The 72,089-nt window shown below is 35.0% G+C and overlaps 1 long non-coding RNA gene across 1 annotated transcript; it reads left to right on the forward strand.

The window, feature by feature from the left end:
* LOC110394907 lies at positions 12,271 to 40,281 on the forward strand. Its single transcript, XR_002436020.1, has 3 exons — positions 12,271 to 12,346; positions 30,613 to 30,705; positions 39,152 to 40,281. It is a non-coding gene; the product is annotated as an uncharacterized LOC110394907 (long non-coding RNA).

Consider the following 72,089-nt stretch of genomic DNA (forward strand, 5'->3'; position numbering starts at 1 on the left):
AGCCTCGTTTTAATGATTTGTCAGTACTGCAAACTTTTGTGTTGCAGGCATGTTTAAATAATAAAATTCTGTAAAACTACTTTTGTCTCTTCACGCTTAGTTATTCCTTCCCTATAGCCTTCCCTTTCCTTCCAATAAAGAAGTTTTTCAAAGCAAACAAACAATAATGTCATAACATCATATAACTCCTTTCCATCTTGAGTATGCAATTGCAAATATTGGGCAATAATTTAGGTACACACATATATATACACACACATATATATACAGCTGTATATGCAGCTATTCATATCTTCATGTGCCACCCTTAGGTTGAAAGTTGAATTTTCAAAGTAAGGTAATCAGAGACGAGTAAATTCAAAGTGAAGACAGCCTTTAACAAATATATCACAACACACTTAATTGTATGATCACGTACTACCTTCCACAGTACTTTTACTCTTTTTAGCATCATTGATTATACTCTCTCAATGATATTTTTTTTCTTCTTACAGCTGTCTCTATCTCACTCTTGCCTGCTCCTTTGTGCTCATAACATCTTCAGTATTTCTCACAACTTTCTTTGTCCCCTTGTTCCAGTTTTAGCTCACTTAACTTCGTAGAGGTGTCCAGAAGTACATCAAAGTGAATATGTATTTTTCTTTTGCCCACTGCTTGCCCCTACCAGTACTCTTTACTGAGACTTCTCTGAACAATCTAATCTAAATCTACGAGAATAGCTGACCACTTTTAAAATCATCTAGAGTGAATTTTAAATTAAAACAAAAACCAAAGTTATTTTCTTTTGTAAATATTTTGAATATTTACAAAAAGTTAAACCTGCCTTGTATTCATGAGGAATTTGATTTGTTTGTCTATAAATCTATGTTTTATCAGTACTGAAAATTCAAATATTAGAGGATTATTTTCATATGATTTTACTTAGACCAAAAAAAAATTTGGTTTCTCACCAGTCATGTTGTAACTGTTTCAAGTCCAGGTTAGGTCCCAGAAACCAGACTTTGAAATTCTATCTTTAAAAGCAAACATCAACAACAAAAAATGTCTCTGGATTCCTGTTTCTTTCTTTCATATAGCACAATGCAGATCCTTCAAAATATGCATGTCTACTAGTAATTTTGTTTGTGATTTTTGTTGTTATTGTTTGTTTTCTATATGTCAGAGATAGCCTGAATGATGTTTATGAAATGTGTGGTTTTTTTTTTTTTTAAATACTGGGATCTATAAATGTAAGTGGTACTCTTGCAGGTGTGCATTTATTGTCTGATATAGCATATTGGTAGAAAGAACATAATTCCAATATTTTGATTATTACACTGATTTAGGACATATATTTTTAGTATGATGTTTCATTAAAAATACAAGTTTTTATAAACAGAGAAGTACTTTATTCTTTTGTTAATTTATGGGTTTGTGTATACTGGCCTGACTACTGGATGAGCCTGGACAAGTTTCTCCCCTAGAAGGAGGAGGAAATGATATCAGACTGGATTAAGTAGCACTGAGGGTCATACAAAGGAGGATGCTTTTTTCCTTTCAGTCCAGAGGAAGTTCATTTCTTTAAATAACTGGTAACTGCAGAGTGCTATGAGTTGTTCTTAGAAAAGTAAGGGTTCAAAGAAATGAAGACCAAGAAGTAAGACCTTGGCAAGAAAATAAAGGAGGAGGAAGGATTTTAGAGTCAGCTGTAAGCTTCTGAAAGGCTGAGATACATTACAGTTTGAGGAAAAGATCTAAGTAAAGCCTTGACATCTATGTGGAATGATCTCAATTCAGTGGGAAGGAGATACTACTTGATAAAAGTAAGAGTTTTCTTGAGAATTGTGAGATGTGAAGGTAGAGATGTCTTAAAAACTAACTACACCTGGATGAAGTAGTAAACTGAGAAACCACAGTTAGGAAGTTGGAAGAGTATGAAATACCCATGAAATGTAAAACTCCTGAAGGATTTCAGGGTTTCAGAAGAAACTACAAGACAGTCGGAAAAGATCTCAGAAGAACATCTGTGATTGATGTTAAATTAATGAGTCAGTTAAGTAACATAGAAAATCAAGTATGATCACAGATCATGTAGCTATTGACTCAAAGATCCAAATCCACAGAGTGCTGTGGATTGGTATTGACTTAGATGAAAAAAAGTTGCGGGACTACACAGAAACCATCCAGGTCTGAAAATAAATGCTTGAAAGTTGTGTTACTGAACTTAGAGGGATCCATAAGAGAAGAAAAGGCACAAACAAGGAACTCAAAATACTCCGCAAAGTGAAAAAAATACAGAGAAAAGAAGTTCATGATCTATAAAATCTGTACAAATACAAGGAGGACATGACTGAATACATACCTGCTTTGAAAGACTTGGTAATCAGGAGTAGTATGAGGTAAAGTGACTCAGTCTGATTAACTACATGAGAAAAAAAAAGGGAAAAAGTGATGAATGGAAATGCTCTGCAGGCACCCAGCAAGAGCAAAGGCAGGGATCTTTCTCCAGAGACCACTAAAGTCATATGCAAATGTTTAGACAATGGTGTCCAGACAAATATTTCCTCTGAAGATTCTGTAAAGTGTGAGAAAGAAAGGAGAAAGTTGAGTTAAATTGTGAATAAATAATATACAGTTGATTCCTATTTAGAAACAGGATAATCTTGAAAGTTAGGATAAAATGGAATTAGTTAGGTTTGCTATAGCTGATTGCAAAGAAAAAGTTGATACTGAATTTTAAAACATACTAAGCATTATGTTTACCTCAGAAGATGCTGTGTTTCATGGGGGAATCAAAAACATAAAAGGAGAATCTGTAGCCACAAATGAATATAAAGATAAAAATAAAAGGAAAAAGAATCCACCATTTAACTCTTTACATAAGAAGTCCGCTTTAGACAACTGTAAGGACTATATTGATATTTCAGGAAATATATATTAGTGCACTCTCGAGATGGGGATATGGGGTGTTCCCAGGTGGGAAATGCAGGGCTGGGCAGTCAGAGTCTGACTGGACAGAGAGCATGGGCATGGCAGGTCTATGGGGAACTGGAGCCCGCTTCTGCTGTAGCCTTGCTGAAGCAGGGGCTGATGGCCCTGAGGCTGGAGGAGGAACCAGGATCTGGGCAGGTTGGAGGAGCCCTGGAGACCTGACATGAGGTGCTGGCCTCTAGGACGAGGACTAAAACTTAGAGATTTTCTGTCAGCAAGATGCTGTTGTACGTGTTTTCAGACACATTGAAACTGCACTCTAGGAAATGAAGCCAGGGCATTTACAATCTGATTGCAAAGATATGGAGTCTAGAACAATTCCATACATCACTCTGAAGACTTTTAGATTAGCATTTACTGAACGCAAACCAATACCACACTTTTAGTCATGCCTCAAGAGAAAAATCTGAGAGTGTATTTATCCTGAATTTTAAGTCAAACAGAAGTAAATTAATTTTTAATATAAAATTATAAATATATTTTTTATATATATATTTATAAATATAAAATTCTAATGAGGCATTCCTAGAAATCTGTTGCATTAAATAATATCAAGCCGACTTTTTCTGAAATACTCCTGAGACTGGATACAGAGTAGTATACTTTCTTCATGTAGAAGTTAAGTAGAAAACAAGCAGCAAAGACTGCAGAAGTATCAGCAGGAAAACTGTTTGATTGCAGTTTGGGCACTTTTTCTTCCTTCTGCAGAACACCCCAACCCCAAACAAACAAACACATAGGAACAGCAATCACAGACAACAATGTCTCGTATTGTTCTTCCACTTACAAGTCTCCTCTTGGGTCAAAAAGTCTTGATGGTTGCAAGAATGGAAGCAACATGCTCACCCCAGAGCTTGAAAAGCAGGGCAGCTCCTCGGAGTACTTTGCTGCTCTCTGTGGCACAGAGGCCCCGTCTCTCTTTGGAGGCACCTTTGATGCTGCTTACAGTCACTTTTTGTCATATCTGGTGGCTCTTAGGACATTAGTACCCCTAACAAAACAGTAGTGTTGCTGCTGCCTAATTGTGCTCACATATCTAGCTGTAGTGGCCATAGGGCAGTTCCATGGCAGGCTGTATGGATGGGGTAGGGTCAAGGCCAAGGGCTGGAGCTCTGAGACTGCCCTAAGTTGCAGGGGTGGCATCCACCCAGGCCCATTCTTGTTCCCTGACCCTTACCTGGCAGCCCCAATACACTATCTTCTTCCTTCTCATCCCTGAGCCTCAAGGGGCTCCATTCAGTCTGCTTCTATTTTCCTTTTTTTAATTGATTCCCAGTTGCAGTTTGACAGTTACTTGCTATTGTTTAAAGTTATGCTTGCCCCTGACCCCATTAAATAATGAGTACAAAAAAAAAAGGTGTACTGTTTGCTGCACAGTGATGGTTGACGTTGTTTTTGTGTGTGCTCAGGGGCAAAAAGGCCATGTAATGCTCACCTGTTCTCTAGACCCTGAACTAGTGACAAGTTGCTGGCTATGGAAAAATAACACTGTCCAAACCAATAACACTGATCCTTTACCAAATACTTTTCAAAACCTATTTCTTGTACGAGACCTGAGAAATATAGTGTTTATATGTCCTGGCAGTGCTGTTGTTTCTGGTCAGGTTAGGTTTCACTGCAGGTCCTGGGAGAGCGTTTAAACACTTGGATGAAAGCACCAGGCATGATCCAAGGACCCTACCTGAAAGCCCTGCTTAAAAGAAACTCCTATCTAAATAAACACATCAAAGGAAACCTGATGTGGAGATGAACGTTCATGAAAGGCCTAAGAAACTGTCACCAGCTTTACCAAGCAAGTTGTGACAAAGCAAGAAAGGGACAGAGCCTCCTAATGCTAAGTAAGCAACCAAAACCCTGCAAATTATTTCCTTTCCATTTCCAGTTCCTTATGTCTCTCCTCTTCCATACAGAGCATTTCATTTTTAATGCAGTACTTCCATGCTTTGGCAAGTACTCTGAGAAAAGTAGGAGCAGCACATTAAAAATGAAATTAAATTGTGTGAGGGCAGAATCGTAAAGCAGAAGGGATAGCGCATCTCACTACCATAGATTTAAAGAGCACAAGTAGAAAGGAATTGTTAGTAAAGATGACCTTAGGTTTTGTAGTTCATCTGGAAATGACTACCATAATTATAACTTTAAGCACAGAACTTATTGCCTTACTATCATCACGGTGTTCGTGTTTGTTATTAAATCTGACTAATCTTTAATTTCAATTGCAGTAGATCTCAAGGTTCAAGCTATGAGGGTCCATTAAAAAAAGCCTGGACAGACTTTGAAAACGAAATAATGAATTTATTATGGAATTTAAAACTTGAGACATAGCATTAAAAGTTACTTTTTTAATAAATATTTATAGGTGTTCTGCAAAAAACATTATAGAAAAATACAGTATTTTTAAAATTCTTACAAACTTATTCTAGGATAAAAACCATTTATTTTTAACAATTTTATGCTTACATATGTATATATGTATATCAAAATACGCACATACTTACCTGCTCTTGTACAAATGTTTTTATTCTCATTTTTGATTCTTTTCTTGTCAATAGAGGTATAGGATTTTTTTCAAAATTATCTTAATACATCTGTTATTTGCTCTGTCATGCAAGAGTAATGCAGTCTTTCCAAACTATAAATGGAATTATAGTATACTTCAGCGCATTGGATCTTGCCAAGTGACTATGGCAAATTAGATAATCCATCCCCTTCAGTCTGAATTGAATCACTTCGGTCACTTTGGAAATGTTACTTGAAGTGGAGGAAAGGCTGTGTAGTTTTCCAAAAACATTTATGAAAATTAATATGAAAACTTCCATAACATTTACAAATAATGTTCTGGAACTTTCCAGTGTATAGAAACTGAATCTCTCTTTGAAAATATTTTTCACCATTTTTTGGCTCACTTTACCCCCATTTCAGCACTCTTATGCTCCGGGGATCTATAAAGAAGACATTCTGTCTTACGTATGGAGAGAAAGAGATTTTTATGAATATCAAACAAGCATAATTTATGCAGAAACTCTATTAAAAACTCTGTTTGGCACTTTTACTTGCATTAGTAATATGAGAACTCCATTAAAGTGAATTTTACAAAAATGTGTGGGACCCAAATTCTCTTAAATCATTCCCATAGTTAATCTTAATTTTCATTGCCCAAGGATTGTTAATATGTTAGTATTAACAATACCTTCATTACCTTGTATTCAGCATCTTACATGTTCTCTTGTGTGCATTTACATACGTTTATAGACGTATGTACTTGCAAATGCATTGAATGAAGTCCTGGACCCTCTGAAATAAATTATAATCCTACCATCTTCAGCAAGAATCAAAATCTTGTTCCACAATTCCTATGTTGCAGTCTTTTATTCTCAGAATGGCAGATTAACCTTTTATGGGTTTATAGGAAGCCACTGTGCTCTTCAGGTGCTCTCCTTGCTTACAACTATGCTAGCTAGAATTTGCCCATATTGGTTCATTATTTTTATTCTTTCATCATTATTCACTCTGCATTTCCACACATTTCCGTACATCTACTATTATTTTGTGTACGTTATACTATGTATACATTCCACGTTCACTTTTTTTTCACAGAAATCAAACCTTATTACTTCATGTTGTTTGTATTCTAGAGAGGCATGGAAGTTTTTCATACAACTCAGGCTGTTGCTAACAAGCTTCTAAAATGTCTTAGGAAATTGTACTAAACGACTAAGCATCAGTGAGACTCCATGTTGAGAATAATTAAACTGTCAGGGTATTATACTATTATATGAATTATCCTCTCTTATATTTTATCTTGTCTTAATAGCAGCTTGATCTTGAGAATTATCCTGTTGTCCATAAGGTCACAGATGCTACTGAATTGGTGGAATTCCTATCACCTAAATTTATTATCCCAAAATGCTTAAAACTCAGTGGAATAAAGTAAATGAACATATAAATGTCACTTCAGACTAGTGTTTGGAAAACTTGCTTTAGTCTAAGGATGGATTTACAAAACTCTCCATATTTGGTTAGAAGCTGAATAAATCCCGCAATAACTAATAGGAAACATATGAATCATATGCTGAAGTGAATGATTTCCTTTATTACTCCCCTACTTTTTACTAGTGCAAGCTAGCAGCACAGTTTATTTTTGTGACAATTCTAGTTCTGATATTAATCTGTATCTTCAGCTTCTCAAATTCAGAAAATTTCTATATCTATTTTTATAATGAAATTGTTATATTATTAATCACAAATCAATTATATACTAATTAGTATTATAATTATGCATTAAATAATCAGCTCACTATTACTTGTATCTGCATTTATTTGTAGTCAAAGCAGTTACTTTGAAACACATATTTCAGGGTATGTGCAGAGTACCAAAAAGACAAAATTTATTTTCACTTTATCTCCTACTTGCTGTACGAAATATTTCTTCCTGGGTAATCAAAGTCTTTCTCAAAATAGTCAAGGTATTACTCATGTACTTATTTTGAAATGTACACACAATGTAATAAACAGAAAGCAAAAAGGGTTGTTTTCTGCTAAGTAATGAATTATTCAAGCAGTTAATGATGGAAACAACGATTTCATTGAAGCCACAGCTCTCCAGGGCAACACTTGGAAAAAAAATGTACTGAAACAGAGCCATCTTTTAAGAATCAGAGCAGGTGCAGGCCTGTTGTTTGAGGGTTGTCACTACCAGCTGAATGGACTGTGTCTCAGCTTTGAGTGGCGCGAGTAGGCAAAACTGCTCATTCAAACCACAGAAAGCAGCAGTGGTGAAATGAGTTAATCCACGTATCAAAAAGCCTGGGAGCTGGATTTGGTTCTGCTCATACAACCATAGCAAAAGGAATGCCAAAGCATGCATGTGCAATCATTTCTAAAACACTCACGTGAAAGGCTGTCAACAGTGAAAAACATGCAAAAAGAGAATCAACATAGCCTTTAAACAATTATTTTTTACTATTTGTATGTAAGCAGATCTAGTTATATGCTGATGTTGAGGGGAGAACTAACTGGTCTTCACAGACATTATTTCTTCGGTTTTTAAAGTAAAAGAACATATGTCCATGAATTCAGTTCATTACTTTTGCAAATTAGTATGGTTTCCTCAAGAAAAGTACTCCATGAAACCAAACCAAAATACAATAAGCGTCTAGTTGGTTAGGGCACTTCTCTGGCAGATAAGATATCTGTTGACAGTTGTTCTAAAGCTAACTCCCTCCTGTTGCATGTGAATGCTCCATTAGCTAAGGTATTGTCTCAGGTAACTGTCGCCCAGTTTTCAAGGAGAACATTTAGGCACTTCACCTCAGCAGCGTGGTCAGCACAGAATCCTTCTTTGACAGGGATGCATTTCAGGTATCAAATCTCAAGAGCAGCAATATTTAAGTTACGTAGGTTGCTTCAAAAGTAATGCATCTTATTTATTTCCATTGAAACTACAACAGATACAAAGAGCACAATAACACTATTAGAGCAAATTCTCAGCTACAAAACATTACTTTTTCAGCATAGTCACCACCATTAGCTATGCATTTTTGCCAGCAGTGAACAAGAGTCTGAATGACATGTTCATGCAAATTTGCTCCAGCAGAGGTGATCCATTGTTTCGCAGCTGCTATAGCTGTGTCACTGTTAGAAAAATGTAGCCCATGCAGTCCAACTTTCAGCAGCCTAGAAGTCAGAAAGTGTCAAAACTATATGGTGAGTGTGGCAGGACAGTCCAGCCAAGACCAGCAGTGTGCTCCATGGTCTTCAGACTGGTATGGGGTCAATGAAAGATTTGAGACTTTAGCTTAGTGTTGCAGTGCAACAGTCACACTTGATGGTTTGTCAGGGTGTCAGAAAATCCAGAACTCCTTTCCTACAACAAAAATACAGTGTCTTTTAAACATATCACTTTATCCACCAAGGCCTGCCTCTTGAATTTTCTTTGATGGGGTGTCCACATGGCACCACTACATGGAATGCCATTTTGACTCCGTCTCGTAGCGGTTGTGCCGTGTCTAGTTATCCATAAAGATGTGATCCAGGAAACTGACACTTTCAGGCTCATATTTGTTCAATAGATCCTGACAAACAGTGTTCTTTCTGTTCCTATGCAAGCATTCATTGGACCCACATGGCAAAAAATTCATGATATTCTAACATTGACACCACTGTTTCCAGTGCACGGAAGCCAACATTCACCTCTGTACAAAGTTCCCTGTTCACGATTCTGCAGTTCACACACATAAGCTGATTGAAATGCTCTTCATTTTGTGGTGTGACAGCTGTATACGGCCATCTGGAATGTGGCTTGTCTTTCATATTGCTGCTGCCACTACTGAAATGCATCACCCACTGCTTCACTGTGCTCACATCCACTGTTTGGTCTCCATAAGTGTTCAGCAAGCATCGATGAACGTCAGTGGGTACAATTTCTACTGCACAAAGGAATTCAGTTTCACACTTTCGCTTCATATACACTCCCATGTCAGATGCTGTTTTGTCAGACTGTCCCTTCTGCTGCTATCTTTCACAAGGCTACAAAATATAACAGAATATTGATGGGAAGGTTCAGCCTTGATTGCCATAGCACCAACATTCACCTCCGATGAGGTGAATGGACAAACATAATAAAATAAGAGGCATTACTTTCAGAGCAACCCTCTGGGGGGAAAAAAAACTCATTTTGTCTCAAAGATTGCTCTGGAATGCAAGGACCACTGGAGACATCTCTGCCTACACAGGGGTGTCAGAAACAAGGAAAATAATGGGAATGTCTTGATGCTTGTCACATTCCAGGCTATTTCCAAAGTGGGGGTAGCTTGGCTGTATGTAGGAGCCCTCGATTCTCTGCTGTTGACAAACCTGACTGCACTTGTGTCACATGAGCCACTGCTATGGGCAACTCAAGAAGAACTGGACAGTTCTTCCATATAAGGACTCCACAAGAAAACAAAAGTGTGTTTTTTTCCTTTATTTCTTGTTCATTTAGCCTGTGATTGACCGAGAGAGAGAATCTGCACCCCTCACCCCCTACTGCTGATCAGACTCATGGAACATTGTGACACTGTGGTGGTAACTATTTCTTCATTCCTGTAAAAAACCTTTGTTTTTATTTTCTATCTTTTAACTATTGCTTTCTTTGTCCCTCCTCCCATCCCAAGGCCTATCTAACCAAGACTGTTATAATAAACTGATTGGGCAAATATTTGACTCCATTCTGAGACTTAATCTCACATGGGGTATACATATATCACAAGCCATCTCACCTCCAATAATTCAAGCAAGACATAGTTGTACAAGCTCTCATGGTCATTCCCTTAGATCAGTCCAATCCTGTCATGGATCTTGTTCTGAACTGAACAAATTAGAGTGTTTTCATTGCCTAACTTTGGCATTTAACTTAATCAGTGTAAATCAGACATACTTAATGGAGAAAGCCAACTCCTCTGGAGAATGATTAGGAGCTCCAAAAGATTCTTCTTGTTTGCTTTAATGCATGTGGTTCAGAGAAGCCTATCTCTTGCAATTGATATTGTCAGACAAGCCTAACTGCTGATTATTACCTTAACATAACCAATTTAATATAGAAAAATTACTCTGATCTGTTCCAGGAATGTGAAAGTTAGGCACTCCAAGGATAAATATCACAGCTGGCATAACTCTGCATGTTTCTATTGCGTGTTTCCAGGAATTGAGTCTTATCTTGATATTACTTTTGACTCAGTTTTTTAATAAGAAAATTGAGCCATTGTATTATTATGAAGATATCTTAACCATTAGCTAGACACATGGCTCTTTCTTTATCTATTTTTAGAACCCAGCTACTTGATCTTAAGACTTACATCTTGGAATCCTCTCAGATGTTTGTTTTGGTACATAAACTCTGGTTTGTACAGTACTCAACTGCTATGGTACCCTGTAAGTGAAACACTGAATTGGTACTAAAACTGGAACACTAGCTTTCTGACAAATGCTTAACTGGTTTAAAGATACTTTTAGTATAGAGGCTTATAAAATTGCAGCAGTTGTGCCCTGCACATTGAACTACTGATTGCAGTACCACCTACATTTACCTGTGGTGTCATAGCTAAGGTATCTGAATGTTCTCACAGTTTAACTACAGTCATTTACGCTCAGAACTAGAATCTTGGAGCCTAAAACTCTCTGAAATGCAGAAAAAATATATTTGGAGATTTCAGGCATTATTAGTAAATGCATTAAATCTGCTTTTTGTTACTCTAGTGGTTTAAAGTAACCCTAAATCCGTTGAAGAATTATTCAGTGAGGCATGACTAATAATGTGTCTATACAAAAATTATCACACTTTTGTGTGGGTTATGCTCTCTCCTGCACTGCTTGTCCTGATAGCCTCTCGGGGCAGTAAACACCTACAGTAAATACATATACAGAAAATTTCATTATTTTTCTTGCATTTGCTGAAGTTCTCGATCAGGGCACCCAAAAACATCCTCAGACCTCCTCAGACTGCAGTTACTGATTATTATTAGCTACCCTGTGATATAAAGTTTCCAACCTTATTTTTCGGTTAAGGTGGGATGGAAGGATACTTGTTTGGACGAACTTTTGTTCAATATTGTTGATAACACACCAGTTTTTTAGCTATTGCTGAATAGTTCTTGAGCTACATCAAAATCTTTCTCTTTCCAGACTCTGCCCCCACACTGAGAAATTTGGGGGCATGAAAGAGGTAGGGAGAGAACACAGCCAGAACAGCTGACCTGGGTTCTGCAAAGGGATAATTCATGCCATATAAAATCATTCTTTGAAATAAAATAAAGAGGAGGATTTTATTTGGGAAGTTTGCCATTGGTCAGAACTGACTGGGCAGTGGTCTACTTGTGGGATGTGGTGAGTGATTGTCTTTGCAGCATTTGCTTTTTTATTTTATTATTATCATTATTATTTTCCTTTTTATGTTACTTATTAAATTATCTTTATCTCAACCCATGATCTTTCTCACTTTTGCTCCTCCTATTCTCTCCCCCATCCTTTTGGTGAAAGGGGAAGAGTGAACAAGCAGCTCTCATGCTCTACAAAAATAACTAGTTGTGTAATGCTGGTTTCTAACAAAAACGTTTCTAACATTTACCTGTAGATTTCATATGGGAAGTAGAAAGAATTCGTTGCTTAGGACATTTAATACCAGGCCAGCTTTAACAAAAAAAATATAAATATATCCTGGCAGGGAAATCTTTAGCAGTTTGACAATATGATTTTATATTTGTGTTTCTGTGACAGTTCTGATTCTAGAGTTCTACTGAATCACTGACAACCATGGCAACATGATGGGAAAAGAGACAAAAGAACCATGCTGTTGAAGCTGTGAAGAAGAGACTGCTGTTGCTTGAGTTGATTATAGCTGGTAAGAAAAATGTTGTCAGAATAAAAAATATGCTAATAATCAGAAACAAACGATCTTTTTAGTCCCTTTGGGCCAATCAGTTACATTGCTCAAAACTAGAGCACATTGAACATCTTGAAAGGATCAGCAATGTTAACTTGAGTGTTCAGGACAAATTCTAACCTGCTTTGTTGCTTTCTGTTTCCATAATAACTCCTTTTGAAATTTCATTTTGATGCCATTTATTTTCTGTCTTAAACTCTATCTTCATGAAGATTGGAGTCTTCACTTTGTATTGGATTATGTTTCTAATGTATTTCGGAGTCCTTCAAAATTAGAAATGTTACAGAATTGTTATTTGTTTCCCAGTCTTAATGTCTGTACTATCATTAAAAAAAGAACATGATCAGGATATTTTACTGGAATAGACAGTGTTACAATTAAAGATAATTTTTTTAGATATATTTATAATATATTTACTAATCTACTTTTAATCTATTTATATATATTTTTATTTATATATATTTATATATTTTATAAAAATGATCATAACGCTATAATCTTAAATGTTGAATATTTAAGTATAATTGAGACCTCTATTCTGTGAATATGAAGCAGCTGTCAAATATAACAACATATAAAAATATCTTTTTAAAACAGCTAGAACAAGCACTCCTTAAAATTTGATTTGATGTCTCTAGAGTGATCAAACTGAATTCTGATAATGCTTTGTTGTTGTGCCTATGAACATGACTGTGGGCTCAGATCCATCATGATATGGGTAACAAAATCCTCATTAATGCTCCAGTGTGCTTCTCCTGCATTCCCCCTATTGACTTCTCAGCAGAATAATAATCCTACAGGAATGTACAGATTTCTGTACATTTTCTTTATATGTATTATGTGAATTAAAAGAAAAAAAAAACTATGTAGAGTTGAATACATACAAATTTTATGCTAAAATGGAGTGAGGAAAAGATGTCAGGTACTTAATGAGAGGCTTACACGAATGAGCAGTAAGTTTGAAATAGTTTAATCCTGATTGCACATTGGATGACCAGGATAAAGGAGTGGTACAGACTCAGAACAGAAAATAGTCAGAGCATATGGGAGAGACCAATATGTGTGCTCAGATTTTTGAACTGTGAAACTGATGTAAGAAATAGGATTTCAAAATGTTACCAAGGATGAAATAATGAGATCTGGGAAGGCCTAGGGAAAGGAAACGATATAGCAAAAGATAACCATAAGACTGTGAGGTGAATGACAAGGTGACAGATTATTTGTATGAGATGATAGAAAAGTGGCAAGTAAGATTTTTGAAGCAAGATTCGAGATAAAAGAACAGACTAGCAGCAGGATTTCCCTGAGGATACATCATAGGTAGGAAGAAATAAAATACTGATCAGACTAGATGGGGAAAGTTAAGAAGTATAATAGAGACTTGTTGACACAGAAAATTATAATACTGAAAAAATGAAATTATGTGTTTTGAAATCAAAGAAGAGGGACACAACTCTCCAGTCAGCACCTTGAGAGAAAGTGAATGGGCAGTGGATCCCAAGAAGATCAAAGGTGTCATCTTCAAAACAGGAGATTAACAACATATCAAGAATTCTAAGGATAAAAGCTACCTAGATTAAGTGGAGTACAAAAGGTAAAGAAAGATCAAGAGTGTGTGCCTGTGTCTGGAAAACAGATTCTTAAAGTTTAAAACAAAAAAAATATATATTACCACCTCAAGTAGGGACAATATCATTGATGAATCTGTTATAGACTGGAGTGAATGGTATGGAAAAATCAAAGGTACTGAGAAAAACCAGTTGTCTGCAAAATATAGTATGCCTTGTAAGAAAGAATATATAAAGCTAAAACGTTTACTGACTAGGCTAACTAACATATGAATATATAATAGAATATATGAAGCTAAAACATTTACTGACTTGGCTAACGAAAAATCAGTAGAGCAAGCAGTCATTTCAAAATGAGATGTTTTGATTCATCTGACTTCAATGCCTGTATTAAGTTCACTTGACTACCTAGGAAAAATAGAAGGCTCACTTACTGGTAAGTTTTCTGCTAAAAACAACTTGAAGCCATTATGTTGATATTGTCAGTAGATCTCTCCAAAGATTCTTAACAACAGAGTATGAGGAGGTCATTTTTACAGTGGTCAATAGAGTAGAAATGAAAGGCAAAGGTAATTGGAGTCAATAATGTGAATAGAATGAACTAGATTTGGCCCGATTTGCCCAAGTCATATACAAAGCTGCAGTATTACGCAAGGAGCTAAATTGGGTAAAATCAGGTCTTATGCTGAAAAAAACATTTGAAGAGGAAAAGATAAATAAATAAATAAATAAATAAATAAATAAATAAATAAATAAATAAATGAGAAAGAGCAAATATCAAAGGTTTGTTGAGATCCAACAAAATATTTAAGTAAAAAAGTTTAAAGGAGAGCGAGAAAGTCACAGAGAATCAGAACTCTAAGTTCAGGGAAAGGAAAAGAAAAAAAACTAGTAAGAAAATTCACCTGCAAGGATGGCATATACTTACTTTCAAGAAAGATTTTCACTATTTACTACATTAAAATACAGATCATGGTGATATATTCTATTGTTAAAAATATAGTATATAGACATAATCATTTTGTCCAGAAGGATACTGTGAGAATTAGTATTGAAAGCTTTGCTGGAATCCAAAAAATCACATCATCTTGTTACCCTTGGTTAGCCAGGTCGGTAATCTTGTCATGAAAGGAAACTAAGTTCATTAAACAAAACTTTTCACTTGTATATGCTTGTTGGCTGTGACCAATGACTGCATTGTCTTTTGGGTGTTTTTCAATAGTTCTAAGAATGTATGTTTGATGTCAGTCTCCTTATCTCTGAAATTTTACTTCTATTGCACACAGTGTACCACTGTTAATGGTAAAAACACAGGAAAACTCTTCCCTTGTCAGGCGACATAATGCACATCATCATCATATCAGATGTAGCAGAACCGTAAGTTATCTTTTCTGCTTATTATCCATGATGCAAATTTGAGTGCCTTTCACCATTCTTTCTTTTCTCTGGGATGCAATAAACAGCTTTTGTCCTATGCAAGGTTTTGAATACACTGAAGGCACAGACAAAGTTTCTGTATTTTGGCTCTCAGTCAAATGTAGCCACGATCTGAACGATAAGAAGATTATGTAGGGTAATAATCTCATGAAATCTGTGCCACAAGAGATGCACAAGAGCTTGTACAGTGGATCAGAATTCAGGAACTATTTTCTGTTCCATAATAGTTGTGTTTTGTAGTCTTTTGGATTTTTTTTTATTTTCTTTCACCTTTAATTTTATCTTATTTCATTTTCCACCTGTTCTTTCTTACTTATTTATAGTATAAATAGCTTGGGGAAGAGATTCTCTCTTATTATCTGTTTGTAGAGATCCTAATAAGTTCCCGATATCATTTGGGGTTTCTGGGTGCTAGTTTATCACCAGTAACCACTATGAGAACTGTTGATAAGATTCTGACATGATAAAGAGTGAATCTGAATTCTGATTCTCCTTCTGTGGATATTTTGCTGCCATTTCAGTCAATTCTTACTCCAATTAGGAATGTCACGTAAAAATATATTGAAAATAAATGCCATTATTTTAATTAGTTTTTTTCTTTTTCTTCTAAGGAGCTTTAAGAAAAACGTCATAAAATATTAATAATACATCTGCATATACGTAATGAACTGCTGCAAATCTCTAATGGTTCTACATTCAGTTTTCATGTTCTTAAAGATAAAAACTCACACAGAAAGGATTTTGTTTGGTTTCATTTTCTGGCAATAGCCAGAAGAAAAAGAAGAGGTCACCCCAAACCACCTAGCAAATAGAGCTTTAGAGGTTTGTTTTGCTAGTCTGTTGCCTGATTATAGGCAACTAGTTCCATACTTATAAATTAAGTATACGTAAGTGGTATATTTCTATATAATTCAGTAAAACCATATTTTCATGGCTGTAATACACAAGAATGTATGTTTTCTCTCAATCTTCTTGTGCTTCTTCCACTGTACATGGGGAAGATATGGTTCTTTTGGGATCCATTCTTGGGAGCAGGATCACATTTATATCGGTTATAGATTTTAGTGGCTGAAGCATTTGGTCCATGTACTTAAACTGATGATTAAGATAGTTTTTTTTAGTTTAAGCTTGCATGACAGCATATATCTACATGTGAAAACCTGAAGGTTTTTTTTTTTTTAAAACCTCTATTAAAAGTATGACAGAATAGTTGACAAAACCTTTCAGTTTATGACATCCAAAAAAAAAAAAAAACCAACAACCTTGTTCACTAATAATAAATTAATCTGAAAAAAAAAAGACATGCAGAAGGAAATATTTCATATTGTTAGAGCTAAAGAAGGAACTTTTCATTTTAAACAGTTCTTTTCAATTACCATCCTATGTAAATGAAAACAAGCAATGAAATAAAAATCTAAAAATGAAATAAAGCAATGTAGGCAATTATTTTCTGTATATGTACCTAGACTACCAAAACTGTGTGAAACTAAAACCTAACAAAAAAAAAAAAACCCATGACAAACAGTGCCTGGAGGCAGGCACAAGGGAGTTGTAGATGCCAAAGGAATGCATGGAAATGCAGAAGAATTCCCCCAGTACAGGACTGCTTTACACGTAATTAACGAAACAGTGAAGAATTGCTGCTTATTTAGAGGGGGTGGAGGATGTTGGAGAAGAGCACTTCCACTGGCATTTTTTCACCCTCTTTCCATCCATCTGCTGGGGTATTCAGTGTTTGTATTCACACATGAGAAAAGGAATGCCTTTCCCCCCTTATCTGCTACAAGCCATTGAAATAGTCTCTAGATAATAAAACTGATGGACCATTCTTGACAAGAGCTGTCAGACTGATTGCTAATTTAATGCTTAGGCATTATTCACATTTATTTAATTGTAGTTGCAGAATAATGATAGATCTCCATTGCTATCCTGTTGCTTGATGAAAAGAAGACAGAAGAAAATGCATAAATAAGTAACATTTTTAAAGAACTGTGCCTGTGAGAAGTACCGAAACATAACATAAATCTAGGCCTATAGGAGTACTGAGTAAAAAATATTCCATAATGTTACTCTATACCAAAGTGGTCCTAAAGCACATTTTATTTGGTCTTCATGTATTTTCTTCATTATTAATAAACAAAGTCAAATCTATTTGTGATGTATGCACTTTTAATTACTTTGCTCTGTTTCAAAAAGGGTTTGCTTTGTTTCTAATTCATATCTGTAGGTTTTCTGTTCTTACTTAAATATGTTTAGCCTGAAAAAATAGTGTGACTAAAGGAAGATCTTCCATTTAAAAGCCTCAAGAGGGACATACAGGTCTGACATCTGAATTGCTACACCTGTGGCCATTTCAGTTAAAACTCCTCTTGCTATTAACACATTTAAATCGGACTGCTGACATATATAATTAATAATAAGAAAAGTGATTAACTGCTGTAACAGACTTCCTTGTGTTCTTTAGAGCAGGCACATTTTAGCAAACCTGCAGTACAAATCGCTTTCTCCAAGGGTTGCCAAAGGTTTCTATTTGTTCACTTAATTTGATTTGACTAATGCACCCCACTCCAAATCTATAAACGTGTTTGTAGAGATAGCAAGGTTGACCTCGCTTCCTAACTCCAAACCTATATAAAGCTCAGCATGAAAAAAGCAGCACTTTTGCTACAACCAATCAATGGTGTCCTAGATACAGTTGTACAGATTATGAGATTTTTATCTTTCCAAGACTTAATAGAACAAGCTGCAGTTAAAAAAAAAAAGAAAAAAAAAAGTAAAAAAAAAAAGCTTTCTCTTTTGCTGGTGTTTATTTTTTGGTAAGCAGATCTTTTTTGGAGTTTTGTTGGATTTTTTTTTTTTGGTACTTGGAAAGTCTTATGGATTTATTGGCTCCTTCTGAAGGAGTAAAATTGGGTTTATATTTGAAAAGTGCATAAAGAAATAAAACAAAAACAGATGTTCAGTAATTACAAAGCCCAAGTATACCACCTTCTTGTGGTTCAATGTGGTAGCAATGATGCACATCAGTGACAAGAACATAATTGGCTTCATGGAACAATGCCATACCCAAGCTAATTATAACTCTCTTCTGCTCTTGCAGACAGCTTGAATCTCTGAACTCTCATAGATTTCACACAGTGTTTGCTTTTGTCCTCGAAGTCTCTACCTTTGACTTCTGCTCTAGAATTTTGTGATTCCTTTGTTCACAGACTGAATTCTGAACTGTAGCCATCTAAAGCAAAGGCAGCCATAGACAGCCACCCAGCTTTCTAAAAGGAAGGTGCTCCTTCTTTAGAAAATTATTTAATTTATAATTTCAGAATATAATCTTAAAAATATAAGCAAACAATAAAATAAGTAACTCATATTTCAGGTTCACTATTTGAATCATTTTGAAAAGCCCAACTTTTTGGAGCAGAGCCCATCTCAGTCTGTACTGCCTGGTGGATAGTACTATGTTACCTGTATTTTAATCCACTTGGATGCTTTTGGCTTGCAGCCTTATAAATGGGCAAGGATGTGAAGATATTATATCGATGTAAATATCAAAGTGTCCCCTTTTTGAAGTTAAAAATCTGTATCTTCACTGCAGGATATTCAATAGCACTGACTTTAATAGAGAAGTCAGTCACTAGAGATAAAAGAAAATGGGAAAAAGAGTTTTTACAGCAATTTGTGTAAGGAAAATGTATTTAAAATAGCAGATGGCAAGTGTAAATAATTCCCATTTGGAGCAGAAATTTTATTTGCAGTTTCCTCCCATCAAAATTATTATTATGTATGATTTGTGTTATCAGATTTTATCTAACAGAAATGGATTTTCATGCCATAAATTGACTAGTGAATGAGTGGTTAAGGGTAACAATTCCATGTATTTGCTGTTTAAAACACAAAATGGCAACTGCTAATACAGGTACTGATTCCACTTAGCCTCTTTGTCCAGAAAAAATACTCTCGTTTTCCCTGCAGCATTTCATGAAAACAAACGTTTTTACTTTTCTATCATAGAAGTAATTTACTGTGAAAAAAATCAGAGTTCAAAAGTGAATTGTTTCTCAGGGATATACAATGGAATATATAGGCACCAATTCTTATTATCTTAAGGCAAAGAAATTGTAAATTAGATTTTAACAGGCCAAATGCAAACAATATACATTTATATTACAAGCTATATAAAAAAAAAAAAAAAAAAAAAAAAAAGAAAGAAAAAAGAAAAAAAAGAAAAAAAGAAAAAATCTTATCATATCTACTGTGAAAATTGCAGCTAGTGGTATTTAGTACTGAAGTAAATTCAGATTTGTTGTGATCATTTATGGACAAACACTATTGCATGACTTGGGAATGTTAAGTCATAAATGAGAAATAATGATTATTGAAATAATGTCCTCTGAAGAGTAAGGATTACAAAATCTGACATTAAGTCTTCAATAAAGGAAGGAGCTGCCACACTGAGAAGAGTATATATGGTGCATTTTCAAACAGCATTTACAAATGAAATTTGCACTTTTGTGCCACCAGTACGAGTTGTTACTCAGGTATTTATTCAAATACATGCCAAGGTGAAAGAAGGGCCAGCTCTTTTTTCAGTGATTGGGAGCTGTGAGTCGGTGGTGATCTCAGAGCAGGCAGTGCCCTCAGCAGGGGGCACCAGGATCTGAATACAGTGCGCAGAGCCTTGTGCTGGTACCAGGGTCCATTGACAGTCTGAGGCACGACAAGTGGTGAAGAAATGTCAGTGTCCATCCAGCAGTAGGAGAAGAAGCCAGGGACAGAGCTGGAGGCATGACTACAAGCACGAACCTGAGGACCACTCTCAGTACAGGGCTGGAAGCCAGAACTACTGTGGTGCTCTTGGGCAGGGGCACAGAGCCTTGTCTTAGGCTGAGATGGGGAGGATGGCCAGGGACAATAAGGGCTGGGTGTGACCCCAGAACCCTAACAATACGTAATTGTTTTCCTATGTGAAAGAGTTAACACTAATATTTTATGAACCATTGTTAAGCACCTACATTAATGGATAAAATATTTACCCTAGAGTGATGATTGTTATTGGCTCCTTCTGAAGGAGTAAAATTGCTCCTCAGAACTATCTTATTCATTATAGGTGGTTCTTTTTGAAACTTGTCTCCATTTTTAAGGCTGTCTTTTGCAAGAAAAAGGTCTAAGAAATAAATCAGCATGCAGCAATGCTCAGAACAGCACAGAAGAAAACTAAATCCACATGTCTATACTCATGAAGAACTAAAAAGTAGCATTAGAGATGGGCATACTGTGGAGATCAGTTTGGCACATAAGTAGATTGAGAGTTTCTAAAATGTAAGAAGTGTAACAGGTTTTCGTTGCATAAGTTGATAAGAAACTATTTCTCAAACACCGATAGCAAGAAGTGGCTGAGTTTGTCCTGATGTTACTGTTTACTACTTTTGAAATTTTCAGATTGCTGTTCTCCAAATTCCTTTTTATATATACAAATTTATTTAGCCACTAAGATCTATTTTTCAATACCGTAACTCGAAAAATGAGGTCTATCTCAATACTTGAAAAATCTTTTGCCTTACAGAGTATTTTCCAATGTATAGTTACTTTCAGCTCTGCTCCCAAGGTAAGTACTGATGTGTCTGACAAAGAGTGATCTAGTCCCCAGCTGCGAAGAGTTTGTGGAGGTTAGTAGCTGCTCTGATTTGCCCCAGAATTAGGCTACAGAAGGCTACTTTCCTTAGACTGGGAGACAGAGAATGGCTTGGAGTAGAGGGATGTATAATGGATTCCTTAAGAAATTGATGCTATTTCTGGCTGTTAAAGTAAGGGTAATAACGTTTTCTCTCATCTTTCTTCCCTCACTTTGCAAACTTTCTGAGGTATGGATGTGATGGAGTGACAAGCAGATAGAGAGATGCGTTAATGTTCCAGTGTTACAATAATTTCAAAAGCTTTGGTGATTTTTTTTTTTTTAAATTAATGATTTACCATGAGTAACCAGCATGCTGGTACCACTTATGGATACAATCTTTGCATCATATGGGAGGACACGGAAAATCCTGAGTAACAGTCAAACGTATCTTATGGAGCTCATTACTTTTCAGTAGTGAAATCACCAGCCAGCAATCGAAAAAGAGAAATGATCACATCAAGAATAAAGTATCCCATGGAGAGAATTAATGTCACAATAATTACATGGTTCACAGTGGAGGATATGTGGTTATTAGCAGTTGTAGAGAAGCTAATTAAGCAAGTAGAAATTCTTTTTAAACCAGTTTAATCAAGAGAAAAGATATTCCCTTGACTCTGAACAACTAATATGTAAGGATTGAGAACTCATGGTTACATCAAAAAGAAGACAAAGCTTGTGATTGTACTGCACTGATCTCAGCTACCTAGAATTTAAAAAGTGCTGGCTAGTGGCAAAAGAGTTCATCATATGTTTCTCTTCAGCAAAACACAGCAAAGCAAGACTATGATTCCTTAAAGCCTCTGTACTTTTAGCAAACTACATCTTTACCATGAATGACTACATTGTGCTCTTTCCTTCTACTAACAAAGTTATTTTGAGACAACCTCTTTTCCTTGCCTGATTCTCAAAGAGATATCAAACTAAAGCTGGGGAGAATGTCATGAAATGGAGAAGAAAAAAGGCACTTCCAGCTCATACCAGTCACTATAAACAAATTCAAAAGGAATCATTTTGAGGCAAAAAAAAACCAACATTCTGAAATGTTTGCTAAGTGTTGTGCTGTGTACACGCGCACACACACACGCACACACTGGCGATTTGCTATTGGGACCTGAAAGACACTAGCTTGATTCATGAATATCTGCCTGAATGCCAGCATTGACTGTGCTTCATTGTGATTCAGGAGGTGTAACAGAGTAGCGGAATTTTTCTTTCACCCCAGCCTCTCAGCATACACAGTGAGACTGTGCCTCTAGAGACAGTATGGTTCTCAACTTTCTTATCTTGACTATTGTGAAACTATAATCTGTCTGGAATCATAACTTTAGTTTGTTTCTTTTTAAAGGTGGTCAGTTGTTTGCCTAGTATTCAAGTTTGCTGTTAGATTCCATTTAAACATAACCTTGTGATCAGTGTTGAACAATGAAATAATTCCACTATTCTTAGAAATGCTATTCTGGAATACAATATAGACAGCATTTTTTTTGTTTGTTCGTTTGGTTGGTTGGTTTTGTTATTTTTCTCTCATAATGTCAGATAGTGTCCCATTTTAACAGTCATAACATTTCAGCTCTAGAATTCATCACAAAATCTTTGCAGTGGTAATATCTTTAGTGATTGTTTTAAATGGAATTGTGATTTCTATTTTTGCTGGATCTCAAAACTTTTCAAATGAGATTTGATAATTGCCTAAGAATAAGCAATAAAGGAGTATTATGCATTAAGAATATCTCTAAGAATATGCACTTTGTCAATCCAGGAATCGTATACAATGAAGTTTAAAAAAACATAATATCCTTAACTCCTAGAATATTTATATATTTTTTAAAAATTTAGTTTATGCTGCATGAAACAGTCAAAATATTAAAAACCATTAATAAAAATTTTTACAATGCTTAGCAACGAGAAATGTTATATCAGAAAGATCAGTTGGAAGCTAGACAGATTTTTATGCATAGATTAAATAATAATAGTGAATATGGAGGAAAGGTGAAATAGACATGAAGTTTTAAAGATTCCTGAAGTTATATAAGAAAGCAAGTGGATTATATATATTTTTAAAAATAAATTAGACAGAAAGAATATATGACAGAACATTTTGTGCTTCAGACAAGTCACATGCATGTGCAATGGAGATGTGTCAGTAATTAACAGGAATTTTCATGTTACTAAGCTACATAAACCAACATCTATTCACCAAGACATCTACAGTGCTACTTATCTGAATTGAAACATCAAAAAATATTAGTCTATTTTAGTCTAGCTTTTTCATTCTTCCTAAGATCAGTGGTGAAAGGATAATGTCTCACTGCATCTTTCTTAAGTTTATGTTCTGTGAAAACACCCCTTTATTGACCACCATGACTGATGAAGGTTTGGTCCAGTGGCTCCAGTGAAGTGGTCCATATCCTAGTCAAATAAAAAACAAATGAACTGGGAAAAGGCATTAAAAAGGAAAAAAAAATAGTGAAAGAATCAAAACTACTAATTAGATCATATCTTAATCTATATAATCAGTAATGAAAGAAGAAAATGATACAGACTAATTATAGTTTAATATATATATAATATATGTTATCATTATGGTTTTTTTTTTTTAAAGTGTATGTTTTAAAGTGAGTGTCTAAGAAATGTGTAACTACGTATCTTTCTGCAAACCTTGCACAATGATATTGCTGGTGCATGCACTGTTTCTGTTATTATTTCAGTGCATTCATGCACATTTGAAAATGTATTCATTGTGGTATGTTTTTATATTGGCAGTCAAATAATCTCTTCAAATTCTCATCATTTTTCCTTCCTTTCTGTTCTTGTTTTGCAAGGGTCTGATCTGATCTACTGAGATTAAAAGGAATTTTTCCACTTGTTTCAAAACAATATGAATCAATGCTGTACATCTCCTTTCTCTTGGAAAAACAAATCACAAAAATACTTATTGCATTGATGGTAATATATTCACTTGCATACCAGATATCGAAATAAACCTTCTGCTTTACATATTAGAAATATATTTTAATAACATTTACCTTTCACAAACATTGAAGAATAAATTACTGATTAGATAGTTTCTGCAGTTAAAGAACCAGGGGATAAAATATCTAGTGATCAGCTAATCATTTTAGATAGCCATCTTAAATGCTTGTGCTACATTCTATTTAGAAATTTGTATTTGTAATTTCTTACCAATCAATATTGCTAATGTTGTTTACAGTAGACAATGAAAATTAAGTTTGCCTGGAAATGAGAAAGCCAGTCTACTCATCTATTTCTTTGTGTTGTAAAATTATGTGAAAATATTAACTAAATAAAGAGCCAATGTTTTTGTCTCATTGTTTTGAATATTTCATGTCTAATCCTTATAAATACAGAGAATAAGGACTTTCAATCAGACAAACAATGCTTGGACGTGTAAATTGATAATGCTGAATTCAACGAGAATTACTCTAAGCAGCCTGAGATTTCCTTTGTGTAAAATTTTGAGAAAGTTCTCCTTGATTCATAGCAAAAGCTAGAAAAAATGGAAAATATATTACTCTTGCACCGTATCAGAACATATTTTTGTTTTGTTTTGTTTTTTTTATAAGGGTGTTTTTATTTTCTTTTTGCTTTCATGATTTTTTTTCCTTTGTTCTGGTAAATGAAATATAACTGTCTGTACCATTCTTCAGAAACCCATCAGCAATTAAATGTATATGAGTAGTTTCTTCAGTAAGAAAGAAGATCTCCACCTGAAGAGCAAAGGAACACTGGTTTCTTGAGGATCCTTTCTTAGTATGGAAGGCTTAAAACTTTCCTATTGTTTACAAAGACCCTGGTATCCCAAAGTCACCAAGACTTAGATATAAAGAGAAATGTTTCTCAAGACTGGAAATCAATACTATTCTCAATGTTATCATATTAATCAGTAGTAAATTTGAAAAAAAAAAACTGTTTATAAGGAATATAAATTTATTATAAGGAAGAGTTTCATAAGAAAGTCCAGATGCAGCTTATTTATCAGCTTATTTGTTTTAAGATAGAAAAGTATTTTAATACCTTATTGAACTTGTTTTAGGTTTAAACTTGGATTATGAATTATGGTGTATTAAAAAGTGGATGACCAGTTTTAGCCATTAGTACATAAGATCTAGGGCAAATTGCTATTGTGAAATAAAATGTCAAGGGACTTAAAAGATTTTGTTAAATCTTGAGTACAATCCAGAAGTTTAGAAATATTGCTTTGTCTTTGTTTAGCAGAACCATGTAAAATTTAGCAATCATCCAGAATTTTTTGTAAATTTAAGACAATTTGGATATTATAAAATCACTTTAGTCTATACAAAAAGTATTTAAAGTAATCGAATACATAACAAGTATTTTTACATTTTAATAACTCTTTTAGCAATTATATTCATTCTTTTCATTTATTTTTTTTCATGTAACAAATGACCTCTGTAAAGTTAAAGTTTACGAAATACAGTATTTAACAAAAGCTTATTCTCACATTCTTAAAACCATAAGTGAACTTCACACTGTAGGGACATTACACAGCTCTCTCAGACAAAAGTAGATTTTAAAGAGGCCAATGTTTGTCCATAGTTAAAGTATTGATGTTATTACCAATTTTTAGCTTTCCAATAAACATAGATAAAAATAATTCCTTTCATCTTCAACTTTATCATACCATATGTCTACAAGAAATAACTTTATTGTGATTGTGTGTAATCAGCTGTAAAGGAAATTCATGAAATAGGGTGTTCTTAAAAATTATGAAGACTGTTCAATAAAAATGTTTTTGATTCATGTTGAATCAAAAATCTGAGTTTTCATGGCATATTTTGCTGAGAATTGTTATTTAAAGAAAGATCTATTTAAATGATATACTCTGATTTACTTTTTTTTCTTGCAAGCAACATGCTATTATAAAATGGATGCACCGTTTATTTATGTATTTTTTTCCTAGTGATTATACATTGGTATGCATCAGTTAGACAGTTCTTTATAGCCAAAGAAATTCCCTGTTTCTCGTACTTCCTAACTCTTTCTCTAAATAGACAAAACAGTGTTTCAGGATGGTTGCTATTTATCAGTTTCCTGGGGAGCAGAAGTCTAGAGCAGACAATACATTGAGAAGAAGAAACTGCCAAACAGAACACAATAACTTTTCTACTTTATTTCTGGAATCTTTTCCAGTAACAGTTACTCCCGCTGTGCTCAGGAATAATCTTGAGAAAAAAAGGGATCTGTGTGATTCTAAAAGACTGTCTCTTCTATTCCCATATTGATAGATCATAAGATAAATAAGTGAACTGTATTCTAGGAGTCTATCAAAATCTTGCATAGAGTTTATCACAATTTAACTTACTCTTGGAAAGGAAATGTAGAATCTGTATCTCTAAACAGGATGAGAATTAATTTGAATGTAAAATGTAGCAAATATTGCCTTAACATCTGTTTTATTCTGGTCTCTGGATGGGTTGAAGGTGAAAGAAAATCCTGTTTCTTGCACTGGAAAATCTGCAACCCACAGACAGAAATCTCTTTGCATATGTCAATACAGCATATCCTTTCTTTGCAAATAAATTCCTCAACCTAAGGGCTATCAGACAATGCAGACCAGATTTTCTCATCAAAGAAATATACAGTCATCTTCAAACAATGGAAAACACACAGGCAGAGAGACAAAAGATAATCAGTGAATAGAGAGAGACATGATTTTGACTGTTAAAAAATGTTGAACATATTTGATTGAGTAGAGCAGAGCAACTGAAATATGAAATACAAAAACTGAAAGGAGAAAACAAAACAAAACAGAAGAAGCAAAAAAATAACAAAGCAAAAGAAATAACAAAAACAAAAGAGAATGAAGGAAGAATGACCAAGGAAGAAGAATAATTAAAGGTGTTTTTAAAGAGACAACTCAAGTTACAGTTTTGAAAGTGTTGAGGGGCATTTATACAGTGAAAGTAAAAGGGAGGCCTGTTAGCAATTCCTATTAACTTTTATTTTTAAAGTTTGAAAAGTTTATGACAGCAGGACTGCACGATGAAAGAAAACTATCATAATCTTTCTATCAGCAACACTGATATGCCTGAAGAACACCACTTCTAAGTGTGATGCCTGCTAGGAAAAAGCTCTCAAGTCATTCAGAGTACAAAGAATAGCTTAAGGATGTAGCTGATACTTCATTAGGCATTATTAATGCACATTTTATTACTACTAATGAGGATTCTGAAGATGAATGTACCGTAGGGGGAATGAAAGTAAGCTTGTGGGCAAGTCTTTCAACTGGGACATAGAAGATCCATGGTCAATTTCTAACTGCCAAATAATCCCTCCTGGTCTGCCAACATTCTTTGCCTTTGGAATATGAAGGTAAAAATTATGATTGTATAACTCCAGAGTATACTATACACTATAATTTAGAAAGTCTTGTGAAATAAAGTAATTTACCAAGGAATAAACAAAATGGTGGTGAATTTACAAAGAAGGAACCCCTACTGTTCATGCATTAATGGATATAACAAAAGTCATAACCATGGGAGATTCTAGTTAGAAATTTAAAAAAGCTTTCTCATGATGTATACAATTAAACTTTTGAGTATTTCAACTGGGAGTTTACAGAATCCTTTTCCTTGGAAATTTTAATAAAAAGCTTCATTTTCTCTCAGGAGCAATTGAAGTGTACTCAATTTTATCTTTAGATTGGGCTAGACTACTTTCCAAGATTATCTGAAAAGTCTGGAGCTTTGTTTGTTTAATTGATATCAAGTATAATTAGATAAAATTAACTGAATGAAATGGAGATAAGGAAGGAAGTCCTGGCAAAGGAATTACCTTTCATTGTTTTTGTTTGCGTCTATGAAGATACATTTGTATTGCATTGTGGTAAAGTTTCATTTACCATTTACAAACAGGAAACACTGCAGACCTTTTAAGAGAATAGTGTAAGAAAAATAGATATAGCATAGACAGTGATAAGCAAAGAAGCTGAATTTGTAATAACTTCCAATAGTATGAGTAGTCTGAAAGTGTTTTAAAGTACAGAAAATAACAGTCCACTTATGCTCCTCATTATTGTCCTTCCTTCTAATACCTTATCAAAGAAATGTAAGGAACTGTAAAGTCTTAATCTAATGATGAAATATAGAAAAATAAAACCAAAACATTTTCTAGAAAGCATGTGATGAATAGTACAAATGTCAGATTTTGGGGCAGTCTGACAAAATGGAGTCTGACATGGAAGTGTGTATGATGAAAAGGTATGCAAATGAATTACTTAATGTAGAAAAAATTGCACCCATTGACATTCATCAGTTCTTGCTGAATGTTTATGGAGACCAGTGGATGTTTTCACAGTGAGGAGGTGTTTGGTGGATTTCAGTAACAATTCTGTCATAGCAGCTATGAAACATTGGGTCACCTCCATTGGTGCAGATTTTTAAAAGTGTGACATGCAGACTCTTGTTCATGTCTGGAGAAAGTAGTGTTTTATAGCTGAGAATTTATTCTATCAAATAGTGTTACTGTACTCTTTGTATCTGTTGTAATTTCCACGGAAATATACAGGAGGCATTACTTTTGGAAAGACCTATGTATCTGTGCAGGCAAGAAAAGAACTATTCTGTTGTGATATTGAACAAAAATGTATCCATAGACAAGTAACTTTAAGAAGTCTAAATGAAATAATAACAAATTCATCTTGCCTGCTCTTTGGAAATTCTCTTCAGAAGAGAAGGGTGGAACCATTAGAAGCAGAACAATATAAAATATGTTCTTTTACGGTTTACTGGAGGAGTCAGGGCCTCCTACTGATTATTCAATGAGAAATAATCTAGAATATATGGCTATTAAACTTGAACTCTTCATGGGATAGAATCCTGTGTATTTTTAGCTTGTTTTGTTTTAAACAAGTTCATTGAACTGTTCAGCTGGAGTCATTCAGTTGGTAAATTAATGAAAACTTTTATATACTGAACTCAAGAGACTTTATAAGCTCTTTAATGATCATAAAAAGACGAGATGAAATAGGCTGGAGATACTCCACAGCACTATACTGAAGATCCTACAAATAAAAGATACCCAAACTGAAACCCAGATATGTGTCTTTTTTTAAAAAGACTTTAAAGGGCTTTATTTTCTAGTGTGTTAGTTTCAGCTGGGATGGAGTTGTTTTTCTTTATAGTGGCTGGGATGATTCTATGTTTTTGGCTTTCGGAGAAAAACAATGTTGATAACACACCCATGTTTCAGTTGTTGCTGAACAGTGTAAAGAGCCAAGAACATTTCAGTTTCTCAGCTTCTTGCACTGTCCTGCCTGCAAGAGGGCAGAGGGGGCAGAAGAAACTGGGAATGAATAGAACCAGGACAACTGACCTAAACTGGCCAAAAGGATATCCAATACCACATGATATCATGCAAAGAAACTATAAAACTTAGAAGAGTTGGCCTGGGGGCAGAGCCACTACTCTGGGACTATCTGGGCATCAGTCCAGAAGTGAGCAATTGTATTGTACATCACTATTTTGTATTAATTTAACAATACTCTTATTTCTCTCTTTATTTTATGTCTTAGTAAACAGTTTTTATCTCAACCTGCGTCCTACTTTTTTTTTTTTTTTCTCTTCCACATCCCAGTGGAAGAAGGGAGAGTGAGAGAGGGTCTGTGTGGTATTTAGCTGCTTTCTGGGTTAAACCACAACATCTAGTGTTCTCATCTCTGTTAAACTGTGGAATATATAGTCTTCAGAGTATAACTCAATTGTCAAATAATGTAATCTCTTGTACTGAGGTATTTCTAAATGCAAACAAGTGTATTAAACAGCTGGGCAGGAATGTTCTCCAACTTATTAAATATCTTTATTTTACATAAATTTTGTGATTTATGAATTAATATCAAGTATATGAAAAAAAAATCAGAATCCTCCCAAGCTGAGATTTTGGATGGTAGCTATATTCGTGAAATATAATATAAGAGCTCTGTGTTTTGTTTAATTTTGCTTAATCCAAATCCATTTTCGCATACGCATTTTATCTATCAAATCAGCATGGAAAACCAAGTTTGGAATATATATATATATATTTAAATAGAATTAACTACTCAGATATAGAATGCAGTTTATAGTTTTAGCTTTCCCTAAAAGTAGCTACAACTATGGATAATGAATCAGTCAGTAATATATCCTTTTTATACTTAATCTAATGTACTTAATCAGAATATTCTTTATGATTTTTACTGAAAAAAAATACTAAATCTCTTAAGAAACTTGCTAACTTATATTTGTACTATATGCAAGAATGTGCATGAACAATATCCCTTGCAAACTCATACTGGGTGTCGCCTTGTAAATATTAGAATGGTCATTACACCATTAAAAGCCTAATCTTATAAGGAACTTTGGAATTCCTAAACATAAATGTGTTACTATTTCCACAATTCTTCTCGTATGATGGAGTATTTGACTCTGTCCCCTTCCCTTATCTTCTTGTCTTGCCCCAAACTTTAGAAATATAAGTAAAAAATAATAATAATAATAATAATTTTTAAAAAAAGTATTCTTTTCATCTAGGACTCAGACAGCACATTTACTCCTCTGAATAGTGGCTATTGACCTCATACCAACACTACAGTGGAACCGCAGGACATCCTCTTTTGACACCTAGTAAGTGACCCTTTGTCATTTTGTGTGTCCATTATCTCATGAACTTCTTTATTTTTTGTGTTGGTTTACTTAGTTTGTTTCTCTGTTTAACTCAGATTTTGATAGAGATAATGTAGGGAGATGGACTGGCTATAAACTTTGACTTCATGTCCTTCTTAGTGTCCAAGAACATCCAGAATACTGCTGCAACAGTTATTCTATTAGATTAGTTCCATAGTGACTTCTGTCCTTATTTTCACTTACATTTCTGATTCCTGTTCTTCTGCCCCATCAAACACAAACTAGTAATCTTTCTCTTTCTAAAAAAGAAAAACACACAAAAACCCAACATAATGAAAAAGTCATTATCATGCTGTTGTGCTAAGACAACAGCTTAACACTGACAATATTAGCTCATCATTTCCTTTAACTCTGTCTGTTTGCTTATATCCATTCTGTTGTCTTTTGCACCACACTTAGTTTGAGAGCTTTTTGGAGCTTACTGAAGATCAATGGGTATTAGGGCAATAAAATTACAACTCTTAATATTAAACTACAGAACTGGATGGATAGCATGGCTTGAGACTAATTGAAGGGTTCAGATCTCAATGGAATTGCAACAGTTCTAACAATGCTGATAAAATAAAACTGATTTTCTAAAAGCTGTGTAGTTTGTAAAGATTTTATAGAAATGTGCATAAATAAAATTAATTCAAGACTTATCATCTTTTTTTTTTTTTTTTTTTTTAATTTATGTCAGCAGGATTATTGGGCATAAAAGTTGGTCTTAAAGCACTTCCAATCAATGGACTTAGCACTAAAANTTTTTTAATTTATGTCAGCAGGATTATTGGGCATAAAAGTTGGTCTTAAAGCACTTCCAATCAATGGACTTAGCACTAAAAAAATGCTGAGTATTATCATCTTTTTTTTTTTTTTTTTTTTAATTTATGTCAGCAGGATTATTGGGCATAAAAGTTGGTCTTAAAGCACTTCCAATCAATGGACTTAGCACTAAAAAAATGCTGAGTATTCTTAACTCTTACTAAAAACACTGAGAAGTAGGATTGTTTAATCCCATAGGAACAAACAAAAATCATCAACTTGATTCTCTGTTCTCATTCATTTCTTTCTATTGCTTACAAAGTTACTGGCCAGTAAATATCTTTTAGTATTCCTTAGCCCACATCTTTAGAAATTATTAGAATATTACTTCTTACTTCCTCAGAATAATGTAGTATATAAGTGAACCTGCATTAAAAATAATGAACTACATTCTGATTAAATAAATTACAAAAAAAAAAGTAATTTCTGATTCTGATAAAGTCAGAAAATCATAATCCCTGCATTTATAGCGGCTCCAACTTCATATAGGCATTTAATGAATTGTTCAAAATTCTCACTCTTCTATTGTATTTTATTCCCCGACTGATCTAGTGGGCCTAGTACTTTCAGTATTGTCTGTATCCTTACTGGCTTTTTATTTTTTCTTGATAAAAAAAATGTATGCAACAAAAGTTTTGCAGTGGGCCGTAAAATCTTTATGAGGAGCTGCATAGGCTACAGATGCTTTCTATTGTCTGATTACATGACGTTGTACTATGTTTGTTTTGTTTACAGGATAAAAATAGAAAAAGATAGCAGCAGTTGTCCCAGATTTATTAAAAATAATGATTTTCTTTATAAGAGTGAAGAGGTTGGATTCATCTAACCTTCACTGGGATTTGATAATCTAAAATTGTTGAGAGGATTATAATTTGTTTTCCTTTTCTGGTTCTATTAATTACTTATTTATGTGGAGACCTTACACATCTGTCATTAAAATGGTGAGAATATAGTACATAAAGAAAAAACACAAGTTCATTGGGTGGCCCATGTGAGAAAAAAATAAACTGAAGAGGGTATGTTATGAGGATGAGGAAGAATCAGTATCACTGTTCCAAAGTCTAACACAACTGGATTTTAATAAATATATTTCACAGATATCATATTTTCCAACAAGAAGGAACAAACTATGCAGTAATTATATATATATTTTTAAAGCATAGCAGAAAAATCTAACCATAAATTATTTTGCCAAATATTTACAAATTACTTCACAATTAAATTGGTAAAAAAAAAATACTTTCTGAGGAGAATAATTTAAAACAGCATAAGAGAACTAATCAGACAATAAATGGCAGAAAGAAAATGACTCCACCTAGCAGTAAGTTCTCCAGAGTAATTGTAAAACAGCAATAAGTGTACCCTTTGGATTTTGTATGAAAACTATTTACCTCATGAAATCTGTATAATTGCTGCTAATTACTTGTGAATATTTAATGTAACATAGCCTGACTTAGTAGTCAGAACTATTAGCTTTCCTCACTTTACACCATTCTAGGAACTTTGAGAATAACAATCAAACCTGAAAGTCAACTTGTTCTAATGTAATTTGTCACAAACATTAAAACATACATAGATATTGTTCTTAAGAAAAATATGTTGTCTTTGCTATATCATTGTAACAGAGAATATAATTTAATTCAGATCAAATAGAAATGTAAACTATTTTCCTGATTCTAAATGTCTAATCCTTGATGTGCAAAATGAAACATTTGGTTTAATAGCTTTATTTTCATCTTTAATGAGGTTATTAAAAAAAAAAGTAATCGGTTAATCTGAAGTCTTGACTACTGGAGAGTGAAATTACGAGAAAAATAACCTAAAATACTACATATATATGCACATTCCTCTCACTCAAGAAAAAAACTGGTATCCCTATATGGTCTACTTGCTATGAAGTGCCTTGGACATTGCATTAATAAACATTTCTTCAAAAAAAAAAAATCATGAATAAATCCAGACCTGCATATAAACATTGAAGAGACATGGAGCTACAATTCTGTAGAGAATCGTAAATTATTGATATGCTACAATCAGTGACTAAGGAAAAAGAACTTTATCCAACTCATTGCAGAGATCCATCACTAATGGTATTCACAACGTCGAAAATAAGATTTTTTTTTTTCAAAGACAATTAATGATGTAACAAAAAAGAAAGAGCATGCATAACCTTGTACAATACCATACTCTTTGGAGCTTGGATTTTTTCAGCTTCTTCACATACGTACTCTAACTTGGGCAGAAATAAGAGGTTTTCTTCATTTCTGGAGTATGAATCCTTATATATTTCTGGACTATATTCCTATGTAGGACTATATCCAATAGGAAGTTCTATGTGATAGTTTTTATTGATTAAAGGTGAATGAAGTATTTGGAACTTAAAAGAATCACTGCAGATTATCCATTTTTTCCTCTGGATGGAAAAAGTTGACATATTTATGATATGAAATTTTCCAAAGCTGCTTTTAAATTAAATAAAAAATTTATGTCTTGAAAAATCATTTTATTTTAACAGGAGAAACTTATTTTCATACTTCAAAACTTGTATTATTTTGTTTTCATACTTTGATACTAATATTTATGCAATGCACAATGACCAACTAAATTATTATGGTTTACTTTGATTTTTTTTTTAATGCAATGTTTCTCATAAAGTTTTGTCATAATGAGTAGATAAAGGAAAAAGAAAAAAAAATAATGCAGTCTAACTAATCCAATTACAAAAAAAAAGAAAATCAAGAAACAAATTTAGAACAATATAAAACATAGAAAACTGAAAATTTGACTTTGTGGTATTAATTCTGTTACTTTTGTTTGTTTTCTTGGTTTTTTTTTGTTTGTTTTGGTATTAATATTAAGTGTGAAAACTGAAATTTAGATTTCAACACTTTTTATGGGGAACAGTTCATTTTTTTCTCAAGTATCTAGTCTTTATATCTGACGATCTCTTCTTCCTGAATACAATTCTTTTTTTACTAATCATTCCAAGCAATTATTGTGTCTTGAAAGGGATAGAAAATCTGAAGACAAAACTACAACAAAACATCATAACTCTATGCTGTAACAATTACATATTTATTTCTTTTTTGAATTGCAGAGCTAAAGCCAACTCAATTTTCTCCAGAATTCTTCCTTTTGTTCTCCTTGTGAACTTCCTTCTAAAATTTGATTTTGTCTTTCCAATCTAGAGGAAGTGGTTTCAAAAAACAGAATCTTCATATTAAGCTTCGTAACTTAAAAAAAATAGTAACAATTTCATTTTCTTTTTCATTTCTGAGCAGATCAGACTTGTGCTTTAATTTGTTGTACTTCATAGAATAATAAAGTCGTGGAAAGGTTTGGGTTGGTAGGGACCTTAAAGATCACCTAGTTCCAGTTCTCCTGCCAGGGACAGGGGAACCTTCCATTAGACCAGGTTGCTCAAAGCCCTATCCAACCTGGCCTTGAACACTTCCAGGGAGTGAGCATCTATAACTTCTCTGGGCAACATGTTCCAGTATTCAACTACTCTTACAACAAGAATTTCTTCCTATCATCTAATCTAAATCAAACCACTTTTAGTTTAAAACCATTACTCTTTGTCCTATCACTACATACCCTGATAGTCATTCCCCACCTTTCTGTGGGTCCCCTATAACTATTGAAAGACCACAATGAAGTATCCCTGGAGCCTTCTCTTCTCTGGGTTAAACAATCCCAACTGCCACAGCCTTTCTTTCTAGTAGAGGCACTCCTGCCCTCTGATCATTTCTGTGGCCCTCCTCTAATAGGTCAATGTCTCTTTTGTGCTGTGGTTCCAATCTTTCAAGAATAAATTCTGTCTTTGTTCTGTTTTTTGTGGCAATATTGAAGCAATAGTGGTCTCGTGTCAGACACTTCCATTATCTTTGAGAAGGGCCACATTAGAAAAACATTCAAAAAGTTTTTGTTTGAATTTTGGGCTTAGAATCATGAGATGTTACACATGGTGGACTGTTACTGAACTTCAGCAGCCCTGCTCATATTACCTTTGCATGCTGAGAACCAAAACCCAGTCCCGGTCAGTCACTGCACGTAGGCATCAATATGATGAGCAGCAAAATGGCGTTTATTGTTAAAAGTTACAGAACTATATAGTATTTCTTATCTTTTACTAGACTGTTCCAGAAGATCACACGGGCTACTGGCCAATCATACTGTAAATAACGTGCTGTGCATGAGTATCCGGAGACCATAAACGGTGCGGTCATGCACTGCCTTATCCAGGCAAAAGGTGCCGCCTCTCAGTCTTACGACATGGGTTCATCTAAGTAGGTCAACCAATAGTCAAGCACCATGGGGAAGGGCCTTCCGCGTTACATCCCGAGCGCTCCGTTTTACGCCTCTGACAACATTTCCCCCTCCCCCATGCTCTATAAAATTTTATCCTGTTACAGCGTGACCACAAACATCCTCTCCCTATGCCTATTTCCTAACTAAGCTATCTGCTATTAAAACCCTATCACACACGCATAATATAAATGCATATTTCTAGCTGTTCTAAAACTTACTACAAGCTTTCACACAGTCTATGGTGTTTATGCACTAATCTTGTTCCATCATATGCTGTAAGCATCGTTGTATGCATCCTACAAAGCAAGGTGTGCATAGTATTATAACAATAAGCATTAAAAGCGCTATACCTAATCCTCTAAGTATCTGTGCAAGCCATGGTCCCAGTCCACTAAACAAAGTTGTAGCCAGTCACCAAATGGATCGATGCCAGCCCTTAATGGAATTATCACCTATTCATGAGCACCTGACTTTTGAATCATATCAAGCATGTGGACTCCATGTGGATGACAAGGTGCTCAGAGTAGTCAAGCCATCTTGCTCATTTTCCGTGCCACACAAAATGCAGTTCTGGGTGTGCAGCACCAAGGGCTAAGTCGAAGGAATGAGAAAATGGGTGCGTCGTGAGCAGGTGGTCACTTCAAAGAATGATTCTTGAAGAAATCAGCAGTTCCTTGTCGAGGTCTTCTTTCAGTTAGAGCTTACTGGGCTTATGTCTTCCCATCAGCAGTTCCTGAAAATAGAAGGCTCAAGTCCTGACATCCATGGCCTTGAGCCAAGAGAGATCTATAGCTGCTCTATTCTACAAAAGCTCATATCACACACTATTCAAATCTTCTAACATTACATCAAGCACAAGCATCATGACGTTAGCTTGCTTGACCGTCCAGCAAGCCAACCTTTCGATTGACAACATGTTAAACGAAAGAAAAAATACAAGGCAAACATAGCATAATGACAAGAAATACTGCCAAACCCATTAAAAGAATGAACACTTGTTTGGCCCATGGCCCAAGTCCCTGCAACCTGGAAAAGAATCCCTGAGGGTCCCATTCTGTGTGTACCTGTAACTGATTAGAGAGAATCTTCAACTTTTGTATACTCTGACATATTGATTTTGAATGATCACTAAACTTGTACAACACATCCTTTTAGAGTGTTCACAGCCATGCCTTTGGACTAATAGAAAATCAGTGGTTCCACAACTTCATGGAGTTGCATGTCGGATAGAATTGATATTAATGGGCAAGCGTGCTAGAACATCACTAGGGGCATTACTTTCCTTAGCGGGCTAACATCTTAACTTGGTGAGTGTGGCTAAAGCTGAGCAGTGCTGTTTCAGGGTATGTTTGGATCTGAGAGACAGGATGCCTCAGGAGAAGGGACAAGCAAACCATGCACTCAGAACTGCACAGAGGGTCATGAGCTCCAGCCAACATACACGCACTCACACAAACACGGGCATCCATTCTAGATAATCCCATAAGCAGGAATCAGAAACTCCCTAAGCTAGTGCATTATTACTGATTGACCCTTGAAAGGTGGCAAACCACCGGAAAAGAAAGAGAAGAAACACACCAGAGGTGGATGCGATAGGTAGTGCCAGCAGGGCGTCCCCTGCTTCAAAGAGCACTCTTCCTCTCTCACCCACCACAGACTCTCTCCTGCTTTTACTCTTCTCAAGGTCTGCAGGGTTTTTTCCATTTGTACACTGCATCCGCATGGCCAGTGCGTTATACAGAGCCCAAGTGGATCACCTGTTCACAAAGCAAAATAAACTACCAAGGTCAGCTCTCTCCACGAAACAAAACATTTGCAGCTATAGACACAACTATCTGTTCCCTTAAAACTATCAGAATACTTCTCTCTATCCCAAGATCATTCTATAGTGAGGGGCGTTTGGGCCCCTGATATAGGTGCCAATTGAAGGGACCAGTGAACTAAAAATCTGCTGGGCAATACTCAGAATCCTATATCAGAATCACATGTGGAATCAAAGTAAGATAGCGTGCGCCTTTGTCTCGAGTGATGCGTAGTCATATTTCTAAAATCCTGACTGGCGGGATGAAATGCAGTTTATAATTGTATAGTACAGGGTCATCCCTTTGCCTGGGATTCCTTTCCAGGTTTTGCCTTCACAAATTAAGAAAATGCTAACTGATAGGCTAATAACATCATAACCAAGAATTACTGATAATGAGGCTGTAAAATTACACTAAAAGAACTATCCCCATAAATTCTAGCACTGGTAACATCAAATCCTGTTCAATTCACATTTTATCTATTACTAAAATAGAAGCAGCACACAGTAATCTTGAGGCTGCATTGCTAACACAGGAAAATCACCTACTTTGCCATACCATTTCTAGGGTTGTTATAATACCATCCAGTGGGTAGTGCAGCCGTTTTTCATCACTCACTATAGTATCTATAATACAACAAATTATGAAACAATACCAATAAGTAAGAAACACACAATCCCAGTTATTTTCTGCCTTGAAATGAGGCCGAATGTATTGCACTGAAACCCACATAGGGCCAGTCCCTTACTTAAGATCTCAGGCTGCCAATGTTTCCGTGTGGGGGTTCATCTGTAGCCACCAAGTTCGAAATAATTCAATGCATAAAAAGCCTTTGCTAGTATCTCAGCTTGCCTGCCAACAGGTATCTTCCCCCTATATCTTTCCCCCTCCCCAAGGACGCGTCACTTTTCCTTGAGGAGGCGATTAGCACGTTCCACAATGGCTTGCCCTTGGGAGTTACCGGGAATGCCTGTGGTATAAGAAATTCCCCACAATGTTAGCCATTCTTGTGTCGAACGAGAAGTAAAACAGGAGCCATTGTCAGTGTTAATCCGGCTAGGCAGGCCCATAACAGCAGTAGCAGCAGCCCAATGACTTTGTGCTGCTTTTGAATTGGACTTTGCGTGCTGTATGTCTCCTATTCTGTACATTTCAGTCTATCGTTCCTTCTTCCAACAATGGGTTGCAAGTTCTGAAGTGGGATGTATTTCGTTCATAGGATAATTCAAGTTGGAAGAAACCTCAGGACATCTCTAGTCTAACCTTCTGCTCAAAACAGTCAAGTTGCACAACCACACTCTGCACAGCTTGCTTGATTTCCCTTGTGTTGAAAGTTTCTCCAGAACTGATCTTGAATATAGTTACTTTTGTCTACTTTGATCTTCCCTGTTCTTGACTGGCCATTCCCAGAATGACTTGCCACTAGAATTGCCATAGAAGTTTTGAAGTTTATTGTTTTTTTGTTCTAGATACTGACTCCAAATGAAGGTGAACTAGAAGTCTGGATGGGAGAATCTGGAAGAGATAAATTTCCTCCTTTTCAATGACGATGTAGTAAAATTAAGCTTTTTGAAAATAAGTTAACTCTTTGTGACAATGTCTGAATCCATACTTGCTCTGTCTTTTACACCAGAAAAGGATTACTAAACTACACTTGTCAATATGTGCAAGAATCAGGGAAACATTATATTCATTAATGTTTTCATAGTCTCTGTATAAGACACATCACCACAGATTTGAGTCCTTTCGGAAACTGTTCAAGTATCCACAGTAAAATATTCTTAACATAAGTATTATTGGGATGAAAAGTGCTACCTGAATTGAAGGAGCACATCTTCAGAATGCAAAGGTAGATATAAATAAGACAATATGAAGATATTTAAATACTGGCAAATTGTGTCGTAGTTCTTATTTTTCATGTTCTCATTTTTAGATTCTCACTTAAATTGTCTTTCAATTATTGTTATTCCTCATCTCAGTGGAGAGAATCCTATTCACAAATACAACTTAAATTATTATTGCTTACCAGATTTTTAGACAGGTATTTATGCATGTATAAACATATATGTGAGTCAATTTCCCCACAGAGTTAAGACGTCCTCCATACACATGTTCAGATCTTCACTACAGTTCGTCAGAACTCCAATTAAAATTCTGTTTATTTATTTATATTTCATTTTTATTTTTATTTTATGTTATCTTCAAAGCATCTGACAATGACTGAACTCATAAAGTTTTAAAACCACTACTTAATATCATTTCTGGACTTTATTTTACCACCCTCAGCCTCCAACCATCTGTCTCATTCCATCTGTTGTCTTCTACTTAGTTTGAAAATTCTTTGGACGAGGAGTGTCTTCTTGGCTTGCATTTGTGCACAGGGATCCTGGCTTCTAATAGAGCTTCTAAATATTATGGTAATATACATAATAGTAAGCAATAACATCAGTTGCCAGTCAAGAATTACATATGGTCAAACACAGAACAATCAAAGAATCATAATGACTATGTTATAGAATCATAGAATCCTTAGAGTTGGAAGGGACTCTTACAGGCCATCTAGTCCAACTCCTCAGCAATTGTCAACGGTTTACGGGCATTCGGCCCGGTTCTGTGACGAAGGGGACGGGGGACCCACGGGCCCACGCCCCGGGAAAAGGGAAAAGAGGAAAAGGGTAAGGAGATGGCCCTGAGAGCAAAGAACAGCGGCAACAATCTGAGGAGAAACAAACTAATTTACTAAATAAGATATCGGAATGCAAAACAACACACTATAATACAATATAATTACAATTTAAGCTGATAAATCCAATACAGAGAGAGAGAATGTCCCAAAATCAAGGTAGGCCTTACTCTACTACCGACGATAAGACGGCTGGAGAGCGAGGTGCTGCCAAGACGAGAGACGGGCGGAAAAAGGAACGAGGTCTCGTGATCTGCAAGTTTTTATACTGCGAGTTTTATCTTTTCCCTCCGGCTGGAAAATGGTAACAGAGGAGCAAAGTACCATGGGGAATGTAGTAGTCCTTCTCTTCTGAGAACCAGGTACATCCACTACATGATGTTATGATGTGGAGTACCAATAACCGAAAATCATAAAAACATGACAGCAATGAATAGGGACATGCACAACTAGATCAGGTTGCCCAGGGCCTGATCCAGCCTCACCTTGAAAGTCTCCAGGGATGGGGTATCAACCACATCTCTGGACAACCTGTTCCAGTGCCTCTCAACCCTCACTGTAAAAAACAGTTTCCTTATATCCAGCCTAAATCTACCCTCTTTGAACTTGAAGCCATTTTCCCTTGTTCTATCACCACAGACCCTGCTAAAATAACTGTCCCCTTCTTTCCTTTAGATACTGAAAGGCCACTCTCAGGTCACCTCAGAGCCTTCTCTTCTCCAGGCTGAACAGCCCCAGCTCTTTCAGCCTGTTCTTGTAGAAGAGTTGTTCCATCCCTTGGATCATTTGTGTGGCCCTCCTCTGAACATACTCCAGCGTGTCTATGTCTCTTCTGCACTGGGGACTCCACATCTGGACATGGCACTTCAGGTGAGACCTCACCAGCACAGAGTAGAGAGGCAGAATCATCTCCCTTGACGTGGTGGCCATGCTTCTTTTGATGCAGCCCAGGATACAGTTGTCTTTCTGGTCTGTGAGGGCATGTTGCAGGCTCACATCCAGTTTGCCATCCACCAGTACCTCCAGGCCTTTTTCAGCAGGGCTGCGCTCAATCCTTTTATCCCCCAGCTTGTATTGGTTGTAAGGGTGGCCTTGACCCAGTGGGGTGATTTTTAATGCCTTACATTTGTTTCAGTGATGGTAATATTCAAATGTTTGTAAATAAGCAGTAAGCTTTATTAAAACTGTTCTGAAACTGTAATTTGGTTAGCGAGGCAATGCAAGTTAAATCTGCACTACTTTTTTGTGATTTTAGAAGTTGACTTCTTTAAATTTAAAACTGATAACTGGAAATTCTTTTTCTTTGATTGTCGTTTGCAGGAGAACACTACACTACTAGCCTTAGCTTATTATTTCAAAAAAAAAAAATTGGACTGAAGATTATTTTATATGGTATCCTTTAATTTGGTCAAAAACCCTCTTAATCCTTAAGAAAATAGACAAGTGCATCTCTCCACCATTAAAGACTGGTCAAATATACCTCCATTACTATTTCCTCCAGAGATAAACTGTCAGATTTCACTTTGATTCCAGGACTTTTATGAAAGATCGCCTTAATTATAGGATTCTTGGCACTGCACTTATATTGTCATTCATCTCAATTGATGCATATTGCTAAGTACTGCAGATGTATTAGATTTATTTTCAACATTTCTTTAACTACTTACTATGCAACTGAAATATCCGTCTTTTTTTTTCTTTTAAAAATAAATATACTTTTTTTTTTTCACTACAGATTTTGATCTTGGCTAAGAACCCTTTCATGTCAAAATACTGAACTTTCAGCAGATTTATTATTATGTTTAGCATCACAATTAGTACATATACTACCAGCTCAGCCTTCAAATGCACAAACCAAAGACTATGTAAAAATTAAAGAAAAATAATTGCATAGTATTATCTTCAGAAATGCATTCCTATGCTCTATCTTTTTATAAAATACAAAATTGTGGTATAGGTTATGCAATTTGCATTAAATATATCAAAATACTATGATTTTATTTTAGAAGAGTAAGAATTGTGCACATCTTCATTTAAAATAGTGTTGAAGAATCTATAATAATTTAAAATAAAATAAAGAAACAAATGCAAATAAGTAACATGGTGTCCTGGTTTCTGCCAAGAAAGTGTTAGAAGCATACCAATGTTTTGGTTGTTGCTGAGTGATGGGAGCATGACTGGGACGAGGTTGGACACTCCACAGTGAAGAGCCACCACCATGATGATGAGGAGCAGGGGGCAGAACAGAACTAGGACAGACTCTGAATTAGGCTCCTGGTCTTTCAAGCTGGGTTACATGTGACTAGGAAATCACAAAATATCAAAAATGACTTCCATGTTCCTTGGGAATATGTTGAAGGAAATGGGAGCACATGTAGTGTTGTCGACGGTTTACGGGCGTTAGGCCCGATTCCGTGACAAAGGGGACGGGGGACCCAAGGGCCCACGTCCCGGGAAAAGGGGAAAGGGGAAAAGGGTAGGGAGATGGCCCTGAGAGCAAAGAACAGTGGCAACAATCTGAGGAGAGACAAACTAATTTACTAAATAAAATATCGGAATGCAAAACAACACACTATAATACAATATAATTACAATTTAAGCTGATAAATTCAATACAGAGAGAGAGAATGTCCCAAAATCAAGGTAGGCCTTACTCTACTACCAACGATAAGGCGGCTGGAGAGCGAGGTGCTGCCAAGACGAGAGACGGCGGAAAAAGGGACGAGGTCTCGTGATCTGCAAGTTTTTATACTGCGAGCTTTTATCTTTTCCCTCCGGCTGGAAAATGGTAACAGAGGAGCAAAGTACCGTGGGGACTGTAGTAGTCCTTCTCTTCTGAGAACTAGGTATATCCACTACATGATGTTGTGATGTGGAATACCAATAACCGAAAATCATAAAACCATGACAAGTGTTCTCTTCGATTCTCATGGTTGGAGACTGGAAATCAGGCAGGAGGGAAACAAGACCAGTTAAATGATTGGCTGTGTGGATAGTGTTGCACTCAAAGCTTTGGGTCCTATGATCTAGGACAGACCTTCTATAGATCAGGCATGTTGATGTTGGACTGGACACAACTGACCAGGAGGAGTAAGAATATACTACTTTCTGAACAAATTAAGCACCTCAAAAGCTGCTAAACCTGCTACCTACTATAATGTGCCATTCGTGAAATGCCATTTGTCTTGTGCATTGAATATTTGACTTAAACCAATTCCCTGTTGCTCTTTCAGAAACCTAGTGCAATGAAGAAAATGACAAGAAATACCAACAAATTTACTCAGTTCTGATTTCATGTAGTGTAGTTTGTGACTGCTTCATTGCCTCTGATTCTCCGTGGCAAAGGAAGAAAGCTGAAGACCTGAAGATTTTTTAAAAAATTATGATATAATGAAATGCTAGCCATGGTTAATTTGAGTATTGATCAAATGTGTACAACATTATAAATGATTTAACTGAGTAAGTTTTGTTATCGTTCATTTCGCTCAATACATCTGATATTTTTCTTCATTTATTTCTTGGTTTAATAAATGTCATGTCAAAACACTTCAGCAGATTGTAAAAAAAGATACATATTTACAGACTTCTGAATGCCAACAATGTTACTGTAATTATCACAGAAGTCATGAACAGCATTTTAAAAAATCGTTCTTACTTAAGAATTTACCATTTAAATCGTGCACTTAATAGTCATGATCAACTGCATATCAGAATCAAGGAAAGCAAAGCAAACACTTCATTGGGAAGGACAATTAAGTTATCTTTTTTTACTTTGGAGTTCTGCTTGTCACATAAAACTTTGTGTGAGGGCAGAGCTGAAGTTCAGTATCATAAAGCTTATTAAAAATAAAATAATTTTCAACATCACTTTTAAAGCAACAAAATACAAATTGATTAAGATTCAATGCTGTCAAATGAGTTATGCAATCTGTGTTTCAGCAATGCTCAACAATTTTGTTTGGATTGAGTATAAGGTACCTAGCTTGAAGCAAACATTCAATTTAAGTTATTTGTACAGAAAGAACGCACATGGGGCTGAGTCACAGAGCCCAGAAATTCATTGCACTAGATTATGTATGGTATGTAACAGAAATGAAGAGTTTTCACCCAAAGGCAAAAGTCAGACACAAGATGTTAGATTACTTATACTAACTTCACATATGTGTAAAGTTTGTACAAGTGAGTCATCATGATATCCTTTTAGAAAGTGGATAAAAACAATTATTTTAATAAGTCTCAACCAAAGAGATAGGGGAAAGTTCATGTAATTTCTCTACAATAGGTGGAAAGACAGTCTTAATGACTTTTAAAGTAATCTCACTCAAATGTTTTACAATTTGACCCTGCAAAACAATACAAATATGAGGAAATCTTGCTGAAAATTCTTGTTGTAAGAATATTTGTCTCTAAAGTGTGATTCAAATTACCAGCTACAGTACTTTATACTTAATCTAGTAAAAATATTTACTCAAAGCTTTCCTCCTTCCCACCAGAAGGTAATGATTTTTTCAGCATCCCTTCTAGCACTTCCAATCTTAAGAACTGAGAGTAAAGTAAGGAATGGAAAAAAAGCCACCTATTTCTTTGTAACCCTATATTTGTTTAAGATAAACTTTTTTTCTTATATTTCTATCTATTATATAATACAGATCTTCAGTGACAATGAATTTCAGATTTTCAAGCAGGACTAAACGCAGTTTCAGATTTATACTTCTACATATTTATTCCCAAAATATTTTAGGTATAGACAAGAACAGATACAGACTTTTAGGATGTTTTTCCCTGTAGATAATAAAATTACGTCAATTTTCGCTGACGTATGTGACAATCTTCAGCTTATCATTTAAATATCCTTCTGTTATATTTATTTTAGCCTCCACTGAGATCTTGTACATTCACTGATTTTAATTAATGAGTAAAACACAGAGAACGGGAAACACCTTTGCATAAGAATATACAGTGGATTGAAGGAAAAAAGGTTTTCAGATCTGGTAGTTTATAATTGCAATCTGCAGGTCCATGATCGAGAACAAAGTGGTCTCTTTTGATCCATAATGCAACTGAGGAATGTTTAAAACAAAAGTATTGAATGGCTCTATTCTTCTACCAGGAGATGCAGAGGCATGACAGCTTACCCATTTTTTTACAATCCATATAATTAAGAGAGGAAAATACCTTACAAAACTTCTAATATGTTAGTTAGTATAATACATATTTAACTTTAGAGAAGATATTTCTAGGCAGAGGCTGTAACCTTGTAGGTTAAATTTTATTGAGTTTTTATTTTTTTCCGAATTGGATCTTAATTTAGAATCTTAGAGTACAGTGTTGTCATATCACTTAATTTTTCTTAAAGCAACAGTCAGATGGGGAGAACCTCTCTGCAGCAAAGTCTCCTTCCCTAGCTCAGATATTATAAAATCATTATGATGTAATTTGTGTTTATTTTGTTTGGGCAGACTGTCAGTTTTTTTCTGCTACATACTATACTGCTGAAATCTGAATCTGAAAAGTTCTGCATTTAGCAGAATGCAGGGTGAGCTAGGTATCGCAAAGACTGAAATGGAACCTCCTATGAAAGTATCAAAACCTGTTGTTATGTGCTGTGCTTACCATAACTTAGGGAAGACTGTTGCAAAAATGGAATTTCTTTTAGTTATGAAATAAAAGTTCTGAAGGAGATGAAGACACTGAAAATATCTGGACAGATAACAGAGGGACAGAGATAAAAGATTGGTAGGTAAATTAATATCATAGAAGTACAAAAACTAATGATTATTAAAAATTGAAATAGAAACAGTGATAATGAGAATCGCTTTTTCTGTAACAAAAGACACAGCCTTTGGAATTCACTTGCATAAGACATTAGATTCCTATTGCTTGTAAGGCTCATATAACAAGATTTTTGTGCTGTACACCTCCTTCCAAATCAGAACAAATATCCACAGTGTTTACAAGCAAAAACTAAGGTACTGTAAAGAAAAGAAAGGTGCTGCTAGAATATACTTTCATAGTTCAGACTTCAGGTAAAAGGAGATGAGATGGCTTACAGTGAAGTTAACTCTGAAGGTTTCTTTTCATTTGATTGCTTTTTAAAAAGTCACTTCTTTAGGTAGCTGAAAAGGGAAAATCCACACTCTGCCAAAGTCAGCGGGACTTTCATCATTGTCTTTTCTTGAGGCAGACTTTCACCTTCAATTTTACCACTGAAGTCTTTCATGACAATTAAATCACAATGGTAACGAAAGACCGAAATTGTAATGCAAAGAAAGGGACTCTTTTCTATTTTTTGTAAGTTATTCAGATATTAGATTTTAATTAAAATATTTTGTTTTATCCATTTGACAGATTCAGGTACTATTAAATTTAAAACAGATGAAAAGATCATTAAATTTCAGTAATATTTATGAAAATCTGGTTTTTTTTTTGTAAAATTAAAAATTGACTTATCATGCATGTGGTCATGCTACATACTACTTAACTAGCAACATTCTACTAAACATAGATATCATACTTATTCATCTACTTAGATTTATGAAGTTAGGTGGTTATATATTCTTAATAAAGTTTTATTTCAGTAAGTTATTACTCAATTTATGAGCTTTAGTTTGTTCTCCTAAAGAAGAAATGGTCTGACAAAGAGAGTTTTCTTACACAGGGGCATGAAATTATCAACTATATTTTGGCTTGTTGTTGTTGCTGTTGTTTTTTATTTAATCTTTACAGTACAAGAACTCCAAATCAGATTTTAAAACATTTTTGAAGCTATATATAGTGTTTATAGATAAGGAAGATAATAATCAACTAGTAAATAAATTAGGGATATTGATCAAATCCATGAAATCAGGCCATCTGTAATGAGATCCCAGGTTTCAGGAATGTTGAATGATCTATATGATTACTCCAGCATATCAGTCCCCTTTAATCTCTCCAGTGATGAAGAAACAGCAAGTCCATGCCAGTTTTTATGAGGTGAAAAATCAGCTGAACTCATTTAGAAATCAGGATAATATTTTGTCAGTTTTTTTTTTTTTTTTTTTTTTTTTTTTGTAGAGAGAAAGCGAAAAGTCATGAAATTTTCTTACGGATTTGTTACAAACTTCTTTCTAGAGAGGAAATAATTTAAAAATGACAGGTTAAATGTCATAGATTTTCTACTCTGATCTATTAGAAGTAATATAAAAAGAAGTTATTTTCCAAATTTTAAAGAGGATATTCCACTTAAAATTGCTGTAATAGCATGAATTGTCTGGGAGCTTTTTACATGCAAGTGGGATAAGACTTCATTTACTATTGCTGCTTAAGAGATCTAATAAATTCGAATCCAGCTTCTCAGTTCTTCCCAAATTAAACTTGTCCATTGATTACTGGAACTGAATGCACATCCAGCCCTTATTTTGTGCAATGCTTTTGGATGTACTTGAGCTCCTCACAAGTTATTGACCCAGTTCCCAGACAAACAGAATTTAAAGCTGTGCTTAAGTACATAGTATTATCTAATTAAGATTTTCAATGGATATGTCAGACTTCCAGCCTTCAGTCTTAGCAAACTCACAATTGGATGAGTAGGAAAGATGTTTTCATCAATAACAGAAATATTAACCACGAAGGATGGAGATTTGATGTGACCCTAGTAACAAGGAAGAGGAAAGCTCTGACCATGTGATAAAACTTTTATTCTTGTAAAAAAAAAATCTTTTCTGTAAAATGAAAAAGTTTAATTAAATATTTTGAAAACTTCACTCCGCAATCCTTTTCACTTGAATTAAGTTCAATAGAAAAAGATCATCGTTATTTTTAGAATAAGAATCTTAGATACAGAATGATTTTGGCATAGGAATGTTACATACTGCAGAACACATAAATGCCAAACATATAGACTTAATGAGGAAACAAAATAAGATCTGTTTCCAGCTGAGGGAAAAAAAAAAAGTGAAATAAAATACTGATAGAAGATATAAAATCATTTGCTGGAACTGGAAAGAGACGTAGAATTCCACGTGGTGTTGCCTTTCTATAGGTAACTAATCAAAGTTATTAGAAGAACTTGTATGTTTACATGTTCTTTCATGTGAATACAATCTACACAGCTTTGCCCTGAGTGAATACTTCTGAATGAGGAATCCACTAACATAAAGCAGTATTGATATGCAAAACAAAAGGAACTAATGCCTGAATACATTTCTGGGATTGAAACTGCATGTTTCATATTAGTTATGAATTAAGAAAAAGTGAATGTTTTTAGTTATGAAGATTATCATGGAAAGAATTTTTCCCTATAAATTATTATTTTTAACATTTATTTTTAAAACCATTTTGTTTTCACCCAATCCAGTCTATGACCTTCTCAAGTTTAATAGTTTTTAATTTTTATTCGGCTGTCATATTCCTGTCTGTCATTTTCCTTGCTAAAAAAAAAAGGTTACCATCTGTTTCAATCAACAATGTTTTCATTCTTAAGACATCTTCTCACACAAAATATGTCTTCAATTTCGTACATGAATCAGAGTATTTGAAGAATCTTGTCAACGATCACACTGTTGATCTATCTGAATCAGCACTGACATTTTGCCAATTAAACTGTACACTTCAAAGAAAAGCAGAAATATAATAGAAATCATATTTGCTTTGTTACAAAAATCAATAAGTTTACCCAGACAATTAAACAAATTGTTGTCTATTTTCTTTGATTTAATTGCTGTTTCTGAAGAATTCATACTCTTTTATCACTTTCACAGATGCATTAATTTGATTTTTTTTTAGCACTTACATAAATTTGCTAAGAAATCATAAACTTTTAAGGACTTTTGATAAAAGGAAGTAGAACAGAATAGAAATTCCAAATGTGAATGGAAAGAGTCTTTAACGACATGTAGTTTCAGGGGATGTTCTACGGGTAATTGATTTTAGCTGGAAGAAGCTAGGAGCCTTTGGAACCTACACTGTTACAGCCTGTGTGCAGCATATTTCTTTCACTGAACTTAGAACAGTTGGTCCTATATAGTACAGTGTGTTTTATCTCCTTCGTATTCAAAGATCTTTAGTAAGGCTAGGTGGATTTTTTTCATCAGAGTTTTTCTGTAGAGGAAAATTATGTTTTGACCATATAGATAAGTATCAAAAAACAAAAACAAACAAAAAAAAAAAACACTGCATACGAGAAAGTTTTTTTTTTCCCTTAAAAGATGAATGGCCCAATCTTGCTGAAGTGATCTTCCCTCCACTCAAAGTGGGAAGGAAGAGCTATCTAGCTAACTGATATTTCTCTGCTAAACCTTCCCACAAATTGAACAGTAGAACTGGTATAACAGATATAACTTACTTGATGAAGCTATATTTCCTCTTTAATCCAGACTTTGGATTCCTCCATCACTTACTCTCCATAACACATGGAGGCTCTGATTCAGCTTGTAAGAAAGCCATTTGACTTGAGAAAGTGTATGTACTGTAAAAATTCTATGAACATTCCCAGAGAAAAAACCTACATCTTTCCAAGTTTAGCATACATACTTGGAGTAGGGAAGCCTTGAATAGGGCTGTGGAGGAACAATGCAAAGTTTTCTTTAATTGTTTATGACAATAAATACAGTTGTGTGACTTAGTCATAGCTCCTTTTATGAGATAGTGCAGTAGCCCTGACCCACCTATTACATAGTGCCACAATTTATCTCAAAGCTGCAATTTTCTTACATTACTAGAAGCACTGTACAACATCCTGAGCATTGCGGTGTCATACTATTTAATAACTGAATTATGATTATAGTACTTCTGCAAATACAAAAAAAGCCTTTTATATATGTAAACAGGTAAAAGTGAAAAAGAAAATGGAAAAATAAATCTCAAACACACAGAGAAGACTTCAGACTTGGAATAGGAAAAATATGACAGAAAATATACTTTCATTGTCATTTGGCAGGTATAAGTTGGTCTTCAATTTCTGTAGTTGGGACACAGAATATCTGTATTTCATGAGAAAATAAAAGTTTGTGTCCATCACCACTATAATGAGTACTCGCTGAGGTCTCACATTCTTTAAATCTGAATCTGTTCTAAGAATATACTAATTTTGTCACAACTATCAAGCAAGAACACATTATTTCAAGGAGCATTTTAAAAATCAATTGCAGTTCAGGTTAGGAAACCTTTATTTCTTGTGTAACCAGTTATCTCAATTAGGTGTTTCACTAGTCTTTATTATGTTCTTCCTTCTAGTGTTAGACAGTGTCATGGTTTTATGATTTTTGGTTATTGGTATTCCACATCATAACATCATGTAGTGAGTGTACCTCGTTCCCAGAAGAGAAGGACTACTACATTCCCCAGAGTGGTACTCCTGAGCACCTACAGTACATTGATGACACTGTTGTGTGGGTTGATACAGCAAAGGAAGTTTTCGAGAAAGGAGAGCAAATAATCCAGATCCTCCTGCGAGCTGGTTTTGCTATTAAGCGTAACAAAGTGAAAGGGCCTGCACAGGAAATTCAGTTCCTAGGTATTAAGTGGCAAGATGGATGTCGCCACATCCCAACGGGTGTGGTCGATAAAATCACTGCCATGTCTCTGCCCACTAATAAGAAAGAGACACAATCTTTTCTGGGCATAGTGGGCTTTTGGAGAATGCACGTTCCAAACTACAGCCTCATTGTCAGCCCCCTTTATCAGGTGACGCGGAAAAAGAATCGCTTTACGTGGAGTCCTGAACAGCAGCAGGCTTTTGAGTAGATTAAACAGGAGATAGCCCGTGCCGTGGCCCTGGGGCCAGTACGGATGGGACAGGATGTTAAGAACATCCTCTATACTGCTGCTGGAGAGAAAGGTCCCACTTGGAGTTTGTGGCAAAGAGCCTCAGGAGAGACCCGAGGTCGACCCCTGGGATTCTGGAGTCGAGCCTACAAGGGGTCTGAGGAGCGCTACACTCCAACTGAGAAGGAGATCTTAGCCAGGTATGAGGGGGTTCAAGCTGCTTCCGAAGTAATCGAAACTGAAACACAGCTCCTCTTAGCACCTCAACTGCCGGTGCTCAACTGGATGTTTAAGGGAAAGGTTCCCTCCACCCATCATGCTACTGATGCCACTTGGAGTAAGTGGGTTGCGTTGATTACGCAATGAGCTCGGATGGGGAACCTCAATCGTCCAGGAATCTTAGAGGTGATCATGGACTGGCCTGAAGGTAAAAAGTTTGGAACATCACCAGCAGAGGCGGTATCACGTGCCAAAGAGGCCCCACCATACAGTGAATTACCAGAAAATGAAAAGAAATATGCCCTGTTCACAGATGGATCCTGTCGTATTGTGGGGAAGCATCGCAGATGGAAATCTGCTGTGTGGAGCCCTACACGACAGGTTGCAGAGGCCACTGAAGGAAAAGGAGAATCAAGCCAATTTGCAGAGGTATAGGCTGTCCAGCTGGCCTTAGATGTTGCTGAACGGGAGAGGTGGCCAGTGCTTTATCTCTATACTGACTCATGGATGGTGGCAAATGCCTTATGGGGGTGGTTACAGCAGTGGGAACAAAATAATTGGCAATAAAGGGGTAAACCTAATTGGGCTGCTGAACTGTGGAAAGATATTGCTGCCTGAATTAAAGATATGGTTATAAATGTGCGTCATGTAGATGCTCATGTGCCCAAGAGTCTGGCTACTGAAGAACAACAAAATAACCATCAGGTAGATCGAGCCTCCAAAATTAAGGTGGCTCAAATGGACTTGGACTGGCAACACAAGAGTGAGTTACTTCTAGCTCACTGGGCCCATGAGACCTCGGGCCATCAAGGAAGAGATGCAACATACAAGTGGGCTAGAGACCGAGGGGTGGACTTAACTATGGACACTATTGCACAGGTTATTCATGACTGTGAAACTTGTGCCACAATTAAACAAGCCAAGAGGATGAAACCTCTTTGGGAGGAAGGGCGATGGCAAAAGTATAAATATGGGGAGGCATGGCAGGTTGATTATATCACCTTGCCACGAAGCCGCGATTCTAAGTGTTACATGCTTACCATGGTGGAGGCAACCACTGGGTGGCTCAAACCATATGCAGTACCCCATGCTACCGCCTGAAACACCATATTAGGCCTCGAGAAACAAGTCCTGTGGTGACATGGCACTCCTGAAAGAATTGAGTCAGATAACGGGATTCATTTCAAAAATTCTCTTGTAACTACTTGGGCCAAAGATCATGGCATTGAGTGGATTTATCATATCCCCTATCATGCACCAGCTTCTGGTAAAATTGAATGATACAATGGATTGTTAAAAGCTATGTTGAAAGTAATGGGTGGCGGAACATTTAAGCATTGGGAGAAGCATTTGGCAGAAGCCACCTGGTTGGTCAACACTTGAGGATCAATCAATCATGATGGTCCTGCTCAATCCAGCTCTCTACATAATGTAGAGGGAGATAAGGTCCCTGTAGTACATGTAAAGAGCATGTTGGGAAAAGTGGTTTGGGTCTTTCCAGCTTCTGGGAAGGGCAAACCTCTCCGTGGCACTGTTTTTGCCCAGGGACCTGGGTCCACTTGGAGGGTGATGCAGAAGAATGGGGATGTTCAGAGTGTACCACAGGGAATTTGATGTTGGGGGAGTGCAATCAGTAAGTCTATGTATATATAGGTATACATTTCTGTGTGTGTGTGTAATGCATGTTAATTACTGTTTGTTTGCATATGTATATTGACATGATGTAATGATATGGAATAAGGGGTGGAATGTCATGGTTTTATGATTTTCGGTTATTAGTATTCCACATCATAACATCATGTAGTGGATGTACCTGGTTCTCAGAAGAGAAGGACTACTCCTCTGTTACCATTTCTGGCCAGAGGGAAAAGATAAAAGCTTGCAGATCACGAGACCTCATCCCTTTTTCCTCCTGTCTCTCGTCTTGGCAGCATCTTGCTCTCCAGCCGTCTTATCGTCAGTAGTAGAGTAAGGCCTACCTTGATTTTGGGACATTCTCTCTCTTTGTATTGGATTTATCAGCTTAAATTGTAATTATATTGTATTATAGTGTGTTGTTTTGCATTCCAATATCTTATTTAGTAAATTAGTTTGTTTCTCCTCAGATTGTTGCCGCTGTTCTTTGCTCTCGGGGCCATCTCCTTACCCTTTTCCTCTTTTCCCTTTTCCTGGGGCGTGGGCCTGTGGGTCCCCCGTCCCCTTCGTCATGGAACCGGGCCGAACGCCCGTAAACCATTGACAGACAGATACTCATAAAAGAAAAAAAAAAGAAAAAAGAATTTTAAAAAAGCATTAAAAAAAAAAGGTACAGCAGATTATGATAAGATACTTTATGCCATGGTAAGGGTAGCAACAAATATGAGATTTATGCAGACTGAAATTTCCATTCCAGTCAGTGTCTGTAATGTATAATCAAGTACTGTGTGCTGTTAAGTGAGTCTGTTGTCTTGCTATAATGAATATCTACATCCATCCTAACATTTAATGAGGAATAAATGACTTATTATCAATGAATGGCAGTATCTAAATAGCTCTGCAACAAAAACAGAATATTAATATATGCAGCAAAAATAGATCTTAAATGATAATGAACTTACTCAGGCTATTAATTATTTTAAAAACCTCTTCTAAGCTTTACTGCTTTTGGGTAGAAGCTTAGCTGATTCCAAGTGCCCTTATATGATTCAAGACAGAGTTAACAAATGACCCTCTGAAATTTTATCTCTGAACTGAATGGAAAAAGACCTTTATGAGGGGCTGCCATGACACACTAGGGCTGCCTGAAAGATCAGACCATGGATACCTCTAGCTTAGCATTTTATTCTCAATATAGATTAGGACTCCTTATATCAAAGAATTGTCTCTATAGCTTATTGTGCATTAACCTTTTCAATGGGAAATACTTTTCTTAATCTTCATCAAATGAAGGTAAGCAGGTGTCCTGAGATACAAAGACTCATGCCTCTTACGTTCTTATTTAAAAAAAATATTTCCTAGTACAATTGAAAGACTTCATTACTGCATGAGAATCTAGTTATTTTCTGAGTACTTTTAAGCTATCTGTCTCAGTGATATCACCTTCAAACCATGAAATCACAGCTATTACAGAAAGCTGTCTTGCTGTTCAAGTACTGCTAGCAATGAGTAAATGAGATGACTGCTATCTACGTGGCCTAACAAATTCTGAATGAAGATTTAGATGTAGGTCTTCATTTAATACTTGCCAACTTCGGCCAAGTTCTCAGCTATGATTTGCATACGGGATCCTACTTCCAGAATTTTGTTTGCTTCAAAAACAACAACCAAAAATGAATTCCTCATGTAGCCTTGTGAAAACAGTCAAACATTAAACAAATTTTGTTTTTACAGTCGGATGCCATAAAATCTTCTTTTAAAATTGTTATTATTTGTATTTTTTATTATCAATGCAACTAAATAGTTTATTCAAAGCATAGTTGTAGGCACATTCATTCTCAGTCTTCCACTGAGTGCAACAAATGATCATAGGAAAAAAAGGTTTAAGAGAACTAATTTTTATAGGTATATTAAAAAGATTTTTCCCTTTCCCATATGTACTGTGAGAGTGATACGTATTAAGATTTTTTTTCTAGCAGAAAATACAAATTCAAATGTAATGCTGTAAGAGAAACTCTGTGCAATACAACAATACAAGGAAAACATTAAACTTCACTGAAAATTTGTCTAAGTATACAGATCAACAGTATGAGTTGCTATTTAACAACGCTTTGATCTAAACATACAACTCTGATCTAAACATACTGTATCATCTATCTATGTAGCTAACTAATGTGTATGTTTTAGTGTCATGATGGACTTGAAATAATCAATTTCTGAATTTCAGACAATGAATGTTCCCCTAATCTAACTACCTGCCATGGAAGATTTTCAGGAAGTTTTCATAATACAGGTGTATTTCATTTTTCTCCTGACTCAGCACAGCTTTCAAACAAAGGTAAGAATTAGATGAGTACTGTATCTCCCTATGTATCTTTTTATGCCTTCATTTCACCTGATATTAATTCCTCTAAATACTATGCTATTTTAATATTCATGCTTAGAGATATAATACAAACTGTTTCAGATCACTAAAACTGATCTGACAGCTAAACCAAGGTCATCCCAACCTTTGTACATTAACTAGAGTTTTAGATGATCTCTCTCTAATCTGGTGTTTATTAGGGGAAAAAAAAAAGTAATCACTGTTATTGATTTTCTATGATCTCTGTAATGGATCTACGTTTCTGTGACACATTTTTTCAGTTAGGTTGACAAATACAGTCTCACTTTTTCATAGTTCTCTTTTTTACTTAAGTGAGTTAAACCAAGATATTATTTTTACTTCGTAGTACTTAGTACAATTCACATACAATTATCAATCCAGTAATGTGAATTTAAAGGCATCTAGATACCTGTAGTCAAATTATTTTTTGAATAATTTCTGTTAGAGCCAAAAAATAATCGATGTGTAAACCCAACAATATATTAGTATAACTAAAATTATCTTACTCCAGGATACTCAGAGACCCCAAATCTTCCCTAAGAAACATCATCAACATACATTTAATTCCTTCTCCTTTACACCTTTTTTTTTAAAAAAAAAAAAAGTTAGAAAAGAAACACAAAAACTGAGAGGGTTGAGAAATGATTTAAGTCATGTAATCGTTCAGTGAAAGGTTAACCTGATTCTGGTTCAGTAGAAACACCCAGTAGGAATTTGCTTAGATGTATCAGTACTGCACTCATACTCAGGGAAGGATTTCTATGACACATCAAGGAGTGAGACGTTTGTTATAAAAGAATACGGGCAACCAAATATATTTCACAAAGAGATGAGGCATTATCAAGAGTTGAAGATTTCCTCTGAGAATACTGTTTATATTGTTCAGAAAGTATTCTGCAGAAAAAGAATATTTCAGTTTAGATAAAACAGTATTCTACAACTACCCTGCATTACAAGTTACAACTCTTCTATAGTGATTGAAGCCTTTCCCAGCCCCATTTATTTTATATGTTTCTGTTGTGATAAGCAGTCCTCTGGTATACTAAGTAAATACAAAGCAATGCATTTGGCATCAATACAGTTTTTCACATTTTCTGTAGCAAACCACGACCCACTATCAATTAAAACACTGTTCACTGACAGAGTATATTCATTTTCTAAATCACTGAAAAGTGGTGCATTAAGATTAGCAAATGATGTCTTGCTTTTATGAAGGTTGGAAGTCATTGAAATCTTTTACGGAGAAGAACATTGGTGAACTGGTACATATTTGTTCACAAAAGTGAGACCAGTTCTGTATTTTAAGATGAGATGGATGGTAACCTGCTCCTCAAAGCCTCCCATCCATATTGCAGACAAAATTGTTACCAATAAACGTCATAAGCTTTACTGCATTATAATATATAACTATGACTTTTTCATAACAGACTTAGAGGGTACACTGATGATATTGAAGGAGAAAGAAAAATGATGGGTTATGAATCTTGGATGCATTACAGAGTGGGAACAGAGAAAACTTAACAAAAGTCTTGCTTTCTAGAGGAAGATATAGAGAGCCATTTTTTTTCTGATCTGTGGTTACTCAGGAGACACCTAACTTTTAGTAAAGTTAAATAGTAAGACATACTTACAAGTAGCTATACTTTTGCATAAAGATATGAATGCCTACTCCTTACGGCTGAAATACTTTCTTTTAGGTTCAGTAGGCCAAACCCAAAAAATGTACAATATTTGGCATCAAGCAACCTGCCACCCTGGAAAGAAAAGACCACTTTTGCTTTATTTTTTTAATATGTGTAAATCTAGTCTTAAACTCTCTATTTGAAATGAAAATTAAAGTATTTCATTTGGAGTTAAATATTTTCTTTTTCAAATTTTCTTCTTCTGATGACAGTTGATGCAGTGTGATAACTAACTATTCAAAATATTGCCAATTGCAGTTTTTGATTTAAGCTAAGACAGTTCTTCATAACTCAGAAGCAAGTCTATGGTTATAAAATCATATCTTATTTATGTCAGGAAAGCATGTCCAAGTGAGTATTTTAAGCCTTTATTTCTGAATCAGAAACAAACATTAAATATACCTGTGATGAGACCTTGAGTCAACTAGAGCTTTTAGGTAGGTCTAACTTTGCTGATTTGATTAAAGCAAACATAGCAGCAGCTACATGAAAATCTTACGAGGTTATATACACTTTAATAAGAGACAAAATAAAAAAAAATGATTCTTTTTTTAAGTGCAGAAGCCCTGCTAAATTGGATAACAAAATTAAAAGTAGAAATAGTTCTTAAGGGAAATTTTCCAGTGCTTTCTGTCCATACAGAACTGCTTCTCTCCTCCAGTCTGACTCTTGGCTGTGAACTTCTACATGGTGTGTATGGCGAATATCTTTCACATTGACATATTTGAGTCCTGTCTGTGTATCTGGTTGTTCTTTATCTCAAAGGAATCATAGCAATCATTGTCCCTCATTTAGGTTTTTAGCTTTTCTGTTTCTTTCCATGTTGCTTTTATCCAGCAACAGCCTTGTCCTTTTGGCTTATTGTCATTTGTGTTCAGAGAAGGAATAGTGATCCTGACAGCAACCAAGACATAGTGGCAAAGAAGCCATATTGCCTGACTCCAGATTACCAACAGAAAATAGCACAGACTACTCAGTGATGGACTCTATTCATCATATTTAATCTATGTATATACATGTATTGTCATGGATTTTTTTTTGAATTGTTTTCAAAGTTAAACCTAATGTTGTCTATACTGCAAATAGAAGAAAATAAGCTATGGTAAAAGCAGTCACTTGACCTTCATAGATATCAAAGTTCTTCCATGATAGAATACTCTGAGTACATAATTAAATTTGATTTACTACGAAGAAAATACTTTAAATACATAAATACTTTAAATATATTAAAATTAAATACTTTAAATACTTCAAATGTAAATTCTTAAATACTTTAAACTTTTACTTTAAAGTAAATATTTTGAATATTTTGCTCTCTGTATTCTGCAAAACTAGTGAGTCTATCTACTGTAACAATGTCTCAGTTCATTGGCTTGTATTGACAGATACATATATTGCCATGTTTTCTGCTGAGTTACTAAACCATAGTATGGTTTATATTAACATTTAATTTCTACAGTCATCAGAGCCATTATAATTATATAATGTATTCTCAATTAATCTACAAATATCACCTGTGCATTTCTGCTTTTTTTCATTAAAAATAAAACTCAGCAATAAATCCAGGTTCATGTGTAGAAATTAAGAGTTTTACTGATAATAAGTAACATGTAAGACAGACAAGTATAATCACTGGAATAGCTGTAATTATGGTTGCTTATTTGTGTCGCAATAAATTATAGCTCTTCTTGATATAAAATATATGACTAATTAACTTGAATAATTGCATAGAATGGATTATTCACAAACTGGCCACTTATGCAAATATGTAATCATTTAGGATTTGATTTTATGTCAAAGTAGAGCATTCCAGTGAAGACTGGGCTGTGCATCTAGTTCACCTGAAGGACATTTTGGAAGATCTTCCCTTATGACCATTTATTGAAGAGTCATATAGCTGCAGTATGTTCTGCTTTCACAAAATAAACCTTTATTTCTCAGATCTCCAGGAAAAAGTCTAAAATGTTTTACGATTTAGAATTTTGATTATCTAATTCAAAATAGATACATGCAAAGACATTAATTGTAAGAAATGCCGTCTGAATTTCTGGGATATCAGCATTGTTTATGAACTATTTATTTGACTCAAAATTAGGAATGAAAGTTGTAAAGAAATATGATACAAGAAATTTGCACAGAGAGCAGTCCAATTTCATCTAGTTACCAAGTCACATGAACTCTTTCTATGTAGTGTTGGGACCATATTTACAGTTGACAATGTGTTACCCATGTGTTAAAATCAATCCTTTTCTACAAAAATAAAAATCTGAAGAAATAATAATAATAAAATATTCAGAATTATTTACTGAAACAATATAAGAAATCACAGAATGTGCCATTACTAATCATCCGTATTGTTTATGAGATAAGGTAGAACATAATTAACAGTTGCATTATATAACTTTGTTTTCATTTTAATCAGTCAGGTATAACAAAATGATTTGTTTTGTAATATGATAAAATAAACTATATTTGCCTGACATAAATCTTAACCTCAGAAGTAATTTAACCACTATGGCAGTTAGTCTTTTCAAGTAACATCTTTTGCTAGACTTTTGTTAGTTGATATTATTATTATAAATAAAACGAATGAAAAGGGTAAGTGTTAATAGAAATGTATACATATAAAACCAGACAAAACCAACCAACCAAACAAACAAAAACATTAAGTTGACTTAATCTTAAATAGGACTGGAACTCTTATCTTTTCGTAGTTAGGGCTAAAGGAACAGGATTCACACTGCAAATCAGAGCTTACCTTCAGTGTTGCTGGAAAAGCTCATGCTGTGAAACAGTGGGATGAATTTCATTTATTTTGCCTGTTCTCTATATAAAATTCACTGAAGCTCTTTTCATAAATGCTACCTCATTTTTTTTTTCACTAGAGAGAATTTTGAGGTACTCCACATTAATGTCATATAGAAATATTGACTTTACTTTTGCATAGAAATTAGGAAAAAACATACCTTTTAAATGTCCTGAGTTTGTTTGTTTACTTTTCCCATGAAAATATTATCACAGTGGGTTTTTAGTGCTCTGATGTTCCCCAGCATACAGGGAAAAGAAATTTAAAAAGCACACAAAAAGAATCCAATGAAAAGGAAAACAATGTCAGCCTGTAGATGAGGAGCTCACATTTCTTCTTGTATGTTTCTTTTGCAGCAGTTGCTTTTTACTTTAATTCCACCCACTCTTTTCCAGATGGTGTTTATGCATAAAGCATATATTCAATTTATAGTTTCAAAGGAAATTAATTATTAATTTTAGTAAGATATAGTTTAAGATACATGAAATGTTAATTAAACCCACAGCACATTAGTTCTTTATAATTTTTCAAATTTATCAGGTTTGTTTAAAACAATATTTCCAAATTTACTAGCTTTGTCTCTCATGCTTCTGCTGTGTTTTTTTTCATCCGTGGTTTTTAGAGACAGAAGGGATGTTGTTTTGTTTTGCAGAACATCCAGAGACTGCCTGAAGCCTGTGGTTTTCAACTATGCCTTCTGCTTCAGCATCTTTCAGTTAATCATTAACCCTTAAGCACTGACCTGAACCTTGATAATTATTGCTTAAAAAGTCACAGTGATTGTTAATGAAATCTAAGAAACATCTTTTTTATCCTGAGACATAATGGCTCCTGGAATAGATGAAGAATAATGCTTGACAGATCAAGGTAATTCACATTTATGAATGAAAAAGAGCTAAAGAGTCTGCTTGCATATCTCCTACCAGGCAATCTCATGCTGTGCAAAAATATTTTGCTGTGATAACTGTTGAGATAACTATTGTGAAAGTAGAGAAACAACAGGTATGAATGGTATCTGTGTATTAAAACCCGCAGCTAATTAAGGACAGGTACAGCTGTACAAAGGTGAAAAAGAAGGTCAAATTTGTCAAATTGGTGTCAGGAATGAAGTACTGTACCAGGTTCTTCAGATACTTAAACTACTCACCAACACCACAGCGCTGAGGAAATCTCCTTAGGCCAGTGATAGCTTTGTTTGCTCTCTGCTGCATGGCATCTGCCCCAAAATTTTCAAAGGAATACACACACATTCTGTCTTGTTACTCCTACTAGAGTCAAAAAAAAAAAAAAAACCACCTGCTGTAGATCTGAAAGCCAGTGTTGAATGTATTTCCCTAGAAACTGCTGGGTGTATTTTGAAGTGTACACCAAAATGAAGGACAAATCATTACTGAAACAATAACTTTATTGATGAGACACTGACTGTGTATTACGACCTGTTCTTAGGTACAACTGAGAAAGCAAATACCTGCTTCAGTTAGTAGTCCAAGCCATTCTTTCTCAGAAGAAAGTATTTAACTTGAATAACCATAATCACTGATTTTGAGAAATGATCTCCAGAATAGCAGTATAGTGTATAAACTCTTCAATATACCATGGAATATTTACCATGTGTTATCTTAGTCTGTGTGCTGGTAAAAAGCTACATATTACTTTCAGTTTTCTGCTTTTTCTCAGCACCAAATCAAACAATTCTCTGTAGGCTATTTTAGCATCAACATTACCGACTGCAGCAAAGTTGATGTCAGGAGACAGCACATATATACACATACACTGCAGACTTCATGATACATGAAGATGGGAACAGACAAGTTCTTCCCACACTGTACAGGAGAAAAAGGAAGTTTGGCTGTCAAGTATGATGCACTTATTACAGAAATTCAAGACAAATGGAAGCTTGCTCCTTACTAAAGGAGGCAGACTTTTGACAGTGCCATTTTCAACTGAGGGGCACATCTATCCTTGAAATATTTCTTATATAATTTGGCTACATATATATTTGACCTAAAAAAAAAGTCCAGAGAGATATGATGCAAGGTATTTATAGTTGCTTATATTCAGAAAAAGTGTTTACTTAAATCGATGATAAATGTACTGAAAATGAAAGGAAGAATAGGTAGGAACAGAATCATTACGAGAGTTAAACATTGGCAAGTGATTACAACTGCTCTGAAAGAATGAGGGGATCCTGGTGCTGGGATGAACACATTAGCCTTTTCCAGGCTGGACAATTTTAAGTGCCTAAAGATGCAGATTGATCTAGAACCATTTGCCTGCCTTGAAGTATTTACTTGAGGTTTTCAGATGACAAGTCTCACCAGTCTGAGCTCATCACTTCTTGTATTGAAAAGAGTCTAACTCATTACATGGGACAGCTAAGCACATAGATGTTGCTATTTCTTTCCCATTACAAAAGAGTCAGTATCATGGCTATGAGAAAATTACCTGCTTTATTGAAATGAAATTAATCCAGGTGATGCACATCTGTAAATGTCTAAATACAACCAAAGATCAAATCTTCTTAACTGGAACTATGGTCACCTTTTGTAAGTCATTGGTACACGCTTATATCCAGAATAAAATTAATGGACTGAAAGCCACAGAAGATCATTGCTATCAAAACCTATAGTTTCAAAATCAACAGAAACATAAAAACAAAAGATACGCTTAGCTGCCCTTATTATCACCATCTTTAGGATGCAATTTTCAGTATCCAGAGCAAAGTATTTGTGCCAAATGACAATGCAGTGTCCTGTATCTTTACTATTCTTTTTGTGCTCAAACTGTTTTCTCCAGAGCATCTTGATTCTCCTAGGTAAGCTTTCCAAATAACACCACCATACATGTATTTCTATTTGACAAAAAAAAAGGGGGGGGGGGGAGGGGGAAGGGAAGAAAAGGAAAAAAGGGAAAGGAAAAAAGGGAAAGGAGGATGAACACTCATGTTTGATTTTCATTCTGAAAGTTCATACTTCCGACTATAAGTGAATCACAATTTCAGTTCAGGTTGCATTTTTGTCAGTTTGCGTTATGTCATTGTGGTCTGATGTAGCATGATGTGATCAAAGCAAACATGAATTAATCATCCATCTGCATTTGCCTCTCTTAATTTGACAGAGCTATTCTAACTTTTTATTAAGAACAAAGATACAGAAACATGAGAACTAAAGATACTTGCTCATTTTTTTAATATTATTATATTTAAATGAATAATTATTTGGAATTTTTATAAACTGAGTAAAAAAATATCTTATGAAGTGAAAGCTGTTACTTGTTCATGCCTATGCATATTTTCTAAGGAAAGGTAATGGAAAAATGGTTTAATTGCATTCATTGTCACACAAATATTGAAATCAGAAGAGGCTTAACAGCAACGTTTTCTGCTCTAATATTTTATAGCTGAAAGAAATAGAATCAAGTGTTGTACACTGAAATAAAAGCATTTTGTTCTTATAGAATTAATACTTCAAGATGAAGACTAGGTGTTCATTCTTCCAAGAAATGTTCACATTTAATCAAGTACTAAACTAAGGATATTTAAGGATTGGTTCAATACTATACAAATGATACCATTACTGAGAGAACTAGAGGATTATGTTCGTCCATTCAAATGCATATTAATCACATTTGGGCCTTCTTTTTATTTTATTCTGCATGTAGCTATGGGACATATTCTTGCATGTTTTATACAAGCAAAGGAAGTAGGAATCAATCTGACTGAGCAAAGGGTAGAGAAACCACAGTCCAGCATCACTGATAACACTGACCAGAATACATTTGAATTTAACTAATGGAACAACAGAGCATATTTCTTTCCCATGTACTGCACATTTCAGGATTGAGTTTCAGTTATCACAATCCAAATCAACAGGTTTTCTTTGATTGAAAGTGAGATGCTATACTAATATTGTGTCTTTTCAAGTATTAATTTTTTCTTGGAAGACTCCATGAGCTATATATATTTAGCCATCTGCACATACACATATACGCATGTGTATATTCTTTCCTCTGTGCCTTTAAATAAGTGTAAGTACAGTAGTAACACATTTCATTTGTTGTTCAGTGAAAATAAATCAAAGGATGACATTTACACACTATTTAAACAAATCACAAGATTCTCTAGTTGGTGACAAAAATTCTAAGTACAAAATGGATCTTGAAACAGTCAACATTCTTGGAAAAATGGGGACTCAATGGCAATACATTTATAAATGAACCAGTTGCTTCAGACACAGACTGCATCCGTGCAATATGCATCTTGCCATTTAGTTATTGGTAGGTTCAATAGCACTACTGGAGTGAATATCTACAAGCATTAAACCTAAATTTTCTCTCTTTTCTTTTCAATAGTAGGCATACATAATTCTGCCAAATTGAACTGTATGCAGAACTAAACAGTTACAAATCATACCACAAATTATTTTACATATGGGAAACAGATCTGAAACTAAAATATTCTCATCAAAACATTACATTCTGAGCAGGCAACAAATTAGTTTGATAAGTTATTTTGTGAACTGTTGGCCTGAGAAACCATCTGTAAATTAAGACAATTGGGAAATAAATAGAGATTCTGAATAGCCACGACACTAACTTGCTTTTACATTTTCTCTCAATGTAGTCCCAATGTGACATTGCAGAATGTGCACAGTAACAGTGTAGTAAGAATATATAAGTATGCCAGATATACTTTAAGCTCCAGTCTGGCATGTTGATAAAACAGAAAGTTATTACATGCTCTGAAACTGAACATTAAACTCTCCACATTTACTAACATTAATCCAAACTGCTCCATGTACTACAGCTTGAAAGATGTTCAATTAAAACTCATTCTGCCTGGTATAAATTACTATTATTACATTGTGAAAGGAATCCTGGAAATATCTGCTAATTTTCTATATGTGCACTGCCCTTCCTCTCACCTCACCTTCCAGAGAGTGATTTCAGAAAATTGCCTTTAGTTATTTAAAATTCTGTCATGAGCTGGTTTAAGAAAAACAGTGAAGAGCTGAGTACATGCATAATTTTTTTGAGAACATAGTACTGTAGGATCCTAAATAATTACTGCTGGCAATAGCTGTATTTTGAACTTATACTATTTTTTTTTTTTTCCAGGATGGGAAAGTTTACTTACACACGTGTACATGCATACATATTTTATTAGACTGATATTCATTCCTACAGTCCATTGATTTGTCTTAAACTATATTAAGAACACTCTGATGCAAAGTGGCTTTCAGTTCTCAAGTCAGAAAAATATCTTATGTATTGCTCTGATGACAAAAAAAAAGCAGCTTAGGTACTGTTACAGTTCTTCTTCCTCTTACTTTTTTTAAAAAATAACATTAATTCATTTCAACTCTGGAGATTAGTGATCCTGTAATATTAGACATGAAAGGACACATAAATATCTAAACTATAGTCTAATCAAAACCAGTTATTTCTTAACAGTAGATATTTGATAAAATGTCATATTAATCATAAAGAATGTTTAACTTTTCTAGTAAAACAATTTAGGCACATTTGATACCATTAGTTTTGGAAAAATCTTCAAAATATGAGTAAAACTAAGTAAGTGTCACTATATTTTATTTCTATCAAAATTATTCTAAAACATTTGAATTTCCAAATTAGAAATGATCTTAAATACATGTCCGGCAGATATACAGATAATTCCACTAGCATCCTCTTTTATTTAATGGCTAGTGTACACCAGCCAACCTTTGCTAATATATGACTATCTCCTGGGAAATTTGTACAGCTGAGGACTGAACATTAGAATGAAAAAAATTATAAACTTGACAGTATTTTCAGTGCCACCACTCTCCAAACTTCTAGTGACAGTAGATTTTGCAAAAGCAGAGGAAGGTAGCAGATTCTTGTGCATTGCACAGAATCCTCCATATTTCATGAGAACCCATGAGTCCCTCATGGATCTCCAGGATGTTTTTTCATTTTCCAGTATTTGTGGTCTCCCCAGTGCATCTTGAGAAGTTTTTGCTGGGGAAAGGCAGAGCACATGATGTCCAGGCAGTAGACACCTGCGTATCTGGCTAGTGAAGTGCACATTTGACAGGGTTATTGACACACCAGTGGGTGCACTGCAGGAAAGCTCTAGCTCAGATCCTGTTTTGTTTTTGCAATGAATCTCCAGTAATCTCTGTAAATGAAGGCCGTAGCTCCTGTACTTGACTTTCTGTTTGAAGAAGTCACATTGAACCAGTCACGATTTCACACAAAGCAAGCTAAAAGAAGACAGAAAAACTGTAAGTGGCTGGTTCTTAATGCCAACAATCCACTTGACAGATCCACTCCTTATGTGCCATTTTAGTTTCTCATACAGGGATAGCCTGAATGCTTTTAAATATTTTAGGGAATTTAGAGCTGCAGACAGGCAACTTGATAGTTATTTTAATGCTAACCTGTATGTGCCCTTATATACAATCATTTTTTTAAACAGAAGAGCAATGTACTATAGATAGTCTGTAATCACTTTTCAGGCAGGCACAAATTTTGTCACAGCTTGGTAGACTGACTTCAGACTAGTTGAAATAATATTCACTTAAGACATTAAATTACCAAACTGCAAATTACAAAAAAAAATAATTTTAATACAGAAGTTTCATATGCCTGGATTATATGTGAATGCTTGCTGAATTTAATTCTCCAGCTAACTTCTATCACCTTGATGCATTTAGAGCCATTCATGTTAATCATAACAATTATTCCTTTAAGAAAATCTGACTAATATAAGTTCCTACTATGTGTATGTCTAAAAACAAACAAACAAACAAAAGCACCACAAACTTATTCACTTGCCCTCTATATCTGCCAGTCTGGGATATTATTCCCTTTAATTTACATTTTAATTATATCAAAGAGACTTATTTGTAAGAATCATATCAGTGACTAAGAGAAAAAATAAGAGAACTTGCATCAAATTTTGCAAACTATAAGGTTCTAATTTTTCAGACTGGGTTTTGTTGCCAGCTAGCAGTACCTGATTCACAAGATGTTCAGAACATTAAAGAACAACCACACTGCAATAGTTTTCTTCAATAAATATACATCGCCTAACAGTCAGACATAGGAGTTAGGCCATGAAAAACCTTAAAGGCTTGATCTTTTTTTGAGTATGATTTGGTCACCAAAGAGGGGAAGCCACATAAGGAAAATCTTTCTTTGTAAAGAGGAAAAAATTAGGCTATTCATCACCAACTAGCAATACTCTTGATATGTTGTCCCTAATTCCATTAGTCTAACCTCCCTTTCTTTCACAGAAGATTGTGTCCACTAGTCTTAACCAATTAAGGCAGCATCAGATGAATATACTCTGTATGAGCATGATCCTTTCTAACTTAATTACTCTGGATAATATTTTGAAATACATCTAAGGAACCACCTGAATTATATACTGTACTTTTAAAACTCTGGAAAATGTAATCCTTTGTATAAATTGATTTCTGAAATTGAAGACTGAAAATCTAGATTCTTTCATACAAAAAAAAAATGAAAAAGAAGAAGAAAAAAAAAAGTACTGGCATAACCAAAAAAAAAAAAAAATTATGATCGTCTCTTCCTAGCAAAGAAGAATAGAACTGGATATTAGTGGATTTAAACTATAAAATAATGAAAAGACTCAAATCATTAATCTTTTTGGTTCCTTCAAAAAGATATGCAAAGACAAAGTTAAGTAGTGGAGATAACCAAAGAAGAAAGGAAAATAGTACCACTGTGACCACTATACTTACCATCTCCTGTAATATCAAGATATCATCTGGCAGCACTGATATGGCTTACAAGTGTTCTAGACTGACCCAGCCATAGGTGGAGATAGCTGGTATGACTACCACCAGCAGTAAATTTCACCTAGATGTGTTTTGCTCCCTTTTTCTCAAGTTTCTTTTCATTTCCCCCTTACTCCATCCTTTGTTTTATTTTCTTCTTACTTTATTTCTTTTTCTGGCCATTGGATGCAATAGGGATCATTAAGCTATCTATGTTGTACTATCTTGTGCACAGCGGCAGTAATAGAAATACGTATCACTGCTACTAAGCATCAACTTCAGTAAAACAAACACTATACGTTTGCTACAAGGTAGCTACAAGGAAATCTTACACCCCTGTCTACTTTGAAAGGGATGTTACATATAAGAGGGTTTGTTCATCCCATATTTACTCATGTACTCTACGCATTTTATATTTGAATGAATGCCTAACCAAATTGGTTCAAAATATGTGAGCAGAAGAAATACTGAGTACTTACCAAGAATCCAATACTCCCCCACCCCCCCCCCCCAAAAAAAAAAAAAAAAGTTATTCATAAGGATAACTCTGTATAGAAATTTGAGAGCTTTCTTTAGTTAACTGTAATAGAAAAATATTCCTCAGTTCATGTAGTTTAAACCAGCTTAGAAAGTGGTTAATTGATGTAACCAGCAATGCAAGAACTATATATTGAGGACTGATATCAAAAATGAAACAGATGAACCATGATCCTACTCATTACAAAGCTTAATGGACAGCTAAAAGATCTAATCTCTCTGCACTCACATAGAAGGTTATGGGCACAGGTCATCAAAAGGCCATGTGGTTTACCAGCACATGCCTTAATCTGTGACTGCAGGTTTCCAAACTGAACACCACTCCTGTGGGAGATGTGGATGCTTTTTTTTGCATGTGTACACCTGCTGCTTCCTACCATCCACTAATCCATGTTCTGGTGACACAGCACCTATGAGGTGTTTTCACACATGCACTGTGAGGTGTGGATCCCCACCTGCTGCATCCCACACTCGCTGCCATAGCTGAGTGCAGGCTGCTCCCCAGGCTGTGATAGTAATGCTGATAAGGTGATTGGTGGCAGCCTCAAACCAGGGACTGATTGTTTCCAGTCCATGATCTTTCCACCCCACTAGAAATTCTTTAGATACCATAGTTTTTTTTCAAGCTGACTTCATTTCAGAAGTCTTTGTGCAACTCCATGGTTACTTTTTTTTTTTTTTTTTTTTTTTTTGTGGTTGTATTCCTCTTTAGCATCAGGATGGCTTTATGTATACAATTCACCAGTTATTTTCACAGTCACTTTTCTGTCTTTAAAAGTGTTTTTATTCTTGCCATTTGCCAGTGCCTGGCCTAGCAAGTTTCTCAGTGATGAATCTCCCTGAGCAATCCTATTCCTATTCCTACTAGCTACATTATTTAAAAGGTATCTGTGAATTAGGCGATGCACAAAACCACGAGTCCCCTATCACAATGACAGCTATATATGCAACCAAAATTTGTCAATTTTTTTTTTTTTTTTTCAGAATTCTCTACAAGCACCAGAAAGAATAGAGCCTAGTTTTATCTCACTTAAGCACCCAGAATTTCAAGTTGGATTCTAATCCTTGGGTGTTAGCACTCAGGGAACATGAGCAAGCACAAGTTAGCAGAAGCAAATTAGGAAACATGTTAAATCTAGTCATACAGAATAATATGATTGGGGGAATAGAGACAATAGTTAAGAGCAAGCTGAAAAACCTGTTAGTTAATTAATATTAATTGCTGTATTCTTAGTCCTGATAGTGATGCTGAACAGCCAAATAAAAATAACATATCCAAACAAGAAAAGGAGATGAAAAATACTGACATTGAATTATAGAGCAATCTAACTGGAATGGATTTTAGGGGAAACTGGTCCTATTTGCCACTTGTTGACATCAGATCAGGTTGCTCAGGGACATCCTTTCTCAAATTTTGAATTTCTCCAAAGATGATACTCCAAATTTTCTCTGAAGAAACACTTGTTTAGCAACATACATGTTGTAATCGTCTTTGAATTTCTCTGTTTCTCTTGAAATTATCTTGTACCTGTTGCTCACTTTTATTGTCCTTGTGCTGTTCATTTCAGGGAGAGTCTGGACCTGTTCTCTCTTTTGTCACCCATGAAGCTGAGAACAGAAAATGACCCTTGATCTTCTCTTACTCAGACTATATGAATACAGACTACCCTTTTCTATTCTGTACTCCAGCCCCCCAACCACTCTGATTTCCCTCCACTGGACTTGCTCTGATTTGTCAATTTCTTTCACTGTGTTAAAGAGATCAGGACTGGTTGTAGCACCACAGACATGGTCTCTCAAGCACAGACCAGAAAGGAATAATCAGTTCTCCTTGTTTGCTGGTTACTGTTCTGCTAATAAAACTCAGCATGTGCTAGGTCTCCTTTGTATTAAGGGCACAAAACTAACTCAAGCTGAACCCTTGGGTCTTCTTCTGCAAAGCTATGCTTTTGCCAGTCCTGCACAGTAGCACTGTTCTTTTGTTTGTTTGTTTGCTTGCTTGCTTTCTATTTTAGATGTAGGGATTTGTTTTTTTATTGAACTTCGTATTTTCTTGGCCCAACCCTACAGACTGTCAGCATCCCTCTGAATGGTATGCCTATCACCCTACGAATCTATAAACTTATAGCAGAGATGTCATTATAACAATGTAAGCAATACAAGTATTGTCCTTTAAACTATTTATTATCCAAGATTTCACCATTTTTGGAAAATCAAATGGTGGAATACTTGATTACTTCTAAAAACTTGACTGAAGTTCAGGTTCTTAAGTTACTTATGAACTGTATAAGGAGCTTTGCGGAAGAGATTGCATTCTACAATCATGGATAGTAAAAATGCAACAGCTGAAGTTGTAAGATCTCCTATCAAGACACCAGCAAGATAACAGAGAAGGAAGCTGAAGGTACAACGAACACCTCTAGAAGAAATAAAATGAAAAGAATAGCCTTTTTACAGTTACATAAGTGAACAAGAGAATGACACTGAAAAGAGACAAGTGTAATAAAAATATTTTAAAAATAGAAAGTTATTAAAAGCAGAGGCTAAAATAAGTCTTACACAAGCCAACATTATCACTGCCTCCTTCCATATTTGTTTTGTTTAAGATCAAATATCTGTTTTACCCTGCCAAACTGTTAATCAAATTAAAAGTCACTGCGCCAGAAGAGAATGGGCTGACAAAAGAGTCTTATAAAAAGAAAAGCTCATAGATTAACTTAATAGTGGGATTAGATATTGTTTCTGGAAGGAAACGTTCCTTTAGGATCTAAAATATGATGATGAGAAGGAAACGTTACCTAGATCAGAAAATGCCATGACTATGAGATATAAAGTCTATTTAATGCTATCAGAATATAACTGAGGCATCTCTTTCCAGAAGAAATTCCAGCAAGAATGTTACGCTCAGCAGGACAAGACTTAACAGAGATAGGATCTAAGCCAAGCGATCAGGAGTCAATATTAGACACTCAGAACAATGAGGTTGAGACAGGAAACAAAGAAAGCACAGCTGACACTAACAAGGATGCTGATAAGCACCCCCAACAAAGAACACTGGAGAAGACTGTCTCAGTTGTGGCATTATAAATTACAAGCTCTTATGGAGCTACTTCTGTGCTTGTAGATGTGTAATTGGGATTAGATGTTAGCCTAACATAAGTGTGCCCATATTTGAAAAGGCCAAATTGTCTCATCATACAATTGAAATTACCTGTATTCTCATATCACCTAAGCAAATGACTATGAATTGAATTACTGCTTTCCAATAATTTATTGATTTATATTAATTACATTATCTTAATTTTAAATAAAATATGGATTTTATAAAGTGATGCAATATAAAGGAGTACTGGTCAAAATGTCTACAGAAATGCAGTTGCCATCCTGCTGAATAAAGGTCAGGGCCAAAAATATTCTTCCCTGCTATCCCTGTAATCTGTTCCCTTTAAGTAAATGATCACATGTTTTACAAGAGTATTGTCCCTTCAGATTAAATTCTGGTGAAGGGTTTTGACAGGCACATTTAGTGTACCAAAAAACAACCAAGTGTATTAGGCTATTCTGAGAAAGTAATCAAACATGGATTACTGGAATAAAACTGAAATTATTCCAAGGAGACTTGAAAACTATTGCAACTGAAAAGCTAACATGCATCACTAGTGCAATGGACTTTTCATAGTGTTATACCCAATGTTCTCTGTCTAGTATTTTTTCCTTTTTTTGTTGTTATTGTTATTATTTTTTTTTATTACTTAACCTTGTGTCATGAAGACAAGATCAGGAGGATGAATGAACACAATATGACATGCCAGCCGTTACTTAGTCATATAAAAGTTTATATCAGTTTTTATTACAGATAAACATAATCCTTTTTTTTTTCCACTTTAAATGTCTAGAAAACAGCAAACTTAAAGACCTCCAGCAAGTAG

Source organism: Numida meleagris, chromosome 2 (genome assembly GCF_002078875.1).
Source record: "Numida meleagris isolate 19003 breed g44 Domestic line chromosome 2, NumMel1.0, whole genome shotgun sequence".
In the NCBI taxonomy this organism is placed as follows: domain Eukaryota; kingdom Metazoa; phylum Chordata; class Aves; order Galliformes; family Numididae; genus Numida; species Numida meleagris.